Source organism: Hevea brasiliensis, chromosome 2, assembly GCF_030052815.1.
Source record: "Hevea brasiliensis isolate MT/VB/25A 57/8 chromosome 2, ASM3005281v1, whole genome shotgun sequence".
Classification (NCBI taxonomy): domain Eukaryota; kingdom Viridiplantae; phylum Streptophyta; class Magnoliopsida; order Malpighiales; family Euphorbiaceae; genus Hevea; species Hevea brasiliensis.
The window spans coordinates 96,188,630-96,260,718 of NC_079494.1; the positions used below are offsets into that span (position 1 = coordinate 96,188,630).

The 72,089-nt window shown below is 33.6% G+C and overlaps 4 protein-coding genes across 4 annotated transcripts; all 4 read right to left on the reverse strand.

The window, feature by feature from the left end:
• Positions 1 to 6,020: 6,020 nt before the first annotated feature.
• On the reverse strand, positions 6,021 to 7,382 carry LOC110631975 (uncharacterized). Its single transcript, XM_021780036.2, has one exon. It carries the CDS (start codon positions 7,380 to 7,382, stop codon positions 6,021 to 6,023), a length of 1,362 nt encoding a protein of 453 aa, XP_021635728.2.
• A 20,441-nt stretch (positions 7,383 to 27,823) lies between these two features.
• LOC110654202 (uncharacterized) lies at positions 27,824 to 29,849 on the reverse strand. Its single transcript, XM_058143111.1, has 5 exons — positions 29,845 to 29,849; positions 28,741 to 28,857; positions 28,568 to 28,635; positions 28,207 to 28,288; positions 27,824 to 27,917 (listed from the first exon to the last, which is right to left on the reverse strand). The coding sequence occupies exons 1-5, from the start codon at positions 29,847 to 29,849 to the stop codon at positions 27,824 to 27,826; spliced, it is 366 nt and encodes a 121-aa protein (XP_057999094.1).
• Positions 29,850 to 31,163: 1,314 nt separating this feature from the next.
• LOC131170568 (NAC transcription factor 32-like) lies at positions 31,164 to 32,547 on the reverse strand. The gene is made up of 3 exons (XM_058129841.1): positions 32,249 to 32,547; positions 31,788 to 32,071; positions 31,164 to 31,700 (listed from the first exon to the last, which is right to left on the reverse strand). The coding sequence occupies exons 1-3, from the start codon at positions 32,505 to 32,507 to the stop codon at positions 31,164 to 31,166; spliced, it is 1,080 nt and encodes a 359-aa protein (XP_057985824.1). The 5' UTR covers positions 32,508 to 32,547.
• Positions 32,548 to 44,471: 11,924 nt separating this feature from the next.
• On the reverse strand, positions 44,472 to 45,786 carry LOC110635553 (NAC transcription factor 29-like). Its single transcript, XM_021784934.2, has 3 exons — positions 45,528 to 45,786; positions 45,068 to 45,351; positions 44,472 to 44,981 (listed from the first exon to the last, which is right to left on the reverse strand). The coding sequence occupies exons 1-3, from the start codon at positions 45,784 to 45,786 to the stop codon at positions 44,472 to 44,474; spliced, it is 1,053 nt and encodes a 350-aa protein (XP_021640626.2).
• Positions 45,787 to 72,089: the final 26,303 nt, after the last annotated feature.

Sequence of the window (72,089 nt, forward strand, 5' to 3'; positions counted from 1 at the left end):
TCAGTTTCAGTATTTATTTTGTATCTGGAGTTTTAGATGTCCAAATGAAGCAAGGCCAAGCCCAATTGAACCTTAAGAGCCACCTCTACAACTTCTATGAAGGGCTGGACGAGAGATGAGGCCATTTTAATTGTCAAAAATGGCAATGAAATCGTCACAATGGGCTGGACCATCTGACTGAACTAGTCCTGATTTTTGGGCCATAACTTAGGCTGTTAACCTCGGATTTGGGTCCATGAGTACCCATTAGAAAGCTAAGAAATAGGGCTACAACTTTCCTGAAGAGGGCAGAGGCAGATTCGAAAAGAAAGTCACTGAAAATCTGCCTTAATTCCAGAAATGTGAATACAAGCTGAAAATTTGCATCTTGAATTTCAAAACCTTTCCTAGTTTGGTTTGGTTCCTATCTTTGGGATTAGGTTTTTTTTAGTATAAATACGTCTTTGGGCAGCAGCTAAGAGCATCTCAATTCAGACTTTCGTTCTCCATTTACATTCTAGATTTCTTCTTTATTTCTTTTTTAATTTTCTGTAAGCCATGAACATGAGTGGCTAAGTTTTTAATTCAGTTCAAGGGATTCAAGTTCTTATGTGTGATTTGTGAGATTAGATTCTTAATTTAATTTATGTCTTTTTGAATATCTATTATTTTCTAATTTAATTATTTTTGATCTGTTGAATGATTTGCTAAAAATGCTTATTAGTTAGTTATTTGATTTGATCAATTGCTAGTTCATCTTCATAATCCGTAATTATTGTGTAAGATTGAACATGAGTAGCAATTAGGTTTTATTGATTATGATCTCAGTTTTCGATAATAACCTAAGGAAATAATAGGGTGGATTAAATGATTTATGCTTCATAAATTATTGTTCAGCTTAACTACTTCCTTTTCTTAAAGCAGTTATTAATTTGATGAGGATTGCTTAATACCAACTCAGTTAATAATTAGAGTCAATGAGAGTGCTGGGCTCGAGTTGATGAGTATAGGGAAGTCAGGGGTTTACCTCGCTGTTTGGTAAATCTACGTTAAGTATTCAATAAGAGATAATTGTATTTCTTTTGTCTATGATCAAATCAATGCATTGGAATGCGATTTATCTTGGACTGAAGTTTGTTTAAATTGAGATTTTCATATTTAGTTCTTGAATTTCTGATTTCTTCTGATTTTGTGTTACAAACCCCCCCCCCCTCCCCCCAATCTTTGTTTCTTTCGTTTTTCATTACACACAAGTGCACGAAATTTAATAATTCAGTCTCTAGGGTTCGACCTGGATTTACCACTTGCTGCAGAAAATATTTCATTACTAGTAATTTCAGTTAATTTTATTTCTGGTGGATTCGACAGCCATCAAAAATATTAAATTATAAAAATTTGTTATCAATTAAAAAATTATAATAAAATCTCTATAATAAATATAAATATTATAAAATTATAGTTTTGATCATTATATAACTTAATAATATTAAATCCTTACATAAAATTTAAATATTCAAAGTCAAAAAATAAATATAAGCACCAAATAGTTAAATTATATGAAAATTAAGAAAAATAATAATCAATAAAATTAAATTGATATGAAAAAAATTAAAATAATACAAAATAATAAAGTAAATATATCATAAATGTATATTTAAGTCCATCAAATTAAAAATTATAGGAGAATTAGATTAATAATTTTACCTACTTGTATATATATATATATATATATATATATATATATATATATATATATATATATATATATATAATTACAATTATTAATCATTAATCATTAATGGTTAATTACAATTTTCAATTTAATTCAAAATAATTATATAATCAAATTAAATTATGATTTTTTTTATATAAATATGTAATCTCCCACTTCAAAATTTTAAAAAAATATCATCTATTGCATTCATATAGAAATTCATAGATAACAAATTACAAGTTTTCATTTCAATCTCAAAGTTTAATTACAAGTCCCAAAATGAAATACATCATGACTAGACATAATGAACCAAAATACTAGTCTATACATGGGCCCTACCAAAATACAAAAGACTGGTGAGGTGACTCTGGACAATGGCTGTAACGATTGGACTCCAACCACTAGAGGAATTGTCCGCTTTGGCCATAAGCCTCACGGTTTTATCCCATAGGTGGAATGGAGAACTTCCCAGGAGGTCAACCATCCTAGGATTTCTCTCAAGCGAGCACGCTTAACCCTGGAGTTCTTCCAACTCTCCAGGCCATTCCACCAAAAGGCACCTCTAGTGATTAGTTCCCCCATCTTATATATCATTACTTTTTGAATCCAAGACCATCTCCGTGCTTTGCCGATGTGGGATTTGCCTAAGGGACCTTTCTCCCCCCCCCCCTTTCGGGACTCAGCGTCCTCACTGAGGTTTGCCCCACCATCGCTCAAGAGGACATGCGAGCGGCTCTGATACCAATTGTAACGATTGGACTCCAACCACTAGAGGAATTGCCCGCTTTGGCCATAAGCCTCACGGTTTTGTCCCATAGGTGGAATGGAGAACTTCCCAAGAGGTCACCCATCCTAGGATTTCTCTCAAGCGAGCACGCTTAACCCTAGAGTTCTTCCAACTCTCCAAGCCATTTCACCAAAAGGCGCCTCTAGTGATTAGTTCTCCTATCTTATATATCATTACTTTTTGAACCCAAGACCATCTCCGTGTTTTGCCGATTTGGGATTTACCTAAGGGACCTTACCACAAATGTAATGGCCCGACCCACTAGTGATATTGTCTGCTCTGGGCCGAAGCCCTCATGGTTTTAAAATGCGTCACTAGGAGTTACGAACCGCCAACTTATAAACCCAGCATCTCTCCTGTGTTTTGTCGATGTGGGATTTGCCTAGGGTGTTACAATGGCAGATCTGGTCAGAGCTCTGTCAGTGCACTACTGGTGCTGTTGCTGCGGCTGCTGGGGCTGATCTCCAGTACCTACGTGATGGAAAATCAATGCGCTAAGCATAACGCTTAGTGGTGCATAATTTATAATAACAATAATTTAACAATTGAAATAATATCTGCAAATCATAATTTTTGGGTCTTTTACATTTGTATTGCTCTTTGGAAGCAATTAACATTATCGGGATCTTTTATGATTACTTATTGTATTTTAAGTCTTAATTAATTTTTTTATCAGTGCCCAAGAAACCTATAACAAATTATAAAAGCTGGATGCACGGGTGTATACTGGTTAGACAGCCATATGTCTATTCAGTATACGTCTGTTAGGCACGAGGCCAGCTGTCGGGCATGAGACCCGCTGTCAGGCTTATAAAGCTAGAAATAAAGTAGGCACAATGGCTAGTAAGTAGGCATATAGCCTGTAGAACAATCATACCAGACATATATTGTCAGTTCATGATTTTCTTAGTAGGCAGTACTGCTATCTATAGTCCCTAATTGGTATACCAATTTATCCAAACTAAATAAATAAGTCTAGGTATACTATGGACACACTACAAGAAATTTAGTTTGTTATGACAAAATAAATTTTGATAAATTATATTTTATCACAATATATAGATGTATTGTGACAAAATTATAATTAGTCATATTAAACATAAAAAGATAATAATTTAGTGATAAAATACAAATTTGTCATAACATTTTGTCATAATAAAAAAATGTGTAAGACATGTAGTGTCAAATAAATATTTTGTTATAATGTTTTGTCACAAAATCATTGGCGCCAAAAATTTGACGCCAATAAATTAGATGTCGTGACAAACATATTTGGTGAAGGAAAAAACTAATCACTATATTTTATTATATAAGATTTTGATACAAAAGATTTTGTTACTATATGTAATATTTACTGTTATAAAAATATTTGTCACAATAAATAATTAATTGAAAATAATAGTTACAAAAAAATGTTTATCAATTTATGTATTATATATTGTGACAATATTTTTAAAATAAAACAGGAAAATATGGTGATAACATAATTTTGTCAAATATATTTAAATATTTACCGCTAAAAACTTTTGTCGCAACAAATAAATTATCAGTAATAATAGTAAAATAGGTTTTTCAATAATGGTTATTTTCCATTCAATTTATCAATAATATTTGAAGTTAAAATATTATTATGAAAAATTAAATATAATAGAATAAAATGTAGTTCACAATAAAATAAGTGGTTTACAATATGTTTTGAGTATAAAAAAAATAAAAAAGAAATATGCAGTAACAAATATTAAAAATCATCATCATCTTCCTCATCATAATTGTCTTCATTGTTGTCATCTTCTTCCTTGTCATCAGCATCACTAACACAATAATCAATAATTGTATCATCTTCTTCATCAATAGAATCATCACTAATTGTATCTTCACTTGATTTTCGGCTATTCCTTGAGAGTATAGTGGTAGCATCAATTTCTTCTAAAATTTCATCATCATGATGCAACGATTCTATATCTTGATTATCAATTTGTTCAATCACATTTCCATCATTTATCTCATATTGCTGATAGGGCTCGTCATTAAAGTCAAATCTTTCATTATCTATTCCTTCATTTTCTGGAACATCATATACATTTCTAGGATAAGATTTCTGCACAATTTTCCAACCACTGCCATTTTTTATATCATTTATATAAAATGCTTGCGATGCTTGATTTGCCAACACAAAAGGGTCATCTACATACCATTTTCGATTCACATTAACACTCATTAATTGGCCATATGTTCTTGATCCATTATTTTTATCGCCGATATTCCACCAGTTACATTTAAACACATAAACACAATTCCCATGACAATACTCAAGCTCAATGATATCAGTTAACTCACCATAAAAATCAATTTCTTCTGAATTATGTTCTCCTTTCACCACAATACCACTATTTTGAGTATGACGATACTTGTCACGTTCAATATTGTGAAATCTAATTCCATTCACAATTATACCACTATACTTTGTAACACGCATATCAGGCCCTAAACCCAACACATATAAATGATTTGTTGATTCAAGTGAGCCTCTTAGATTCTTTTGTACCACCTAAAAAATAATATTCATAAAAAATCTAGTAAGTATCTTGTTTGATAATATATATTTAATCAATAATAAAAAAAAAACTTACATATTGCTTAAACCAAGATGGAAATTCATCCTGATGTCTATGTTGCACATTAGCAATACTTTGTCTTTGAAGTTCTTCCTTGTGCAAACTATACATGTGAAACAACATATTAGTTTTATATATATATATATATATATATATATATATATATATATATATATATATATATAATGACTTGTAATTACAACTGAATTAAATGCAAAACTTTTAAATGATATCATAACTTACTTTAAATAAGATTCTATCATCTCGCAATTATTAAGTATGTACCATTGAATTTTCTTGAAATCAGACAAGGATAGCATATCATATACAGCTGCTCCTAAAGTTCTTGCCTTTTGTGCAAAAATTAAAAACCCATTGGGTATCGACATTTGAGGCCTATCAAAATTCCTTTCCACTTGATTGTGCCTAGTTTCAACACCACGAAAGTACATGGAACAAAAGTTAAGGCACTCTTTATTGATATATGCCTCAGCAATGGAACCTTCCGGGCGAGCTTTGTTGCGCACCGTTTGTTTCAAAGAACATAAGAACCTAAAATCATTTATTTAATAGAGAGAATTGATATAAGTAATTATATAACAATGCTCATAATTGAATAAAATAATAAAATAAAGCATAAAATTTGAAGTTACCTTTCAACAAAATACATCCATCGATATTGAACTGGCCCACCAAGTTCTATTTCACGTGGTAAGTGAATTGATAAATGTGTCATAATCACAAAAAATGATGGTGGATATATGGTTTCAAGTTTACACAATATTAGAGCTATATCATTTTGTAACTTATGTAAAGTAGCTCTTTCCATTGTCTTCGAGCATAAGTCTTTGAAGAAAGAACTCAACTCAGACAACACAATATAAAGATCCTTTCTCAAAAAACCATGAGCTACAGCTGGAAGTAATCATTGTAAAAATACATGATAGTCATGGCTTTTCATTCCTGATAATCTACAATCATCAACATTTACGCATCGAGACAAGTTAGAGGCATAACCATCAGGTAACTTAATTAATTTTAACCATTCACAAAACTTCTTCCTTTCTGATAATGGTAAAGTGTAACATGCTAATGGCATTAAAATCCTGTCACCATCTCTTTGCAAGTGCAATTCTTTTCTTATACCCATTTCTTCCAAATCCAAACGAGTCTTGACATTGTCTTTTGTCTTCCCATCTATTGCCAACAACGTCCCTATAATGGTTTCACTTATATTTTTCTCAATGTGCATCACATCCAAATTGTGGCGTAACTTCAATGTTTTCCAATAAGGAAGTTCAAAAAATATACTCCTTTTAGTCCAATTCAGCTCTTGTTCTGTACGCTTACGCTTCCTTTTATTACATGGCTTTCCAAATTTCACATCTTGTGGAATATAAGATGTTTGGATAAGTATGTCGTCTCCTGATAATTCTTTGGGTTTTTCTTGATACTCTATCTTACCATTAAACTTTTTACTTTTCCTCAATGGATGTTGTTTATCCAAATATCTACGATGACCCATATAACATTGCTTCTGCCCATTCTTTAAAGTAAGTGAATATGTCCATTTGTTGCAAACTGGACATGCTAATTTTCCCTTTGTACTCCACCCGATAACATTCCATAAGGGAAAATCATTTATAGTCCATAACAATGCAGCATGTAATTGAAAATTTTCATTACTATATGAATCAAATGTCTCCACACCATTTTCCCATAATTCTTTTAGTTCATCTATTAATGGTCGTAAATAAACATCAATATCATTACCAGGAGAATCCTTACCTGGTATAAGCATGGATAAAAATAAAAATGGCTCCTTCATACATTTCCAAGGTGGCAAATTGTAAGGAAGTAGAATGACCGGCCACATACTATAACTGGTGCTCATATTGCCAAATGGGTTGAATCCATCACTTGCAAGCCCAAGTCGCACATTGCGAGGATCTCGAGCAAACCAATCATTTTCCTTATCAAACTCTTTCCATGCCTCAGCATCAGCTGGATGCCTAATAACATCATCATTTACCCGCTTTTCTTTATGCCACCTCATATCCTTAGCAATTTCCTTCGACATAAATAATCTTTGAAGTCTAGGTTTCAAAGGAAAATATCTAACTACCTTTTGAGCAATCTTCTTACATTTACCCAAACCATGCTTCCATCGAGGGGCTCTGCACATCGGATTAAGGCATGTATCTAAATGCTCATACTCCTTCCAATATAGTATGCAATCATTCACACATGCATCTATGGTGATATAACCAAGGCCAAGATCATGCATCAATTTTTTCACCTCATAATAAGATTTGGGAAGTGTTTAACCTTCTGGGAGAGCATCCTTGAATAACTCTAAGTTCATACTGAAGGACTTATTACTAGAATTAGTAATTGTTTTGTTATAAATCATCTTGATAAGAAATGACAATTTGGAATACTTCTTACAACTTGGGTATAGTTCGCATTGAGCATCATTCAACAATCTAGCAAATTTCTCTACTTCCTTTTCAGATGAGGTTGTTTCATGATTGCTCGAGGGTCGTTCACCACTAAATTCTGTGAAATTAGAATTGCACATGTCTTTTAACATTTCAAAAGTATTGTCATGTTGATCTTCAACTTGATCACTAAGATTATCATCATCATGTGAATCACCCAAATGAATACCAACATCTGATTCAAAAGACTCACCATGATGTGTCCACTGAGTATAATCCTCAGCAAACCCATGAAGAAACAAGTCTTGTTTCACCTCTGCCACTTTTTTCAAGTAACAATTGTTACAATTTTTGCATGGACATCGAATCCTACCACTGGAGTCAACATTTTGTTTTGCAACATCTAAGAAACTACGCACCCCTTGAATATATTCTGAACTAAATTTATTCTTATTTAGCATCCAACTTCTATCCATTATGTTAACCTGTAATAAATAAATAAAGTAAAAAGCATAAGTTTGGGATTTAAACCTACATTTGGCAAGGGAAAGGAGAGAAGTTTCAAACTTAAAAGGCTAAGTTTCTAATATCATATTGGGCAATTTAATATAATTTTTTCTTGAAAATCATATTCAAAGAATTATTATAATTATTTATATATTTATTAAAAATATTACTATAAATAGAATTTTTTTTTTTACAAAATTTACCCATAAAAAAGAATTAAAATCACCAATTTAGCTCATTGGTGTGATATCATTCAAATTAAAAAAATTAATGAGGAATATATATATATAGAAAATTCAAATTTCAAAATATTCAAGGCAACTTAATCAACTTATAAGAAAATTTTTTAAGTATTTATAATATAACATAATTAAGAAAATTTGACTCAACGAACTAAGGAAAAATATATTTCTGTTTTATTGAATTGGCTCCAATTATGAAATAATCTTTATGATATAATTAATTTTAGACTATAATTAAAGAAAACTTACATAATTATCACGTTGAAGATTTTGATTAAATCTCCACAAAAGAGTTAACTTATTCAAATAAAATCAACAACAATTGCACTAATAGATTTTACAGTATCAATTCTCTTGCCAAATAGTAGTAATTAGCCTATGATCTCTTTATTTTATTTGACAAATGACCATATTTACAAGGACTCCATTTGCACTAGTTACACTGTGTCTTCTATTTATTATGTATATTTGTGATGCAAAAATTAAAAAAAAAAATACAAAAGACGAAAGGATAAATTTTATGGACGAAGGGCTAAAGAATGTATCTAATTAATTTAAAAAATTACTAAAAAGAAGTTGGCGAAGGGCTAAAGAATGTACCTTAATTGGCAATTATAACTTGTGAAAATTTGAGATGGGCAAGAACCAACCAAACTAAATCCAATGATCAAACCTAATTATAACATAAATTTGAATCTTTAATTACAATCCAATCAATACAATTAAAAAGTTACCAAGATTAATCTTATAGTGAAATTAAGAGTATATATACACACAAATATATAGCTCAAATATAATTCAATAAAGTTACTCATAAAAAAAAATTGATATCAATAACAAAATCTGATTAAAAATTCAATTGTACAGTGTACTTCAATTTAGTTCATGCACCATAAAGACTAGAATACAGGAATTAGAGTGTTAGATTACAAAGATAATGAAAATAGGTAAAGAAATTATGATAGCCATAAATAAAATGTTAAAATAAATATAAATATAATTGAACCTGTTATTCGAAATAATGTTGATGTGCTTGAGAAAATTAGATTACTCTATAAATTTTGGCGATGGAGAATGACTTGGGCAAGGTTGAGTAAAATTTCAATTTTTTTTCTCTTATATATATATATATATATATATATATATATATATATATATATATATATATACATCTTATTAAAGTTCATATAAGATTCAATTTTTTACTTTTGCATTCCAATATTGTTTAGGATTTCTAATTCTTATATTTTATTCGGACTCATATTATATTATTTAAATTGATCATTTAGTTAAAGTCTTTTTTATTTTTAATTAAAGCTTGGATATTTTAAGTCCTACTTGGACTTGAAGTCCATCAATCCTTATCAAATAAGGATCTGACGAGGTTAATTCTACAATACAATTATAGGTATGAAAATAATTTAGAATATTAGAACAATTTGACATTAAAAATAAAGTTTTGCCTAAAATTTTCTTTATTAAAATCTAATCATATTATATTAATTTATTCCAAATTTTAAAAGATAACTGCAATTGATAATGAAAATATGTAAAAATAAAAAATATGATGACATAATAAAAGGTTAAAATAATTATAAATACTCTAAAAATAATGAACCTGTTATTCGAAATAATATAGATGTGCCTTCAGAAGTTTAAAAGATCGATATGTAATTTTAGGCAAATGGTGGATAGTGAGCTCGTATAAATAGAAATTTCAATAGTTTTTTTGTTTATACTCCTTTAATATATAAATGAATCCAACTATATCTTTATATTAAAGTCCATATAGGATTCAGTTTTAAACTTTTTGCATTCCAATATTATTTAGGATTTCTAATTCTTATTTGATTAGGACTTATATTAAATTATTTAAATTCATAATTAGTTTAAGACTTTCATTAATGTTGGACTTTTAATTAAATTCCTAATTATTTTAGTTTATTCAAATTAAAATATTTCTTCATAATTCAAGATATTGGTTAGACGACTTGTAATCATTATTTTGATTGTTGTTGCATAAGGAACATATAATTAATTCTAATTTTTTCATAATGAATTCTTAAATGTCGATGATAAAAAAAATTTTATTTGTACCTAAACTTACAATATATCATATTTACATTATTTTATTAAATAATTAATATCATTTTTTTATTTTTTTCCTCTTAACGTACTTAAACCATTAAAAATAAATTAGCTTTCGACAAGTCATTAATTAATTAATTAAAAATATTATCTCATTAAATTCTGTAAAACAAAAAATTTGATACTATTTTTTTCACTTAATAAAAAAATCAGAATTTGCTTTCAAATCATATAATAGAATATAATATCTTTTAATTAAAAAAAAATAAAATATAGGATAAAAATATGTTTTAATTAGTTTAATGTAAAAGAATATCAATTTGTTTAAAGTGATCAAACTTTCACGGATAATGACAAGTTTAGCCAATTTAATTAGAAAGAAACAATCCTAACAAATTGCTACGTTCTACAGCCATATTTTTATTTATTTAGAAAGAAAATCGGCAGTCTTTTTTCTTATTCCCTCCAAAAAAAAAATTAATAATACCCTAATATATAAGAAGTGTACTTCAACCTTCCATCTCTTCCTTATATTTTTATGCATCCCAATACTCCTTTGTCTTCTTAGCTATTTTCTTTTCACTATTTTTGCTCTAATCGGTGGTTGCGCTCATCACTTGTAAGTGCCTTGCCTTTTATTTATATATTCCTTTTTTTTTAATGATTCCCTATAGATATTTCATGGATATAAATTTTAGGGTTTTATTATTTGTGAAATTTTAAAACCTTTGTTTCAATGGCTCTCTACATATGGTTACGAATATTAATTTTAGGTTTTTATTATTTATGAAATTTGTGATAATAAATCAATATAATTATTTGACCATTGGATTTGATATATAATAATTTTAGGTTTTTATATTAAAAAAAGGTTGTATGATTTATATTTGCTTTCAAATTTTATGAAATTCAACATTTTAATGATCATGCAAATATATTACATTATAGTTACAATGCTTTATATTAATCATTGTTTGATTGTGTATTTGTATTTGGGTTTTTTACAATTTCTTTTATACAATTTCGTTCCATCCTAATATCAGTGATAATATATTTTTTTACTGAATTATTATTGCCTTGTATTTGCATAATTGTTGATCACTAGATTTTTATTGATATTAGAATGAAAACAGTTGAATCTCCCACTAAAGTGACACATTACAGTGCCAAACGATAAAAAAAAAATTAAAGAAAAAAATTGGGCATTGAAACTGTGTAAATGATTGAATTTTAGACTTTTAGTATATATATATAATATTTTTAAGAAGTAATTAATCTCAAAAAAATTGAAAAAGGTAAAAGACAAAAAAAAAACATGGTTCACAGAGCAATGAAAATAATTTTAGTATATTTATATTGTAGAAAACTAAGTAATCTAAAAAAATCAAAAATAAAAAAATCGTAACAATGAAGGTGAAAAGTTAAAAAAAATATATGGCACTATTCATAGGTTTAAAGGATTGAGTGCTAATATATATAAAATAGTGAAAAATAAATAATCTAAAAAAATAATTTTTAAGAAATAAAAACATAAAAATAAAGAATATTGTTCATATGAAGAACAAAAACATTTTTTCTAAATGACAAAAAAAAGATTTTAGTATATTTATATTGCGAAAAGTAAATAACCTAAATAAAAAAAAATAAAAAAAAAAACAGAAACACTACTCTCTCTCTCTCTCTCTATAGATATATATATATATATATAATGTAGATTGACTTTATTTCAACCTATTAAATTAAGTAAATTAATTTATTATATTATAAAAAATCTGAACCATAATAGTAAACTTTTAAAATATTTATTGAAACCACTACTATTATTGCTAAAATCTGCAGCACATAAGTTTTTTTCTTAGTTGAAATGATTGTGAATTTAAAATTATAAATTGTACAAAAATAAATATATAAAATAAAAAAAAGATAAAAATAATTATTAACTAAAAATAGTAAAAGTATTCTTAAACTTTTATCCACAGGTTGGATTTTTTTAGATAAATTATTTTGTATATGATATCAAAATATTTTTAACTAAAAGGTTTGGACACTTCAATTTAAATTTATTTTATTAATCAATATATTAAAATAAAATAAATTAAACACGTATTTATTTACACTTCAAGCTTTATAAAATTTTTTATAGTTAAATAATGAACTTTTAAGATTAGGGAGTTAGATATATTATTGATACTATAATGTCTTCATGTTATTGCCATTATTATTTATTTCTTTTACTTAAAACTTCAATGTGTTCAATTTTATTTTTAGATCTTAATGTGTTATTTTTCTTATAATTTATTTTTTCTATTATTGATATTGATGACTTTTGGATAAATATTAAATAATCAGTCTTGAATTGAACAACCATGGCACCAAGTCGCAAGAAAAGAGTAACTGCTGGTGGACAACACCCATCACAAGGTCAACATGGCTGTACACCAACAAATTCTTCATTATGTAGAACAATAAGCAATCCACCAAATAGGTCAAATGTGATTGGTAATGAGTCTACACCATCAAATTCATTATTACCCAACACAATTAGCAATCCATCAATTACCTCAAATGTGATTGATAATGTGTCAACCACACCAAATGAATCAACGACTGTTGAACCAGTAAATAGTGAAGGTAATTTTTTTCCTTTTAGCTTTCATAAGGTTTTAATACTCACATTTTTTTATCATAATGCAGCTTGTCTAATAAAAAAGAGAGGTCGCGGTATAGCTAGAGGTTTCGAGGTGAAAAAGCGTATGAAAGAGGGACAAAAAATAAAGGGTGTCATGATAAAAAAAGGAATGCATCTACCAGCTACCAGTTGGTCCAGCTGAAAAATTATTTAAAATGGAAATAGGCGTGATAATTCGATTGTTTGCACCACTCGGAGTTTTTTATTGGAAAAAAATGACTGATGATCTGAAAAAACCATTGTTCACAAAACTTGAGGTTAGATTATTATTATTATTATTATTATTATTATTATTATTATTATTATTATTTACTATTTTTCTTTTCTTTTTAGAAGTTATATTTTTTACTTGTGTATTTGCAGGGTGAATTTGATATATGCTTAAGTGATCCTCACACAAAGAAGATGGTTGATAAAATTATGGCAAAACGTTTTCTGACTTACAAACATCGATGTCATAAACATTATTTAAAATTTCAAACTCCAGAGGAAGCACATAAAAATCCTCCTGAGCATATGAAAGCAGAAGATTGGGCTAAATTGTGTGAACATTTTGAAAGTGAGGAGTTCAAGGTACGTAAAGAACTATTATATTATCATCAATTAATATTGTTAATTGTGTGACACACTGAAAAGTTAAAGTTGAATATTCTATATAGGTTTGAAGTGTAGCAAACAAAAATAATAGAGACAAGTTAGAAGTTTCACATACATCTGGTTCAAAGTCTTATTGTCAGCGCATTTTTGAAATGGTATGAATATTTGACCTTGTAGGTTACATTTAAATCATTTCAATGAGCTTATTTACTATTAAATGTATTAACTTTAAATTGAAATTTTCATATCTTTCAAATATAGGAACTTTTGGAGGAAGATTTAGAGAAAGATTTGAATGAAAATATAGAAGCAAATTTAGATGAAAATTCTGAGCAAATGCATGAAGACCCTATTGAGCTGAAACTTTATTTTGACACTCACCATAAGAAAGATGGCACATGGACCCATCCACAAGCTCAAGAGAATTATGTAAGTGATTTTAATATTTTTTTTATCATAATTTATGTAGTTCTTGGAATATTTGAATTAAATTATAATGTTTGTAGGAGCAAATGAAAGCTCTTTGTAAGCAAGCAATAGATGAAGGCACTGAAATCAGTGGACGTCAAATTCTAGAGAAAGTACTAAAGTCAAAATCTGGTTATGCTCGTGGACTTGGTTATGAGATGAAGCCAATTAGTTCTAAAGATTTGGAATTTGAAGCTATTCTACAAGCTGAAAAGATGACAGCTGAAAAAAGAACCAATGAATTAACAGAGCAAATTAAAAATCAAGAAGAACAAATAAAAACTAAGTATTCTACTAACAATGATTTGCGAGAATCACAAAATAAAATTAAGGCTTTGTTTGAAGAATCGTGCTACAATTGAAGGAGTGAAGGGAATGCAAGTACTATTGTTTGACTTAATTTAAGCATTAATAGTTGAAATTTCTTTAGGATTATTTATACAATTTATTCTATTTATTTTTGACATTTTTTTAACTTAATTTAAGCATTAGTAGTAGAATTTTTTATGGAATAATTTTATGCACTATTTCTATGTCATTTTTGTGATACTTTTCAATGTAATAAAGATATTATTTTAAAAAATAATTTAGTAATTTTCAATTAGTTTTTTTGTCATTATTATTTGTTATTATAGTAACTATGATAAGAAGGTTTTTGTCACATTTTTAATTAATGTCAAAAACGACTTTATCACTATAAAGATTTTGAAAAAATAAAATGTCACCATTAAAAATTTTGACATATTTATTTTGCCAATAGTTAAAAAACTTTTTGTCACATTAAATAAAATATGATGAAAATAATTTTCACAATAATTATTTTGACAAATAAAAATTAGTTACTTTTTAATTTGTGAAAAACAAGTTCGTTACTATTACAAAATAGTATTTGTTCTAATTGAATGCATAAAACTTATATTTTGTCACCCTTATAAATTTTTGATGTAATATATTTTGTCACAAAATATTAATTGTGATTAAATATTTTGTCATTCTCCCAGCTTTATGACAATTATATTTTTGTCAGAATTTCAATTGTGATGCACTAAGTTCATCACATTAATTATTTTTTGATAAATTTTTTGTTGTCACTATAAATATTACAACAAATATTTTTGCCACATTAAATCACAAGTGATAAAATTTATTTTGTCAAAATAACTATCATGACAATTAATATTTTGTCATAATTACATTTATGAGAAATTTATTTGTCATTATTAAAATTTTGGCAAAATATTATTTGTCACAATATAAAATTTTGTTACTATAAAGGTCAATAATTTTACCTTAAACATAAAAATATTGTGACAAAAGTTGGCTTGTTGTGACAAACTTATCTTCTTTTGAGACAAAGTATTTTGTCAAAATATTATAGTTTTAGTGACATGTTACCTTTGTCACTATAATTGCTAATTTATTTTCACAAAATTAAATTTGTCACCATTTACTTATTAAGACGAGCTTATTTTGACAAACAAGATGACAAAATAAATTTGTCACAATAGAATTATTGTGATAAAAGTGGTATTTATAATGACAAAATATATTGTTAGTATAAACTAAAATTCTTGTAGTGACAATTAAACATTTTTAATTATTTTAGCACTATTCACTGTTACTATTTTCTGGTACTATTCATTAGTACCATTAATTTCATATTAATAGGACATTAGTCCCACTTTACATATTTATATCATTTTTAATATTTAATTATCCTTATGAGTATTTTAATTATCATATATAGCATTTTTCCCATGAACCTTTCTTTAGGTTCATTTTGATGTGTTATTTTTATCTAGGAATTTGACTAGGTTAGGATGTCTATTTGGTCACACTTCCTTCATAACAAATGCTCCTCTATGTTTAGACTTGAATTTCAGGTTTTGAATCACTGAATTTGGGGTTATAGAACTCAAGTTATGGTCAAAATACCATAACTGGTCCCTTTACCTCTAAGCTGTCCAGAATTTATAATTTATGGTCAATAAACTTTGACCAGTCATTTGATCATTTTATTGTCATTTTTAGACTTAGGTTCCTTCACAAGATATGTTCCTCTATGTCTTAGGGACTCCCAGGTACAATTTCATAATTTTTCAAGCTTGGAATAGTGAGTTATAGTCAGTGTATTAACCTAGACTCTCAGTCTTATAGGGGCAATAACCAACTTCAGGGCAGTATGTTTGACCCTTTTTTTAGGGTCTTTACACTTAGAATTTGGCAAAGGTGTCTAAATCAATGTTGTAGCCCTAAGTATCATGTTTCCATTGATGTAATTCTACGTCATTTGGACCAGTATAGAGAGAGTTATGACCAAATGAACACGTACTGTTCATTTGGTCATTTTCTAGGTTGGCAGGTTTAGTGACTCAATTTGTGCTAACAATTTGATTTAGTTAAAAGCAAACCTGGGTCAAGTGGTCTTCATAAAAAGTGTAGCCCTATGTCTAAACTTTCCATTGATGTAATTTTAGGTCATTTGGACAAGTATAGAGAGAGTTATGACCAAATGAACACGTACTGTTCATTTGGTCATTTTTTGGGTTGGCAGTTCTAGTGACTCAATTTGTGCTAACAATTTGATTTGGTTAAAAGCAAAACTGGCTCAAGTAGTCCTCATGAAAAATGTATCCCTATGTCTAAGCTTTCCATTGATGTAATTTTAGGTCATTTGGACCAGTATAGAGAGAGTTATGACCAAATGAACATGTACTGTTCATTTGGTCATTTTCTGGGTTGGCAGTTTTAGTGACTCAAATTGTGCTAACAATTTGATTTGGTTAAAAGCAAAACTGGATCAAGTGGTCCTCATGAAAAGTGTAGCCCTATGTCTAAGCTTTCCATTGATATAATTTTAGGTCATTTGGACCAGTATAGAGAGAGTTATGACCAAATGAACACATATTATTCATTTGGTCATTTTCTGGATTGGTAGTTTTAGTGACTCAACTTGTGCTAACAATTTGATTTGGTTAAAAGCAAAACTGGGTCAAGTGGTCTTCATGAAAAGTGTATCCCTATGTCTAAGCTTTCCATTGATGTAATTTTAGATTATTTGGACCAGTATAGAGAGAGTTATGACCAAATAAACATGTACTATTTATTTGGTCATTTTCTGGGTTTCAATGTTTGGTCATCCAGGTTTGGGCAGAGAATTGGTCATGATTTTGGCAAAATTTGCGCATGGTGTCTACATGAAAAATGGGCTATTTTGAGTCTATTTTAACCTTCAATTGGCCTCATACCAATTGGAGTCACACATTTTCAGTTATGGATCAATAAACCCACTGGACATGTAATGGCCCGGCCTACTAGTGATATTGTCCGCTCTGGGCAGAAGCCCTCACTGTTTTAAAATGCGTCAATAGGGGTTACGAACCGCCAAATTATAAATCCAGCATCTCTCTCGTGTTTTGCCAATGTGGGATTTGCCTAGGGTGTTACAATCCAACCCCCTTATGGGACTCAGTGTCCTCACTGAGGTTTTCCCCACCATCGCTCAAGGTTGCATGCGAAGCAGCTCTGATACCACAAATGTAACGACTCAGCCCACTAGTGATATTGTCTGCTCTGGGCTGAAGCCCTCACAATTTTAAAATGCGTCACTAGGGGTTACGAACCGCCAACTTATAAACCCAGCATCTCTCCCGTGTTTTGCCGATGTGGGATTTGCCTAGGGTGTTACAATCCACCCCCCTTATGGGACTCAGCGTCCTCACTGAGGTTTGCCCCACCATCGCTCAAGGTTGCATGCGAAGCGGCTCTGATACCACAAATGTAATGGCCCGGCCCACTAGTGATATTGTCCGCTCTGGGCCGAAGCCCTCACGATTTTAAAATGCGTCAATAGGGGTTATGAACAGCCAACTTATAAATCCAGCATCTCTCATGTGTTTTGCCGATGTGGGATTTGCTTATGGTGTTAGAATCCACCCCCCTTATGGGACTCAGCGTCCTCGTTGAGGTTTGCCCCACCATCACTCAAGGTTGCACGCGAAGCGGCTCTGATACCACAAATGTAACGGCCAGGCCCACTAATGATATTGTCCGCTCTGGGCTGAAGCCCTCACGGTTTTAAAACTCGTCACTAGGGGTTACGAACCACCAACTTATAAACCCAGCATCTCTCTCGTGTTTTGCCGATGTGGGATTTGCCTAGGGTGTTACAATCCACCTCCCTTATGGGACTTAGCGTCCTCGCTGAGGTTTGCCCCACCATCGCTCAAGGTTACACGCGAAGCGGCTCTGATACCACAAATGTAATGGCTCGACCCACTGGTGATATTGTCCGCTCTGGGTCGAAGCCCTCACGGTTTTAAAACGCGTCAATAGGGGTTACGAACTGCCAACTTATAAATCCATAATCTCTCTCGTGTTTTGCCGATGTGGGATTTGCCTAGGGTGTTACAGGACTCATTGAATCCAAACCTGTAGAAAATTGAACACTCCCAATATTCAATCTCCTCCAACTTCCTTACTTCAATTTGACATTCAAGGTACTTCTAAATATCATCAACACATCTCAACAATCCCAATTGCATAGTATAATACAAAAGTACCAAAGTTAGGTTAAACCCTAACTCACAATTTCAACCTCATGAAATTTCAATGTAAATAAACTTCTAATACTTATAAATGCATCAATCAAGATCACTAAATCACTTTATATACACTAAAGTCATCAAAGACCATCACTCACCATGGGTACCAAAAATTTACTCCCCTCATAACTCATCAATTTCTTTTAGTTTCTTACAATTTTCACTTCATTTTAACCTTAACTCAAGGATTAATAAAGGAAGAAAGGAAGATTAGTCACTAACCTCTTGTGACCCAACTTCAAACTTCAACTTTTCTTCTTCTTATGGGTATCTAAAGCTTCCTTATGGATTGGGGAGGATTTTTAATGAAGGGGACTAGGGGTTTTGATGGATAAATGAAGAGAAACTCAAGCTCAAAGCTTGAGCAAAAATGGTGGAGGGGAGAGAACAATGGAGACGGTAAGGAGAGAGAGAAGAGGAAGATGAAGAAGACTTGTGGTTAGTGAATTTTTATCTCTTGTGTCTTATATATATTCTATAATTATTGTACTTTAATTTTTTTTAAATGCCATAAGTCTATTTCCTTTCTTTTCTTTTCTTTTCTTTTCTTCTTCTTTCTCTTCTCATTTTCCAAATTCAAATTTAAACATAGAGGAGCATTTGCTATGAAGGAAGTGTGATCAAATAGACATCCTAACCTAGTCAAATTCCTAGATAAAGGTAACACATCAAAATAAACCTAAAGAAAGGTTCATGGGAAAAAATGCTATATATGATAATTAAAATACTCATAAGGATAATTAAATATTAAAAATGATATAAATATGTAAATTGGGACTAATGTCCTATTAATATGAAATTAATGGTACCAATGAACAGTACCAGAAAATAATAACAGTGAATAGTGCTAAAATAATTAAAAATGTTTAATTGCCCATAGTATACCTAGACTTATTTTCCTTAGGCAAATCCCACATCGGCAAAGCACGGAGATAGTCTTGAGTTCAAAAAGTAATGATATATAAGATGGGGAAACTAATCACTAGAGGCGCCTTTTGGTGGAATAGCTTGGAGAGTTGGAAGAACTCCAGGGTTAAGCGTGCTCTCTTGAGAGAAATCCTAGGATGGGTGACCTCCTGGGAAGTTCTCCATTCCACCTATGGGACAAAACCGTGAGGCTTATGGCCAAAGCGGACAATTCCTCTAGTGGTTGGAGCCCGATCGTTACAATTTGTATCAGAGCCACTCGCGTGTCCTCTTGAGTGATGGTGGGACAAACCTCAGCGAGGATGCTGAGTCCCGAAAGGGGTGGAGAAAGGTCCCTTAGGCAAATCCCACATCGGCAAAGCACGGAGATGGTCTTGAGTTCAAAAAGTAATGATATATAAGATGGGGGAACTAATCACTAGAGGCGCCTTTTGGTGGAATGGCTTGGAGAGTTGGAAGAACTCCAGGGTTAAGCGTGCTCTCTTGAGAGAAATCCTAGGATGGGTAACCTCCTGGGAAGTTCTCCATTCCACCTATAGAACAAAACCGTGAGGCTTATGGCCAAAGCGGACAATTCCTTTAGTGGTTAGAGCCCGATCGTTACAAGAACATTAGAGAAAGGCTAGAAGATATTAAAGGGGATAGAGGGTTTCATTTGGATGAATACCGAGTGGAGAATTCTCTAAGGATTAGAGAAAGGGAGCAACTCATTTTTCTTTGCCAGAAATTATTGTTGGTAGAGAAGATGACAAAACTGCAATTTTAGATATTTTATTGTGTTCTAATCAGGAAAAGAATTTATCAGTAATTTCAATAGTTGGAATTGGAGGATTGGGGAAGACCACTCTAGCTCAAATTGTTTACAACGATGAATGAGTTAAAACATATTTTAAGTTAAAGGGATGGGTTTGTGTGTCTGAAAATTTTGATGTTAAACTCATAATTGAAAAAATTTTAAACTCTATGATTGGTCAGAGACCTGACAATCTTAGGGTGGATGCACTGAAAACAAACTTCATGCGGAGATTAATGGAAAAAAGTATATCATTGTATTGGATGAAGTGTGGAATGAGGATGCACAAAACTGGCTTAGCTTAAGGGATGTATACTTTAGCAAGTGCAAAAGAAAGTAAAATAATAATAAGCACACATTCCAAAATAGTTGCCGAAAGGGCAAGTTCGTCTTCAATTTATGAATTGAAGGGCCTATCTCCAGCTGAGTCTTGGTCATTGTTTAAAAAATAGCATTTGATCAAAGGCAGAAACCAAGCTTGAGCCAAGAGGTACTTGGACAGGAGATTGTTGCAAAGTGTGTAGGGCTTCCTTTAGCTATAAAATCAATAGGAGCTTCGCTATATTGTAAAAATACTGAGTTAGAGTGGCGATCCTTCAAAGAATATGAACTCTCAAATGTGCAAGAAGATAATATCTTGTCAACTCTTAAGTTGAGTTATGATCATCTTCCATCTCACTTGAAACATTGCTTTGCTTATTGTGCCATTTTTCTTAAAGATTGTGAAATTGATGTGGAAAAATTTATATAACTTTGGGTGGCACAAGGGTATATTGCTTCGTCCAATTCTAGCCAAAGTTTTGAAGAAATTGATTTTTCATATTTTAAGAATCTTCTTTCTATGTTTTTTTTCGAAGATGTTGGGAGGGATAGACATGGTAACATAGAAACCTGTAAAATGCATGATCTAGCTATATTTGTTGCTGGAGAAGAGATCATCTCTTCATCAGTATCAAATGAATGTGTTGGGAAAACAACTCGACATATGTCATTTTATCTTGATTATCTTCCAAGCAACGTTTTCAATGCAAAGAACGCACAAACACTCCTTTGGGATAAACAACGCACATGGAATTTGGAAAGCCAAATCTTTCCTGAATTTGAATATTTACGAGCGGTGGCTCTAGGCCATTACGGAAGGGAAGTGCCAAGTTCCATTTACAAATTGAAGCATTTGAGGTATCTTGATTTTTCCTTCAGCAGAATTAGCGAGCTTCCAAATTCAATTGCCAGATTACTGAACTTACAAGTTTTGATTCTTGTAAATAACCGGGTGCGTACAAGATTGCCAGATTCAATAGTTAGACTACAGAACCTGCAAGTGTTGATATTGGACTATTGTTTTATGCTTGAAGCACTACCAAAGGACATTAAACAGTTGGTCAATCTCAGGCATCTTAGCTTTTATCATTGTAATTTTAGTCATATGCCACTTGGGATTGGAGAAATGACTCGCCTTGAGAAATTATATTCATTTGTTGCAGCCGAAAATGGTCCCTCCTTGGAGCCTGTTGCTGGATTGGGAGAATTAAATGGGTTAAACAATATGAGAGGAGAACTAATAATTAGAAATTTCAGATACGTCATCAAAGATGGTGTATCTAAATTTCGTGCTGCCAATTTGGAAGAGAAGCAATATCTCCAGTCCTTGTGCAATGGCCCGGCCCACTAGTGATATTGTCCGCTCTGGACTGAAGCCCTCACGGTTTTAAAATGTGTCACTAGGGGTTACGAACCACCAACTTATAAACCCAGCATCTCTCCCGTGTTTTGCCGATGTGGGATTTGCCTAGGATGTTACAATCCACCCCCCTTATGGGACTCAGTGTGACGCCCCTTACCCGTCTACCGTATAGCCGAGCAAGAAGTGCCACATTCGGTGCCGGAGCGCCCTATCTTGTTTTATCATATCTATTGTAAACTTTTGATGTCATTTAAAACATGTATTCTATGTGTAGAAATTTTTTTTTTTTTTTATATCTTATTTCTATGGAGACCCGGACATAGCCTCCCTTATTTTATTAGCATCTGGCAGGTTCCACTAATCACCTGTTAACATGTCCATATTCATTTCACACATTTCCATATCATATTCTCATGTATCATATCATTTACAATTATTTATGAGATCTCAAAATGAAGTATTATCTATTGCATTCATATAGAAATTCATAGATAATAAATTACAAGTTTTCATTTCAATCTCAAAGTTTAATTACAAGTCCAAAATGAAATACATCATAAACTAGTAATTACATCATGACTAAACATAATGAACCAAAATACTAGTCTATACATGGGCCCTAACAAAATACAACAGATCGGTGAGGTGACTCTGGACAATGGCAGATCTGATCAAAGCTCTGTCAGTGCACTACTGGTGCTGCTGCTGCGGCTGCTGGGACTGATCTCCAGTACCTACGCGATGGAAAACCAATGCGCTAAGCATAACGCTTAGTGGTGCATAATTTATAATAACAATAATTTAATAATTTGAAACAATATATGCAACTCATAATTTCTGGGTCTTTTATATTTTTATTGCTCTTTGAAAATAATTAACATTATTGGGATCTTTTATGATTACTTATTACATTTTAAGTCTTAATTATTTTTTTTTTATCAGTGCCCAAGAAAACCTATAACAAATTATAAAAGTTGGATGTACGGGTGTATACTGGTTAGACAGCCATATGTCTATCCAAAGATATCGTCACATCGCACGAGGCGGCCGTCGGGCACGAGACCCGCTGTCAGGCTTGTAAAGCCAGAAATAAAGTAGGCATATAGCCTGTAGAACAATCATACCAGACATATATTGTCAGTTCATGATTTTCTCGGTAGGCAGTACTGCTATCTGTAGTCCCTAATTGGTATACCAATTTATCCAACTAAATAAATAAGTCTAGGTATACTATGGGTAATTAAATATTTTTAATTAATTTAGCACTATTCACTATTACTATTTTCTAGTACTATTCATTGGTACCATAAATTTCATATTAATAGGACATTAGTCCTAATTTACATATTCATATCATTTTTAATATTAAATTTTCCTTATGAGTATTTGAATTATCCTATATAGCATTTTTCCCATGAACCTTTCTTTAGGTTCATGTTGATGTGTTATATTTATCTAGGAATTTGACTAGGTTGGGATGTTCATTTAGTCACAATTCCTTCATAACAATTGCTCCTCTATGTTTAAACTTGAATTTCAGTTTTTGAATCACTGAGTTTGGGGTTATAGAACTCAAGTTATGGTCAAAATACCAAAGGAATAGTATTTTGGGACATTTTCTGGGTTGGCAGTTTCAATGACCCAACTTGTACTAACAATTTGAATTGGTTAAAAGCAAAACTGGGTTAAGTGGTCTTCATGAAAAGTGTACCCCTATGTCTAAACTTTCCATGGGTAAAATTTTAGGTCATTTGGACCAGTATAGAGAGAGTTATGACCAAATGAACATGTACTGTTCATTTGGTCATTTTCTGGGTTGGCAGTTTCAGTGACCCAACTTGTGCTAACAATTTGAATTTGTTAAAGGCAAAACTGGGTTGAGTGGTCTTCATGAAAAGTGTAGCCCTATGTCTAAACTTTCCATGGGTAAAATTTTAGGTCATTTGGACCAGTATAGAGAGAGTTATGACCAAATGAACACGTACTGTTCATTTGGTCATTTTCTGGGTTGGCAGTTTCAGTGACCCAACTTGTGCTAACAATTTGAATTTGTTAAAGGCAAAACTGGGTTGAGTGGTCTCCATGAAAAGTGTAGCCCTATGTCTAAACTTTCCATGGGTAAAATTTTAGGTCATTTGGACCAGTATAGAGAGAGTTATGACCAAATGAACACGTACTGTTCATTTGGTCATTTTCTGGGTTGGGTGCAGGGAAATCCGAATTTGGACAGTATTTGGCTCAAGTTTTGGATAGAATTTGGGCATGGTTTCTTGATGGAAAATGGGCTATTTTGGGTCTAGTTTCACCTCCAATTGGCTTCATACCAATTGGGGTCACACAATTTTATTTATGGCCTAAAATGTACACTGCCCTCAACAAACACAACCTGCAGAAAATTAACACTTCCAAAACTCAATCTCCTCCAACTTCCTTACTTCAATTTGCATGCAATACACTTCTATAAGCAACAATTTCATCCCAATAGGTCAATTTCAACATTTTACACAAAGTCCTCAACATTTACACAAACCCTAGTTTTCAAAGTTTCAAATTTACACAAACACTACACAATCAAACACCCAAACATTTCAACTAATTACACATTCTCATGGAACCATTTTTCATCACTTAAAAGCAATAAACTTCAAGTTCCATGGCTGCCAAAAATTCAAGGGTTCTTTCCTCTAGATTTTCTTTTTGTTTTAATGGTTTTTATGCTTAGCTAAACATGCTTTTCATGTTTAATAAAGAGAAGAAGAGGGATTAGTGCACTAACCTCTTGTGACCTACTTCAAACTTTAATCTTTCTTCTTCTTATGGGTATCTAAAGCTTCCTTATGGTGTGGGCTAAATTTTTTGTGAAGGGGTCTATGGGTTTTGGTGAGTGAAAGCTTGGCAAATCAAGCTTTAAGCTTGATAACAATGGTGGGGAGGGAGAGACCAAGGGAACGGCAAGGAGAAAGAGAGAAGAGGAAGAAGAATGATTGGTGGGGTTTTGTCTTCTTGTGTCTATTTATATACATTTATGTGTACTTTATTATTTTTTTTAATTTCATAAATCTATTTCCTTTCTTTTCTTTTCTTTCCTTTTCTTTTCTTTTCTTTTCTTTTCTTCTTCTTTCTCTTCTCATTTTTCAAATTTAAATTCATAAAATGAATTTATGTTAATTATTCTATTTCCAAATTTTAATTTGACATTTAAGTCAAAATTCACCTCTAGGGGTGGAATGACCAAAATGCCTTTCATGGTGCTCATCGGATTATTTTTATTTTTTATACCAATTAATAAATTCTCTAAATTTTATTTTATTTCTCAAAATTTTTCCTATATATTTTTTTAATATTTATTTCATTAATTTATGCCTCCTCACTATAGTTTAGGTGTAGTTCCAGATATTTTGACTGTCCGAACAAATATGAGTCGTCGGAACAGTAAATTGTACGGACTACCTATGGTGAGGGCGTTACACTCAGTGTCCTTGCTGAGGTTTGTCCCACCATCGTTCAAGGTTGCACGCGGAGCGGCTCTGATACCACAAATGTAATGGCCAGGCCCACTAGTGATATTGTCCGCTCTGGACTGAAGCCCTCACGGTTTTAAAACGCGTTACTAGGGGTTACGAACCACCAACTTATAAACCCAGCATCTCTCCCATGTTTTGTCGATGTGGGATTTGCCTAGGGTGTTACAGATGAGACCATTTTAATTGTCAAAAACGGCAATGAAGTCGTCACAATGGGCTGGACCGTCTGACTGAACTAGTCCTAGTTTTTGGGCCATAACTTGGGCTGTAGACCTCGGATTTGGGTCCATGAGTACCCGTTGGAAAGCTAAGAAATAGGGCTACAACTTTCCTGAAGAGGGCAGAGGCAGATTCGGAAAGAAAGTCACTGAAAACCTGCCTTGATTCTAGAAACGTGAATGCAGGCTGAAATCTGCATCTTGAATTTCAAAACCTTTCCTAGTTTGGTTTGGTTCCTATCTTTGGGATTAGGTTTTTTTTAGTATAAATACGTCTTTGGGCAGCAGCTAAGAGCATCTCAATTTAGACTTTCGTTCTCCATTTACATTCTAGATTTCTTCTTTATTTCTTCTTTAATTTTCTGTAAGCCATGAATATGAGTGACTAAGTTTTTAATTCAGTTCAAGGGATTCAAGTTCTTATGTGTGATTTGTGAGACCAGGTTCTTAATTTAATTTATGTCTTTTTGAATATCTATTATTTTCTAATTTAATTGTTTTTGATTTGTTGAATGATTTGCTAAAAAGGCCTATTAGTTAATTGTTTGATTTGATCAATTGTTAGTTCATCTTCATAATCCGTAATTGTTGTGTAAGATTTAACATGAGTAGCAATTAGGTTTTATTGATTATGATCCAAATTTTCGATAATAACCTAAGGAAACAATAGAGTGGATTAAATGATTTATGCTTCATAAATTATTGTTTAGCTTAACTACTTCCTTTTCTTAAAGCAGTTATTAATTTGATAAGGATTGCTTAATACCAACTCAATTAATAATTAGAGTCAATAAGAGTGCTAGGCTCGAATTAATGAATATATGGAAGTCAGGGGTTTACCTCGCTGTTTGGTAAATCTACGTTAAGTATTAATAAGAGATAATTCTATTTCTTTTATCTATGATCAAATCAATGCATTGGAATGCGAATTACCTTGGACTGAAGTTTGTTTAAATTGAAATTTTCATATTTAGTTTTTGAATTTCTGATTTATTCTGATTTTGTGTTACAAACACCCCCCCCCCCACAATCTTTGTTTCTTTCATTTTTCATTACACACAAGTGCACGAAATTTAATAATTCAGTCTCTAGGGTTTGACCTAGATTTACCACTTGTTGCAGAAAATATTTCATTACTAGTAATTTTAGTTAATTTTATTTATGGTGGATTTGACACCCATCAAAAACAAAGAAGCAAATACTGGGGGATTGCTCATTCTTTGTGTTTGCTCCGTTTGTTAATTATAAGAAAAAATTTGGTATCATGATTAAACAAAAATGGTGGGAATCTTAATTTTTTAATATTTACAGTTAGAGGGATCTTGAGTCAATTTGTATGCACTGAGATTAAGTTTATTCCTGAGTAATTTTATGATCACATTTTCACATCAGCAGGTGTATTTAAGATAAACAATTCTAGAGCTGAGTTGAATTTTGATAAATAAAATATGAGAGCTCTCATTTTTATTAATTGGACTAAATCTATTGGGTAGTAACCCAATTTATTATAACTTTTGTATTATTTATCCCTAATATGCATTTCTATGTGAAAATTTATTTTTCTTATTTGAATCAATGACAGTAAAAAAGAAATTTCCTTTTTTTTAAGCCTTATAACTTGAACTCAAGACCTTACAATTTTAAAATTATTATTTAAACATTATCTATATACTATCTTCCATTTTATCTTATATTTCAAATTTTAATAATTATATATTTTAAGATAAAATTATTTAGTTAAGCATTACTTAATAGTATTAATTATAACCAGAAAAAAATAATTAAAGTGAAATTTAAAATTATTATATTTATGAATTATATATGTCAAAAATTTTGAATATATATAATTATATATTATGATAATTTAGCATTACGAAAAATATGGTTTAAAACCAGAAAAAAAAAAAGAACTAGAAAGTTCAGATAAATAAAATAAGACTTTCTAACTAAGGATACTCGTTAAAAAGCTTATCATAGTAGCGCTTCACCAGCCTTTGCTCCCAAGATGTATCCATATCATCTTCCTCAGTACGTATGAACCTTAAAAGGTTGAAGAAATAATTAATATACAAGGGAAATTTTCATATCAGGAAGGAGGAGAAATAGACTATGTAATGCATTACAAATTCCTAGAATTGATCCATAAAGTCCATGGTTCAATAGAAATATATTCCCAATTCCAGCTGCCTCAAACTATAACTCCCTTAACCATTTCTCAGTCTAACACTAAATCAAAGAGCTAAAATTAGAAGAAAAAAAAAAGTTGCAAGACAATATATAATTATGAATGCACAGTAATTCACATGAATTTTGTTAGAGACCAGCATACCTATATCCTTCTCTTAGGGTGTCCCGATCCGTTTTAACTGGCAATTTCACATTTGAAGACTTTTCTTTCCCATAGGAGCTAACTGCATCAAATTGAACCCTCCAAAAATGGAACAAAAAATTCAAAACACAAGGATGATTGTAGCCTTCTTCCTTCCTCAGTGGAAGAGACTGTTCATCATCCATTTGCTGTAGGACATAAAGGATTTCACAAATACAAAACTCTCCATTTGCATAATTCCATTTATGTCCACCTTTCAGCTTAATAAAAACAAATAAAGAATCTTTTAGGCCTAATACTAACAACTTCATTTTTCAAATTCTAAAGCTTTAAATCATCAACTAGCTAAACAGTATCGTACCAAAATCATTCAAGAATTTCTTGTGCCGATCGTAGGCGTTGAGGCCTCGAATGTGAGCTTGGTATTTCCTGTCTTTAGTACCCAAATCCATTGAAGAACAAATATCTATAGCAATACAGGGATCAAAATGTTAATTAGCATTGAGAAAGAGGAAAAAGGCGTCCAGACGGTACTGTTTTCTCTCTTCTCTGTCGTAGACTGCCGATTTCAGATACCCAAAAGAAGCCACTTTAACCCCAGCTACTCTGTTGGTTTTGGACTTGAAGGAATTGCTGCTTTCTCCCTCAAGTCTTCGAGTTTTACATCAATTTGCAAATTAGGGCTGTAGAGAGGACAGCTGGAAGGAAAACTGAACGGAATTACCAGGGAAATTTACAGAGGAAGGAATAGAGTGATTTATTTATGCTTTGAAGAAAAAAAAATATATATATCTATATAAAGATAAAGTTATTATATTATTATATTAAAATAACTATTTATAAAAAAGGCATAATGAAAAAAAAAATTAATAGTATATTTCCTTTCCGCCTAATTTGAATAGAAAACAAAATGATTCAAATGATTTTTCACAAAAAATTTTATAATTTTATTTTCTTTCTTATAAAATATGGAAATTAGACTTTTTATTTTTCATTTTCTTTTATTTTTATCCATAAAATAAGAGAGTTGCCTATTTTCTCTTTTCATACTATTTCTTCTCTTTTTTTCTGCCTTATAAAATATGTCTTTATAATTTGTATTAAATTAAGGTTTCGAGTTTTTGTATTTTAAAAAATAAATAATTTTTTTTTATTTTTTTTATATAATTATCTTCAATCGAGATTTAAATTTGAAAATTTTATGATTTTAGAGATGACTCTAATTCTAATGAACAATAACTTATAAATATTTAAATTTCATGTTTTTTCATTATTTTTGTCGATATAATCAATAATTAATAAATTAAAAGGTGATCGGTAAATAAAAATATTCATAATGATAAAATTTAAGCGTAAAATGGTAATTATCGTAAGATATTAATGTATTTTTAAGTTAAGGAAATCAATAGAAAGTTGAAAGTATATAATAAAATTAAAACTAAAAAAAAATCTATTGAATAATTGAACCGTTAGGTGGATCGAGTCATATCGAATCGCTTTTTTATCTGGTTCAATCATAAACTTAGATTAATTTAAAAGTTGACTCATTGGTTCACCGGTTCAATCGGCAGGTTTGATCCGAATTTAACAACTATGCATTTATATCTAAATTAAGAGATTTGCAAATAAGAAAAATACTTCATTTGTGGTCTAATTTAAGAATTTTAACTCTTAAATAATAAGGTGAGAAGTCAATTCATTTTATTTTTATAAGTTATGTTATCCCTTGTTATTTTTGTTATTAATTTGGCTTCGATTGTGATTTGAATTTGAGATTTTATATTTTTAAAGACAATTGTAATACTATTGAATTAAAGTTGGTTAATTGCTAACCCTTGGTTTAGTGCTTTATAATTTTTATCTTAGAAATGGTGCTTTCAGAGAAATAAGGAGAATGGTAAGGAGTTGATTGCTCACTCTTTCAACTCCCTGGACACATATACAAAAGGAAAGAGTCAAATGTATAGAAATGAAAAAACAAAGCATATAGTCTCTAACAATGTTGCCGCAAACAAAGGTTCTCCAAGAAGTCTCAGATGTGAAGATAATGCTCCCAAGCCACACACAAGTCCTAAGCACAGAAAATGGGTGATGAGATAGGAGGAAAAAGGAAGGGATGTTAATCTTGTTATAATCTCTCTCTCTTTTCTCTCTCTTTACTTTCTTGATGCTTCTAAGTCCCTTTCTCTAGCTTAATTTGCATTCTTGTTCGGGTATGAACTTGCAATTGTAAATTAAGCAGAAGGCTATTCTTGGGAAATGGATGCTGCACAATTTGCCAAACGTGCAATTTGCCAGAAAGATCTCTTTAACTTTAACCCAATAATAACAACAGGAATGCAGGCAGCTCGTATGCTTGTAATCTCCCGCATTTTTCATCTTATCTTGACACCTTCAGGACAACCAGGACCTGTTGCAAATATTATTGTATGCATTTCCAGTCTTTCTTTGATACAAGAGCAGATTTTTAAGGTTTTTGCAGTACTTCATATGTTGTTATTTTTTTGCTGTTTTGTTTTTCAGGCTGGACTAGTGCTAGGTCCTTCGTTGTTGTGCAAAATCAAAAAACTTCGGGAATTCTTTATCCAGTCTTCTTCTATAGAATACTATCAACTTCTGACATTCAATTTTCGAGTCATTTTTATGTTCTTGATTGGTTTGGACACAGATGTTCCTTATATGAGGCGAAATCTGCCTTTGGCAAGCATTCTTGCATTTGAAGGTATAATTGCATGCACCCTTTTTGGAGCAGCTTCTGCAATCGCTATCCTCCATTTATTGAAGTAAATGGACATTGGTTATTGTTTTTCCATTGATTCTAGCAAATTCAATTGACAAAACTGGATGTTCCCTGCTAACTAACCAGTTATCATCATCCTATACATAAGGTGATCACCAAATGACTAAATAATTTCAAATCACATGATGGTCAATCACTGTATATAACTAATTACTAACTATAATAGACAATTGGAAATAATATCCCAATCATCCGGTGATAATGATAGCTCGAACTCACAAGAATTCTCATTCAGATATTTAGATACGATGTCCTCTGTGGGTTGTATCTGGATGTCCTCTGTGGGATGTATCTGGATGTCCTCTGGGGGATATATCTGAACAGGTTCAGGCATTGGTGGTGTCATACCAGTAGCATAAGTTCGATAAGATCCATAGATGGCAGCTGCAAACATTGCTCGTTGATAATTGGCAGCTTCTAACATTGCTTGGTGATGATCATAATTGTTGATTGGAGCATAAGGAGGATTTTCATAAAATGCACTTGGATTCTCTTGGATTGGGATTGAAACAATTTGCTTATTGTCATTAAGGGCGTTTGTGTAGGCTGGAGGATCGCTATTTTTGTCAACATCCCTAACAACATCAGCAGTTTGATCATCTAACTCTGCAGATTGTTCCTCATTTGAAAGTCGACTTCTCAAATTGTCTTTCGCATCCCTCTTATATATCCTGCATAAAACCCAATTATCCAACTGCCACAGAAAAAGAAAAGAGAATTAATCAAACAAAAGAAAAATTAATGAACAACAAACAAGAAATTTAAATATTTATTTAATTACCCTCATATCATCGGCACTTGTTTTGATTCTTGGAGGGGCATCACTGACCCTATATTCATGCATAATCCAGTTAGTCTTTGTACCATTTGGAGGCTTTCCCATGTAGAAAACAAGTGCCTTCCTGTATCCAACCACAGCACCCTTATATTTAACAGCTTTATCCGCTCCAGTTGCCTTCCAGTATCCACCACCAGCATCTCGTTTTGGTCTACTTCCATTTGGATATTTCTTGTCCCTTGGTGTAAAAAAGTACCATTCTTTCTCCCCACATTGCCAATACTCCTCTGTTCATCAAAACAAGGAAAAGGTAAATCCATCGACAAAACATTGATTTAATCATAACATTGCAAAACAAAATCATAGTGGAAAAGAAGAAAAAAAATTATAACATTGCAAAAACAAAATCATCGCGTAAATATATGTATAAGCATGGAAATACGTTGTGTTAAAGATCAAAGAACCTGCAAGCTTCTCGGGATTGTACTCATAAAGTTTAACCTCCATGATCTTGTTTGGAGGCAAGGGTTGATTGGCTATCTTGTTTTTCAAGTAATGAACGACAAGCTCTCCGTCCAAAGGGCGAAACCTATACCCGGGTGGAAAAGAATTAAAATAATCAATATCAATGAAGTTCTTTCTGTTGTTGTCATTGATGGGGTCTGTTCGAGGTTGACGAGTAGCGGTAACAGAAGCATTGGACTGCGGCTGTGTCACCTCCATAATTGGACTCTTGCGAGGAATTTTTTCCCGAGAAGACTGATGCAAGCTAACGTAAAGTATTGAAATTCCCTCTCCCTCAACTTTCTCTCTTTTATATGAATAGACTTCTAATAAAAATTAAAATAACCCTAAAAGATAGATTTTCAAGACTTAGTATTTATCTATTTTTATTAGAAATCCAGTTTGAAACTAGATAAGTATGGGACATACACAAGTTTTATTAATATCTGATAAACAAATCAAACTTCTAAGATTATTTAAATATGAGACACAAGTTTTATATTTCAAATTTTAATAATTATATATTTTAAGATAAAATTATTTAATTAAGTATTATTTAATAGTATTAATTATAACCAGAAAAAAATAATTAAAGTGAAATTTAATATTATTATATTTATAAATTATATCATCACACCTCATGGTATGGAGATGGATATTTATGAATTATATATGTCAAAAATTTTGAATATATATATATACATATAATTTATTAAAAATTAAATTTCAAATGTTATATCTTTTAAATTCTAAATATCTTTTTTTAAATAAAATTATCATTTAAACATTATCTATTACTATCTTTCATTTTATTTTATATTTCAAATTTCAAATGTTATATCTTTTAAATTCTAAATATTTTATTTATTAAATAAAATTATCATTTAAACATTATCTATTACTATCTTTCATTTTATTTTATATTTCAAATTTCAAATAATTATATATTATGATAATTTAGCATTACGGAAAATAAAAACTACATTTAACCGTTGATAAAAATCAATTTATTTTAAATTTTTATTTTTAAATTAATTTTAAATTATTTTAAAAAATTAATTTTAGAATTTATATAAATTTACATTTTTAGTCTAACTTTGACTAAACTTCTACCCAATTAAGTTTTTTTTATTGTAATTTGAAATAAAATTTTATATAATAATAATAATAATACAGGTATGAATTTTTTTTATTTATCTAATAAACTAATCTTAGAAATTAATTAATTTAGTCGGTATATATAAATGTTACATAAATAGCAAAATATTTAGAAGAAACAAGAAACCATTGAATACAAAGCAAAATCATCCAATAGACTTGGATAGGAGTGAAACCCTATAATACGAGTGATTTGTGATAAGATTATCAAGATAGCATCTCATTTTGTTGTTGCAATCCTCATCTCATGTAACTAATGGGCTAATGTTTATCAGAGCCTTGCAACTCTTTACAATGGCCACTTCTCAAAGTTTAATCCACGCCAACTAAAACTCACTAGAGAGCTACAAAATACAAAATGGAGCATCCTTGTTTGTGCTAACAACATAGCAATAACTCTCAAGACAGCAAAAGAAAGCAACAGGAAGCAAGCAGAGATCAAAACTCTGATTCATGTGGGCAATTTCTAGGAATTGATTGAATCCCCAAGATTACAAAGCCAGCCATAAGACCCCACTTTAACGTCGAAGTTTAATTCTCAGCAGAATAAAAGAGCAAAGTGTGGAAATCAACAGTGTTCACCCAACCTTGTATATATGTCTCTGAGTTTTACTCTTCACTTGCAGTTTAATGCATTCAGCTTCCATTAAACAGACATTATTTCTTTGGAGCCACAAGGAACATGACATTGCAAAAAAGAACAGCTAAAAATCTTCTTGCATTTTCCACTAACTAGAGCCATCCATTAAAGAAATATTGATGCAAAATCCTTCGGGAAGCGAAAAACAATATCACACCATTGAAGGAAAAGTTTCAGATGATCCTCCTAAATTGAAAGAGAAACTGTTGGGTGGATTGAAACGGATCACTACAAGGTGATTGAAACCATAAGCAGAAAAGGAGAAGGTTATGATAAAGGAAAGGAATCAACGGCTGGAGTGTTGCAAAAGATCATTAATCCATAAAATCTGAATGAGAAAAAGACATACGCAACTGCTTTCCCTTGTTGACAGCTTGCCAAGCTTCATCTGCAATGGCTAAGGAATATTCATTGGAATTTTTTCCCTTGGGGCGAGAAATCATGCGATGGATGTCACTATTTGCTGGCTTCACAATTCTTCCTGTTTTTGATCCTTTTTTCTTTTTTCCGCCACCATTAAGCTTTGGGGAGATCTCAAATAAGTGATTCGCAGGGAGTGGGAGCTGGGCTGGGTTAGTAGCTATATAAGGAAACAGAGCTAAATGGTTTGGGCTGGCTGGTGTTGTTGATTTGGCCAGGAGTAATTGATAACAGTTGGAGTGGAAATAATGGGTGCAGGGAGGCTTACCAATTTCTAGAAGCTCTAAGTTAATAAAGGAAGATTGGCAACTGTCATTTACCGTTTGCTGTGTTAATTAAAGGTGCTAAGGGGTCCTCAAAGACAGGAGCAGCGTGCAGATAATCAGAATTCAAATTATGCTTATGCATTGGAGAACAAGATTCTGTTATCTGTATTTCAAATTCTGACGATGCTTCGATTTGAGATTTGTGGAGCTCGATGTTCTTTGGGGTTCCCAACTCGTCCCCATCTGTTTGGATGGCAAGAGTTGCCGAAGAATCGTTAAGGGAGAGGCGGCTATGGTGTTGGTTCAATAATTGATGTTGCCTATCATGCGTTGCAGATGAATTTTCATGATCGATGTAGTTGTCTTCAGAAAGGTATAAGCCACTTGTACTCACATTCTCATTGCGCTTGCCAGATGCACCAATAGGGTTGTTTTCGGAGTCCACGTCAGCATCCGAACTTTCTGACAGGGACAATCGTCGTTCGTTGTTGGAGATTGGAGGTGAGAACAACTCATGGCATGGTTCTTCGGTGGCTCTGATCTTGAATTTGACATGATCAATATCCACCTGAATGATTTTGTTAATAAACTCAGTAGAATCTGTCAAAATCAGCACTCTTGCGTAATCAAATCTTGATTTTGCTGGGGTTACGCCATCAAGAGAGATGAATTCTCCACAAAGACTTCCAAGCCATTGAAAGAAATGTGAGGTCCGCGCATTCAAGCGAGTGCCCTGCAACCGTAACCAGATGAGACGCTTGGACGGGTTGAATATATTCTGCCATAGTTTTATATCTGTAAACCATCGATTCAGCCAAGAAATTTGATGCTCCAGGAAACAATCCAGAAGCTCCTTGGATTCGAAGTGAGTAGAGCTGAATTCCCTCCCGTAGGTGAAACTTTAATGGACATGAACCCTTCTGACATAAATATGGTGCTGAATATTTGTGATTGAATGAGTGTTCAGCAAAGTAGCGACAGCAGATCTTGAGAGCCATTCTTGATTTTCCCCCAATACTTCTTCTGGTGCATGATACTGTCCACCTACAATGGTATTAGTATTGCGAGCTGCATCAGGACAGATATCAAGACCATCATCAACTTGCATATTCTCTTCAGCTCTTACAGGTGACTTGTTGCGCCTTGGCCGCTAGTATATCGTCTGTATTCTATTTTGTGGCAAGTGCCTCACTTTCTCTTGAGTTCTATTAGCATTTTCCTGTCCAATATTAGCACCTTGTGTTCTTGCAGATATGGAGACAGAAGCTCGGAGCTTGTAAGTACCAATCCAAATGCCATTTATAGAGTTAATGAACTCTTCAACATTTGCTGAGTCAGGGAGTCGAATAAACCCAAATCGCCTTCTTCTACGATTGAGCTTCCTTGGAATGAAGATTTCTACAATGCTGCCAATTTAGAGAGAACATTTGACACCGATTTTGCGTCCCATCTAAACGGGAAGTTTTCAAAATGAATGTTGTTTAACTGGGGTCTGCCGCGAGGAGTAATGGTTCAGGATGAGGGCTGAGTGTCTCTTGCTGTTAGGATTAAATCTAGAGGATGAGGGCTGAGTGTGACTCTTGCTGTTTGGATTAAATCTAGAGGATGAGGGTTGAGTGTGAATCTGGGAAGGATTTGGGAAAGGGTAAATCCAACTCCCTCGGCATCTACAACTCATCGCTCTCTTTTCCTTTGAACTCTACAGAAGAAGACTTACATGTACCGGATTACATTGGTGATACAGCTCTTATTGTAGCTCCTGGTTTTGGACTCACAAGAATTGCAGATCACATGATAACAAAAAATAGTGAGTTGGTTAGGATTCAATCAGAAAAATTTCTCCCCGTCTCGGCGGCATGTGGCAAGGAAAGCCACAATTGATAACTGGTAAGTTCTATTAAACCTCGAGGAATCAAATTGCAGATACACTAAGTTCCTATATGATAGCCTCTTAGTCAAAGAGCCAAGCTGCCACTTTCTGAGTATCTCTCATACTTTGTGACAGTATGTTAATTATTTTTAATTTAATAATAGTGGGAAACCATTTGTAAACAAACTGGATGCCAAGAAGAAGCATTTTGCGAACTAAATCCCAAATATTTTTCATCAAGGTAAGAATGAAAGGTTACAGACCTGCATCCTTTTTTAGACAATTCATCCTCATATCGTAGCATTTGAGCCTTCACCTATGCTTGTTGTTGCAATTGGTTTTGTTGTTCTTCGGCCAATTTGTGATCTGTCTTGACATTATACATATGTTGACAGAATAACTTAAAAAACAGATAGAAGACTAACAAAAGTATTCCACATGTTTGTTTCTCAAAAAAAAAAAAAAGAAATCTATTTTTATTAAAAAAAAAAAAAAAAAACAAATGATGACAATGTTGGGAATAGTACTCTGCATGCGTGTATCTTGCAAATTTTATTGATTCATAGCTCTTGTGCTGGTTATTTTATATGGTCGTAGTACTGGACGTGTCTCGTATGCCGTGGAGCATTTTCCATACAAGATCTTTAAAGCTATTTTTATATGTTCTACAATGGTGTTTCATGACCAAAGGCCTCGTTTATACGTGAACCCGATAATAAATACAGGAGGTTAGTAACATTTTCTGCTCAGCAGCTCGGTCAATTTATGTAATCTCCAAGAGAGTCTTATCGGGTTGCTGCTGTTCATATTCTGAAATATCTCAGAAGTTGTCCTGCACAAGGTCTTTTCTTCCCTGCCAACTTGCAGAGACGCTAGAAAGTCTGTTACAGGGTTTTGCTTTTTCTTGGGGCAGTCATTAACCTCTTGGAAGTCCAAGAAAAAGTCTAGTGTTAGCAGATCTTCAGCTGAGGCCGAATATATATATATATAGAAGCGTGGTCTCCACTGTTTGTGAGCTCAAATGGATCTCTTATTTGTTGCAGCAATTTCAACTACCTGTTGCTCAGCCCATTCCTTTGTTCTGTATTAATAAAGCTGTTTTGCATATTGCTGCTAACCCAGTCAGCCATGAAAAGACAAAGCATTTACATATAGATTGCTAACCCTGTTTTCCATGAAAGGACGAAGCATTTGCATATTGATTGCCATGTTTGAAAACAATAGATCAAGGGATTTGTTAGGCTATGTATGCGTTTATTCTAAGTTCCAACTTGCTGATTTTTTTGCTAAGTGCTTAGCTGTCATCTGTTCCCATTTATTTTCCAATCAATATTCCTGAATAATATATACTCTGCCAGAGAGTAAAATTATTCTTCCGATTAAACAATGAAATACTATATCACCACCAAGCTTTGCCAACCATACATCACTTTCAACTAATTAATCATATGCCGTTATTATAGTGCAAGATGGTTTTTATATATGAATATTACAAAAGGAATATGATTCCTTAATTTACATTTCATAGAGACCACGCTCTGATTGGACCCATTTAGTCCGATATTTCTCTCTCTCTCTATACATATAAAAGAGTAGTTGATAGGAATTGACACATAAAATTATTATTTTTATACTAAATTTATTTTTTTATTTTTCTTTTAAATGTTATTTTTTTTATAATTAATTATCAAAACTCAAAATTTTTATTAAATTTATTATCTAAAAATTATTATATTATTTTTTTAATAAAAAATATAAAATAATAATATTTAAAATTTAATATTCATATGTATATATAGCACGTAAAATTTTCCTAATATTGTCAATAAAATTATGAAATTATAATAAATTTATTTATAAAACATAATATATTTAATTTCGTTAAATTTTCTCTATTCTTTAATAAGGATTAATAACATTATTTTTAAAAATAATATTAATATTAATAAATAAAGAAAATATTTAATTATATTATATTTCTTTATTATATTAAGAAAATATAATAAAAATTTGATATTTAAAATAAAATGATAAAAATAACCATATAACTGAATCAATTTCAAATGTTTCCCTATTTTTAATCAATATTTCTATTATGTTATTATATTGTTATTATTTATATTATGAAATCTTATTAAAATTTTTGAGAGATTAAAAGTTTAGCCTATATAAAAATAATAAAAATAAAATATAAAATAATTAATAATTGATAAGAAAATTTGAGATATTATTTTATTTTCAAAAATTAAAATTAAAAGAAAAATATATAAAATTAAAATTATTTATTTATTAAAATTATCAGTAACCACGTGTATTAGCATAGGTAATTTTATATATATATAAGTTAAACTCTTCTAATTGCTTGTTATATGATATTTTAAAAAAAGAACTTGCTATGTGATATCTCAAATGATAATTTATATATAAAATATAGTTAACTAATTTCATTAAATTTCTTTTTTCTATTAATTAAATATTAAATTATTTTAAATTATAATTAAGTTATTAATTATTCAGTTATTTATATATAAATTACAAATTATTAAATGATTATCCTCTTGATGCTAGCTATTATTATTAAATAAGTTATAATATGTTAACACATATTTATTTTATATACCTATAATTTTATATAGCATATACATATAATTTTGTTTTTAATTTCTTTTCCTTTTATACTGTGACGCCCCTTACCCGTCTACCGTATAGCCGAGCAAGAAGTGTCACATTCGATGCAGGAGCACCTTATCTTGTTTTATCATATCTATTGTAAACTTTTGATGTCATTTAAAACATGTATTCTATGTGTAGAAATTTTTTTTTTTTTTTTTATATCTTATTTCTGTGGAGACTCGGACAGAGCCTCCCTTATTTTATTAGCATCTGACGGGTTCCACTAATCACCTGTTAACATGTCCATATTCATTTCACACATTTCCATATCATATTCTCATGTATCATATCATTTACAATTATTTATGAGATCTAAAAATGAAGTATTATCTATTGCATTCATATAGAAATTCATAGATAATAAATTACAAGTTTTCATTTCAATCTCAAAGTTTAATTACAAGTCCAAAATGAAATACATCATAAACTAGTAATTATATCATGACTAAACATAATGAACCAAAATACTAGTCTATACATGGGCCCTACCAAAATACAAAAGACTGGTGAGGTGACTCTGGACAATGGTAGATCTAATCAGAGCTCTGTCAGTGCACTACTGATGCGGCTGCTACGGCTGCTAGGACTGATGCGGCTGATCTCCAGTACCTACGCGATGGAAAACCAACGCGCTAAGTATAACGCTTAGTGGTGCATAATTTATAATAACAATAATTTAATAATTTGAAAAATATGCAACTCATAATTTTTGGGTCTTTTACATTTTTATTGCTCTTTGGAAATAATTAACATTATCGGGATCTTTTATGATTACTTATTGTATTTTAAGTCTTAATTAATTTTTTTTATCAATGCCCAAGAAAACCTATAACAAATTATAAAAGCTGGATGTACGGGTGTATACTGGTTAGACAGCCATATGTCTATCCAGTATACGTCTGTCAGGCACGAGGCCAGCTGTCGGGCACGAGACCCGCTGTCAGGCTTGTAAAGCCAGAAATAAAGTAAGCATATAGCCTGTAGAACAATCATACCAGACATATATTGTCAGTTCATGATTTTCTCGATAGGCAGTATTGCTATCTGTAGTCCCTAATTGGTATACCAATTTATCCAACTAAATAAATAAGTCTAGGTATACTATGGGCAATTAAATATTTTTAATTAATTTAGCACTATTCACTATTACTTTTTCTAGTACTGTTCATTGGTACCATAAATTTCATATTAATAGGACATTAGTCCTAATTTACATATTCATATCATTTTTAATATTAAATTTTTCCTTATGAGTATTTTAATTATCCTATATAGCATTTTTCCCATGAACCTTTCTTTAGGTTCATGTTGATGTGTTATCTTTATCTAGGAATTTGACTAGGTTGGGATGTATATTTAGTCACAATTCCTTCATAACAATTGCTCCTCTATGTTTAAACTTGAATTTCAGTTTTTGAATCACTGAGTTTGGAGTTATAGAACTCAAGTTATGGTCAAAATACCAAAGGAATAGTATTTTGGGACATTTTCTGGGTTGTTAGTTTCAGTGACCCAACTTGTGCTAACAATTTGAATTGGTTAAAGGCAAAACTGGGTTAAGCGGTCTTCATGAAAAGTGTAGCCCTATGTCTAAACTTTCCATGGGTAAAATTTTAGGTCATTTGGACCAGTATAGAGAGAGTTATGACCAAATGAACACGTACTATTCATTTGGTCATTTTCTAGGTTAGCAGTTTCACTGACCCAACTTGTGCTAACAATTTGCATTTGTTAAAGGCAAAACTGGGTTAAGTGGTCTCCATGAAAAGTGTAGCCCTATGTCTAAACTTTCCATGGGTAAAATTTTAGGTCATTTGGACCTGTATAGAGAGAGTTATGACCAAATGAACACGTACTGTTCATTTGGTCATTTTCTGGGTTGGCAGTTTCACTGACCCAAATTGTGCTAATAATTTGAATTTGTTAAAGGCAAAACTGGGTTAAGTGGTTTTCATGAAAAGTGTAGCCCTATGTCTAAACTTTCCATGGGTAAAATTTTAGGTCATTTGGACCAGTATAGAGAGTTATGACCAAATGAACACGTACTGTTCATTTGGTCATTTTCTGGGTTGGGTGCAGGGAAATCCGAATTTGGGTAGTATTTAGCTCAAGTTTTGGACAGAATTTGGGCATGGTTTCTTCATGGAAAATGGGCTATTTTGGGTCTAGTTTCACCTCCAATTGGCCTCATACCAATTGGGGTAACACAATTTTATTTATGGCCTAAAATGTACATTGCCCTCAATAAACACAACCTCCAGAAAATTAACACTTCCAAAACTCAATCTCCTCCAACTTCCTTACTTCAATTTGCATGCAATACACTTCTATAAGCAACAATCTCATCCCAATAGGTCAATTTCAACATTTTACACAAAGTCCTCAATATTTACACAAACCCTAGTTTTCAAAGTTTCAAATTTACACAAACACTACACAATCAAACACCCAAACATTTCAACTAATTACACATTCTCATGGAACCATTTTTCATCACTTAAAAGCAATAAACTTCAAGTTCCATGGCTGCCAAAAATTCAAGGGTTCTTTCGTCTAGATTTTCTTTTTATTTTAATGGTATTTATGCTTAGCTAAACATGCTTTTCATGTTTAATAAAGAGAAGAAGAGGGATTAGTGCACTCACCTCTTGTGACCCACTTCAAACTTTAATTTTTCTTCTTCTTATGGGTATCTAAAGCTTCCTTATAGTGTGGGCTAAATTTTTTATGAAGGGGTCTATGGGTTTTGGGGAGGAGAAAGCTTGGAAAATCAAGCTTTAAGAAGAACAAAAATGGAGGGAGAGAGCTCCCATGGTGGACGGTTTCCAAGAGAGGGAGAGAGAGAGAAGAGGGAAGAAGAAGATGGAAGCTTGGGGTTGGTGGGGTTTGTGTTCGTGTCTATTTATATACTTTTTTTTTTTTTGAATTTTCCTAAGCCTTTTCTTTTCTTTTCTTTTCTTTTCCTTTCTTTTCTTTTCTTTTCTTTTCTCTTCTCATTTTCCTAATCTATTTCATAAATTTTTAATTAATGTTAATTATTTTATTCTCAATTTTTTTTTAATTTTGACATTTAGGTCAAAATTCACCTTTGGGGGTGAAATGACCAAAATGCCCTTAGTAGTGCATATTGGGTTATTTTTATTATTTTTGCATCAATTTATAAATTCTCTAAACTTTAATTTATTTTTTCTCTAAATTTTTCCTATATTTTCTTAATATTTATTTCTTCAATTTATGCCTCCTCACTATAGTCTAGATGTAGTTTCAGACATTTTGACTGTTCGAACAGACATTAGTCGTCGGAACATTAAAATGTATAGACTACCTACGGTGAGGGCGTTACATATACCACCTTTGATTCTTTTAATTATTAATATTATTTTTTTAGAATAATATTAATATTTCTAAATAAAAATAATGTGACCACCGATCATGTGAAAGTGAACCGTTAATATTATATACCCTTTCACACAAAAAGCTTTGCTAATAATTCAATATAAAGTTGGACTTTGGCTTCCTCATTTATTTTTTTTTATGTAAAATTATACATATTATATAACTCCAACGCTACCTAACTCATGTATTCATATAGTAATGCAATAGAGTTATTTTATAGGAGAAATTACAAAAAAGTACCCTGTGGTTATGCGTATTTTCACTTCAGAGTCTGAATTTTAGTTTGTAACAAAGTGATACCCTGTAATTACGTGCCATTATCAAATGAAGGCATTTTAACTAACATCGTTAAAATATGATGACCGTTCAATCGGCAGGTTTGATCCGAATTTAACAACTATGCATTTATATCTAAATTAAGAGATTTGCAAATAAGAAAAATGCTTAATTTGTGGTCTAATTTAAGAATTTTAACTCTTAAATAATAAGGTGAGAAGTCAATTCATTTTATTTTTATAAGTTATGTTATCCCTTGTTATTTTTGTTATTAATTTGGCTTCGATTGTGATTTGAATTTGAGATTTTATATTTTTAAAGACAATTGTAATACTATTGAATTAAAGTTGGTTAATTGCTAACCCTTGGTTTAGTGCTTTATAATTTTTATCTTACAAATGGTGCTTTCAGATAAATAAGGAGAATGGTAAGGAGTTGGTTGCTCACTCTTTCAACTCGCTGGACACATATACAAAAGGAAAGAGTCAAATGTATAGAAATGAAAAAAAAAGCATATAGTCTCTAACCATGTTGCCGCAAACAAAGGTTCTCCAAGAAATCTCAGATGTGAAGATAATGCTCCCAAGCCACACACAAGTCCAAAGCACAGAAAAAGGGTGATGAGATAGGAGGAAAAAGGAAGGGATGTTAATCTTGCTATAATCTCTCTCTCTCTTCTCTCTCTTTACTTTCTTGATGCTTCTAAGTCCCTTTCTCTAGCTTAATTTGCATTCTTGTTCGGGTATCAACTTGCAATTGTAAATTAAGCAGAAGGCTATTCTTGGGAAATGTATGCTGCACAATTTGCCAAACGTGCAATTTGCCAGAAAGATCTCTTTAACTTTAACCCAATAATAACAACAGGAATGCAGGCAGCTCGTATGCTTGTAATCTCCCTCATTTTTCATCTTTTCTTGACACCTTCAGGACAACCAGGACCTGTTGCAAATATATTGTATGCATTTCCAGTCTTTCTTTGATACAAGAGCAGATTTTTAAGGTTTTTGCAGTACTTCATATGTTGTTATTTTTTTGCTGTTTTGTTTTTCAGGCTGGACTAGTGCTAGGTCCTTCATTGTTGTGCAAAATCAAAAAACTTCAGGAATTCTTTATTCAGTCTTCTTCTATAGAATACTATCAACTTCTGACATTCAATTTTCGAGTCATTTTTATGTTCTTGATTGGTTTGGACACAGATGTTCCTTATATGAGGCGAAATCTGCGTTTGGCAAGCACTCTTGCATTTGAAGGTATAATTGCATGCACCCTTTTTGGAGCAGCTTCTACAATCGCTATCCTCCATTTATTGAAGTAAATGGACATTGGTTATTGTTTTTCCATTGATTCTAGCAAATTCATTGACAAAACTGGATGTTCCCTGCTAACTAACCAGTTATCATCATCCTATACATTAGGTGATCACCAAATGACTAAATAATTTCAAATCACATGATGGTCAATCACTGTATATAACTAATTACTAACTATAGTAGACAATTGGAAATAATATCCCAATCATCCGGTGATAGCTCGAACTCACAAGAATTCTCATTCAGATATTTAGATACGATGTCCTCTGTGGGTTGTATCTGGATGTCCTCTGGGGGATATATCTGAACAGGTTCAGGCATTGGTGATGTCATACCAGTAGCATAAGTTCGATAAGATCCATAGTTGGCAGCTGCAAACATTGCTCGTTGATACTTGGCAGCTTCTAACATTGCTTGGTGATGATCATAATTGTTGATTGGAACATAAGGAGGATTTTCATAAAATGCACTTGGATTCTCTTGGATTGGGATTGAAACAATTTGCTTATTGTCATTAAGGGAGTTTGTGTAGGCTGGAGGATCGCTATTTTTGTCAACATCCCCAACAACATCAGCAGTTTGATCATCTAACTCTGCAGATTGTTCCTCATTTGAAAGTCGACTTCTCAAATTGTTGTCTTTCGCATCTTTCTTATATATCTTGCATAAAATCCAATTATCCAACTGCCACAGAAAAAGAAAAAGGAATTAATCAAAGAAAATAAAGATCGATGAACAACTAAAAAGAAAATTAAATATTAATTAATTACCCTCATGTCATCTGCACTTGTTTTGATTCTCGGAGGAGCATCACTGACTCTATATTCATGCATAATCCAGTTAGTCTTTGTAGCATTTGGAGGCTTGCCCAAGTAGAAAACAAGTGCCTTCCTATATCCAACCACAGCACCCTTATATTTGACAGCTTTATCCGCTCCAGTTGCCCTCCAGTATCCACCACCGGCATCTCGCTTTGGTCTACTTCCGTTTGGATATTTCTTGTCCCTTGGTGTAAAAAAGTACCATTCTTTCTCCCCACATTGCCAATACTCCTCTGTCCATCAAAACAAGGAAAAGGTAAATCCATCGACAAAACATAGATTTAATCAAAACATTGCAAAACAAAATCATAGTGGAAAAGAAGAAAAAAAATTATAACATTGCAAAAAAAAATCATCGCGTAAATATATGTATAAGCATGGAAATAGGTTGTGTTAAAGATCAAAGAACCTGCAAGCTTCTCGGGATTGTACTCATAAAGTTTAACCTCCATGATCTTGTTTGGAGGCAAGGGTTGATTGGCTATCTTGTTTTTCAAGTAATGAACGACAAGCTCTCCGTCCAAAGGGCGAAACCTATACCCGGGTGGAAAAGAATTAAAATAATCAACATCAATGAAGTTCTTTCTGTTGTTGTCATTGATGGGGTCTGTTCGAGGTTGACGAGTAGCGGTAACAGAAGCATTGGACTTCGGCTGTGTCACCTCCATAATTGGACTCTTGCGAGGAATTTTTTCCCGAGAAGACTGATGCAAGCTTACGTAAAAGTATTGAAATTCTCTCTCCCTCAACTTTCTCTCTTTCTCTCTCTCTCTCTCTTTTATTTGAATAGACTTCTGATAAAAATTAAAATAACCCTAAAAGATAGATTTTCAAGACTTAGTATTTATCTATTCTTCTTAGAAATCCAGTTTGATTCAAACTAGATAAGTGTGAGGCAGATACAAGTTTTATTAATATCCGATAAACCAATCAAACTTCTAAGATTATCCGGAAGGCTCCTCTTTCTCCTGCGCCCGTGTCAGCCATGATTGCAGCGAGAGTTAAGGAAAAGAGAGGGGAGAGTAGAGCACTCGAGAGAGAGTCAGAGATGAAACGGGAGTGGAAGTAAAGGCAGACTGCGAGTAGAATTTTATATAGTGCTATGGTTTTTGTATATCGTACGTAGTATTTGATTTGGGCTCTTGGGCCATTATTCTGGAAATGGGAAGCTAATCATCATTTAACCGCGCGCACCCTGTTCTTTTTTTAATTAATTCACTAATCAGCCTCCCTAATTACACCTTAAGAAAGCAATAAGACCCTTTAAATGCGAAGTCTAATTGGACACTGATATAAATGTGTCACTGTCTCCAAACATCCTTCATATTTATTTGTGGCATTAAGATTTTTTTTATTTAAAATTATTTACTTTATTTAAATTATTAAAAAATATTAACTATTTTTTAAAAAATATCTTACCTTTTATCTATACTAAATATAACATTATCAAAAGGATAAATTTAGTTAACATGAAAGATAAAAGAGAGAAATTCAATCATTGAGATGGATAAAAAAAAATAGTTGGATACTATTTAAAACAATAATTAGTTGTTTAACATTACTCTAAGACCTTGTTTGGTAATAACTTTTAAAATAGCGTTTAACGTTTTAATCAGAGTTAAAATACTATTTCTTTTATTTATATTGTTCGGTGACAGAGTGTTTATACTAGTTATTTATACTTCTTTTATTTATTTATATCATAGCTAAAGAGTCTTGTTTAATTATAACCTAATTAAATGCTCTTGTTTTGTCTAAGAAAATTACCTCATTGCAAGTTAAGGCTAATCCATGTCTTTTGAAGCAGCAATTCTAAGTTGGCAATTCTTTTATATCCTTGACCTTTTAGCCAAATAAATATATAAATTTAAGCTTCATTTAGCTCATAAAAAATTCACTTAGTAATGGGAATGAATGAAAATGATTTCCTTTGTGGCATTTGGAAATTCACTTTTTTTTATTCTAATTTCTACAACTAAGAGAATCACTATTTTCCTTTTCAACCCGAGAATCAAAAAATAGAATGGAAATAATTATTTTATTAAAATCTAAATGCTCAATTTTACCTACATATTTATTGGGACATTTTAATTTTTATACTTTCATATTATTAATTCAAATAAAAATATAAAAATAATATTTTATATTTTAAATAATTAATTGAAAATAAAATAGAAATCATAATTACAATTATAATAATTAAAATACTTATAGTATTTAAAATATTTTCATATTTCAAATATTTAATTAAAAATTATAATTACAATTATAAAAATAATAATAATTAAAATTTATAACCATTATTTTTATATTTTTCAAATAAATAATAAAATTAAATATTATAATTATAATTATAATTAATTATACCTAAATAGATTAAAACACAGTAAAAATTTTAATTTTTATATTTTCATATACTCGATTTAAATAAAATTTTGAATATATTTAACTTTAATTATTTAAAGTAAAAGGATAAAATATATTATTTTTATATTTACTTATAATTAAAGAGAATTGAAAATTTATAATTATAATTATAATTAATTAAAATTAAAAAATATATTATTTTATATTATCTTACAATAATTAAAATAAAAACATAAAAACATAAAAAAATAATTTTAAGTTAATTTTCATTAAGTACAAAATAAGTTTAATTTTGATTCTGTAGTTTATATACACAAATCAAACTTCTTGAGAAAAAGTTTGATTTCTACTCGTTAACGAACTAAATATAAATGAAAATTTATTGTTCCATTTTCGATTCTACTCAATTCTAATTCTAATGCTGATTCTAATTCAAATATGCGAACCAAATAAGCCCTTATTTAAATCTCAATAAATCATTATTTAATAAAATAAAATTTCAAATATTTTATCTTTTTACCATCAAAACCTCTATACATATATATAATTTATTAAAAATTAAATTTCAAATGTTTTATCCTTTTTAAATTCAAAATATTTTATATTTTTAAATAAAATTATTATTTAAACATTATCTATATACTATCTTCCATTTTATTTTATATTTCAAATTTTAATAATTATATATTTTAAGATAAAATTATTTAGTTAAGAATTATTTAATAGTATTAATTATAACAAAAAAAAATAATTAAAGTGAAATTTAAAATTATTATATTTATGAATTACATATGTCAAAAATTTTGAATATATATATATAATTTATTAAAAATTAAATTTCAAATGTTATATCTTTTAAATTCTAATTATTTTATTTTTTAATTAAAATTATCATTTAAACATTATCTATTACTATCTTTCATTTTATTTTATATTTCAAATTTCAAATGTTATATCTTTTAAATTCTAAATATTTTATTTTTTAAATAAAATTATCATTTAAACATTATCTATTACTATCTTTCATTTTATTTTATATTTCAAATTTCAAATAATTATATATTATGATAATTTAGCATTACGAAAAATAAAAGACTAAATTTAACCGTTGATAAAAATCAATTTATTTTAATTTTTTATTTTTAAATTAATTTTAAATTATTTTAAAAAATTAATTTTAGAATTTATATAAATTCACATTTTTAGTCTAACTTTAACTAAACTTCCACCCAATTAAGTTTTTTTATTGTAATTTAAAATAAAATTTTATATAAAGTGATAATAATTAAAATAATAATAGTAATAATAATATAGGTATGATTTTTTTTTATTTATCTAAAAACTAAAAAACAAGAAACTATTGAATACAAAGCAAAATCATCCAATAGACTTGGATAGGAGTGAAACCCTATAATACGAGTGATTTGTGATATGATTATCAAGATAGCATCTCATTTTGTTGTTGCAATCCTCATCTCATGTAACTAATGGGCTAATGTAACGCCCTCACTGTAGGTAGTCCACACATTTTACTGTTCCGATGACTAATGTCTGTTCAGACAGTCAGGATGTCTGGAACTACACTTAAACTATAGTGAGAGGCATAAATTAATGAAATAAATATTAAAAAAAATATAGGAAAATTTTTGAGAAATAAAATAAAATTTAGAAAATTTATTAATTGGTATAAAATAATAAAAATAACCCAATATGCACCACTAAGCGTTATACTTAGCGCGTTGGTTTTTCATCGCGTAGGTATTGGAGATCAGCAGCCGCCACAGTAGTGTTCTGACCGCAGTTGACCAGATCTGCATACAATCCAGAGTCACCTCACCAGTCTTTTGTATTTTGGTAGGGCCCATGTATAGACTAGTATTTTAGTTTATTGTGTATAATCATGATGTAATTACTAGTTTGTGATGTAAATAAAAATTGTAATTACATATTTTAGATTATAAATAAAGTTATGAATTTCTGCATATGAATTTCTAGATAAATGAATGATCTTGAAATTGTATGACCAGAAATGACATGATATGACATGTAGAGATATGAAATTGTTGTTAACATTAACTAGTGGAACCCACCATATACCAATTAAATAGAGGAGGCTCTGCCTGGGTATCTACAGAAATAAATTGTTACAAAAAAAAATTTCACATATGAAATACCTATTTTTAAATGATATTAAAAATTTACAATGAACATGATAAGACAAGATATGGTGCTCCGACACCGAATGTGACACTCCTCGCTTGGCTACACTGTAGATTGGTGAGGGGTGTCACATTTAGTGGTATCAGAGCAGAGGTTTAGGCAGTCCTAGACTGAGATAGTTAGAAATAGATAGAGTGCATCACATGCATGGGCCTTTAAATAGAGTCGAGGTGACACTAATGCAGATCTGTTCCTTGTCTATTTTATAGGATCGATAGCATCCGATCTATCTGAGCACGGGTCTCCGAAACTGATAGAGGAAGAGGTAAAGAGTCACGCACCTGCACCTGCGTCTAGTCGGGGGTGCAGTAGCAGTAGAGCAGAACCATCATTGGGTACTTTAGTAAGGACACAGCAGGCCTTCCTAGAGCAAATGACTCAATTGCTCCGTCAGGTCATCGGAGCTATGCCACCAACTCCCCAGCTAGTATATAGGGCACCAGTAGAGAGAGTTAGAAATGATGAACAGTTCAGGAGTGACAGGCAGCGCAAGAGAGGGTCCGGACCTGGCCAGTCCAGCGCAGCTGCTATAGAGAGCAAGAGACCCAGGGGGTCTCAGGGTCAGATTCAGAGCAGAGAACAGAGGCAGAGGTTCCGATTTGCCCTGAGGAGAGGAGGTCAGACAGGTGTATCAGTTGGTAATTCTGTGGGTCCTATAGCACGGAGATCAACCCCAATGCCAGTTTGTACACATTGTGGGAAGAACCACAGAGGAAAGTGTAGATTGCTAGCGGGTGGATGTTTCAGATGTGGGTCCATAGAGCATTTTTTGAGAGATTGCCCATGGAGGAGTGCTCCCATAGCTCCACCACAGACTCAAAGGTCTGCCCCGACAGTACAGAGGGGTAAAAGACTGATGAGACCAGAGATAGCTGGTACATCACAGAGAGCTTCTGAGACCATAGAACAGCCCAAGGCTGAAGTAGCACCCCGCATGTACGCTATGGCTCGAGAGGAGCCAGACCTAGTAGACGTTGTCAGAGGTACATTTTCTAATTATAACACCTTTAAATATGTATTGATAGACCCTAATTATGTTCACCCCTATATATGCATTGTACCTCCTGTTGAAAGAGGATACCGATAGATGGGTTAGAAGATGACATGCTTGTCACCAACCCTTTGAACCATAAGGTTATGGTAGATTATCAACAAAAAAGGATCGTATCAAAGATAATATATGGAAATGAGAAGGAGGCTGTATATGAGATGAAAGAAGATGAGTACAGAACTGGTTGAAAAAAAAAAAGGGAGTTAGTCTATTGGGATATACCGTGATAACTATGCAATGCTCTTGATATTTGTGTTGTAAGCTGCAGATTACAGTACTGACTTGGGACTATTATGTAGAGCTACGTATTTTCAATGGTAAATCGAGATAAGATGTAATGGCCCAACCCATTAGTGATATTGTCCGCTCTAGGCCGAAGCCCTCACGGTTTTAAAACGCGTCAATAGGGGTTACGAACTGTCAACTTATGAACCCAGCATCTCTCCCGTGTTTTGCCGATGTGGGATTTGCCTAGGGTGTTACAATCCACCCCCCTTATGGGACTCAGCGTCCTCGCTGAGGTTTGCCCCACCATCGTTCAAGGTTGCACGCGGAGTGGCTCTGATACCACAAATGTAATGGCCCAGCCCACTAGTGATATTGTCCGCTCTGGGCCGAAGCCCTCACGGATTTAAAACGCGTCACTAGGGGTTATGAACCATCAACTTATAAACCCAGCATCTCTCCCGTGTTTTGTCGATGTGGGATTTGCTTAGGGTGTTACAATCCACCCCCCCCCCCCCCTTATGGGACAAATCCGTGAGGCCCATGGGCCAAAGCGGACAATACTAACTGGAGAAGGATCGGGCTGTTACAATTTGGTATCAGAGCTGGACTCCCTCTAGTACGGTGTGTGGTGCGAGGACGCACCAGGCGGAAGCTGGTGGGCTTGTCATGACCCAGGGATGGGGTTGGGACATGCTTGTTCAACCAGCTACGTACTGGGGTGGAAACTTCGTGTCCCACATCGAAAACGGGAAGAAAAGATTTGGGCCATATATGTGGGAGTCTTCCTCACCTGGTCAGCGCGCTTTTGGGAATGAAACCTCCCAAGGGACAAATCCGTGAGACCCATGGGCCAAAGCGGACAATACTAACTGGAGAAGGATCGGGCTGTTACATAAGAATAAGATTGTAGAACTAGGATTTATAAGACAGACTAAAGAAAAAGTAAATTATTATAACACAAAAAGGCGATAAGACAAGGAGATAGTGGTCCCTTGATTATTTACACTGTGTAAATTTCGAGGACAAAATTTTATTTAGGGGGGAAGAATTGTAACGCTCTCACCGTAGGTAGTCTGTACATTTTACTGTTCCGACGACTAATGTCTGTTCGAATAGTCAGGATGTCTGGAACTACACTTAAACTATAGTGAGGAGGCATAAATTAATGAAATAAATATTAAAAAAAATGTAGGAAAAAATTTGAAAAATAAAATAAAATTTAGAAAATTTATTAATTGGTATAAAATAATAAAAATAACCCAATATGTACCACTAAGCGTTATGCTTAGTGCGTTGATTTTCCGCAGCCGTCACAGCAGCCGCCATTATAGTAGTGTTCAAACAGACATTATGCGTAGGTATTGGAGATCAACAGCCGCCACAGCGTGGTTTTCCACACCACTAAGCGTTATGCGTAGGTATTGGAGATCAGCAGCCGCTATAGTAGTGTTCTGACCGCAGTTGACCAGATCTGCATACAGTCTAGAGTCACCTCACTAGTCTTTTGTATTTTGGTAGGGCCCATGTATAGACTAGTATTTTGGTTTATTTTGTATAATCATGAGGTAATTACTAGTTTGTAATGTAAATAAAAATTGTAATTACTTATTTTGGATTGTAAATAAAGTTATGAATTTCTGCATATGAATTTCTAGATGAATGAATGATCTTGAAATTGTATGAGCAGAAATGACATGATATGACATGTGGAGATGTGAAATTGTTGTTAACAGGTAACTAGTGGAACCCGCCAGATGCCAATTAAACAGAGGAGGCTCTGCCCGGGTATCCACAGAAATAAATTATTATAAAAAAAATTTCACATATAAAATACCTATTTTTAAATGATATTAAAAATTTACAATGAACATGATAAGACCAGATAGGGTGCTCCGGCACCAAATGTGACACTCTTTGCTCGGCTACACTGTAGACGGGTGAGGGGCGTCACAGCTAATGTTTATCCGAGCCTTGCAACTCCTTACAATGGCCACTTCTCAAAGACAGCATCCTTGTTTGTGCTAACAACATAGCAATAACAGGACTAAAATTCCAGAATACCAATCAACTCTCGAGACAGCAAAAGAAAGCAACAGGAAGCAAGTAGAGATCAAAACTCTTATTTATATGGGCAATTTCTAAGAATTGATTGAAGCCCCAAGATTACAAAACCAGCCATAAGACCCCACTTTAACATCAAAGTTTAAATCTCAGCAGAATAAAAGAGCAAAGTGTGGAAATCAACAGTGTTCACCCAAACTTGTATATATGTCTCTGAATTCTACTCTTCACTTGCAATCTAATGCATTCAGCTTCCATTAAAAAGACATTATTTCTTTGGAGCCACAAGGACCATGACATTGCAAAAAAGGACAACTAAAAATCTTCTTGCATTTTCCACTAACTAGAGCCATACATTAAAGAAATATTGATGCAAAATCCTTCAGGAAGCGAAAAACAATACCCCACATGTGGAAACCCATATATATTTATTATTTATTATTATTTTCTTTTAATTAGCTAATAATAATTTAATATATTTATAAAAAAAATATATTTTATTGGATGGCCTGCTTATTTATATATATATATATATTCTTTTTGAAATTAAATATATATCTACAATCTGAACAACCCAGTTTAATAATAACTTTTATCCCATTCTACACCTAATAGAACTCTTGAAATATATATACCCTAATCATCTCTTCTGCTAAACTTTGCTCTCAAAACCTTTTTGTCACCTCCTTTTTCTATCAAATACTCTCAACAGGTATTTTTATCATCGTTTATTTATTGTTATATATGTATATATATAAATATATAAAATTTTACGATTTATAATCTGATGTGCACAGAGAATTCCTAAATTTTTATTTCTCAATTCATCACCTTCGATTCTATTTTCAAGGTAAAAATTCTCATTCTTTGTTCAATAATGGGTGAATCTGATTTTATTTTCTTTCTTTGATCTGTTACAACTACTCTAGAAATTCATTTTTTTTTCTTTGATTATTGGTATTGAATTGGGTTGATCATGATTACTGTTGGACAATAATTAATTATTATATATATATATATATATATTAAAGTTATTTTATTTTATTATTATTTGAAATTTTCTTTTATATTTTGGGTGTGTAGGATATTCGAATATTCAATCTGTCAGTTGAAATTGTCTCTTTTCCATTGAAAATAACTATTATCTTAGAGGTTCCAGGTGAGTGGTAATTATAGTACATGACACCGTTTTAGTCCCTTTCAAAATTTATTAGCATTAAATTTATTATTAAATGAAATTTTAAATCAGTATTTTAACAATTATTTTACATGTGATTTTCTAAAGTTTTATTTTATTGTTGAATTTTATTCTGATTTTGATTAAATAATTGATTTTGTCAATTATCTCTGTATTAGAGCCATTAGGATTTCGGGAATAGGACTTTAGTGTCTTTATATTGATTGATATCTGACTATAAAATTTACTGATGTGTTACACTGAATTTATTTGAGATTGATTTGATCTTATTGACTCTTTGAAATTATTGAAATAAACTATTGAAATTTCACTATTAATTATTATTTGCTATCTGAAATTTTTTATTGATTTTGATTGATTTGTACAAATTGATTTTCTGTTTTGAATTGGTACCTGTTCCCAGTATCTGTTTCTGTTATCTGGCCCTACTGTGTGGACTATCACGGTATTAGGTTACATTATCGAGTCATGCATTATTGCAGTTTATGGTTTGCATTAGTATCATATGCATTGATATCTGTGAAGGAGGAGGAAGGCATCTAATATCTGATAGAGTGCTTACCATCTGGCCTTTAGTGATGTGGGGTATCATCACCCTGGTGCACCGTACCATAAAATTTTTATTGAATGAATTTCTTTTATTTTTTATGTTTTATGAAATTATTTTATTAATGATTTTTATAGCATGAGCATGATTTTATTAGATAGAAAATTTATTGCGAAATTAATTAAGTGTCTGCCTATTCCTGTTCTGTTGCGTGCTATAATTATCATTCACTGAGCATAAGCTCAAACCACATTTTCTCTGTCTGTTATCTGTTTCAGATCAGTAGAATTCTGCAGCTGATTCAAATATTCAGTCCATTTTCTGGAGAAGGACAATCTTTGATTTGTTCTCATGGTATGCTCGAATTCATGTTTCCTCAGGCTAATAATTAGTTTAGTTTATTGAACAGGTTGAGTTTTTATTTGAATCTGTAGAGACTTCGTAGTTTACTTATGGGATATTTATGATGTTAATTCAGTATTTTGTTTATTTGGATTTTGTCTTTTTTTTTTTTTTGGATTTGTAAGTGATAATATATTTATTCAAGATACTCTGATAAGGCTTGCATGATTTAAGAATACTTAAATTATACGCCGGTCATGGCTCAGAATTTTGGGTTGTGACAAAGTTGGTATCAGAGCCTGGTTGAGGTCTAGTAAACTTGCGGAGCATAGGATCCTTAACATCTTTTCAGTTTATCATTGCTTTAGATGTGACGCCCCTTACTCGTCTACTGTATAGCTGAGCAAGAAGTGCCACATTCGGTGCCGGAGCACCCTATCTTGTTTTATCATTTCTATTGTAAACTTTTAATGTCATTTAAAACATGTAATCTATGTGTAGAATATATATATATATTTTTTATATCTTATATATGTGGAGACCCGGACAGAGCCTCCCCTGTTTTATTAGCATCTGGCGGGTTTCCACCAATCACCTGTTAACATGTCATATTCATTTCACACATTTCCATATCATATTCTCTTGTATCATATCATTTACAATTATTTATGAGATCTAAAAATGAAGTATCATCTATTGCATTCATATAGAAATTCATAGATAATAAATTACAAGTTTTCATTTCAATCTCAAAATTTAATTACAAGTCCAAAATAAAATACATCATGACTAGACATAATGAACCAAAATACTAGTTTATACATGGGCCCTACCAAAATACAAAAGACCGGTAAGGTGACTCTGGACAGTGGCAGATCTGGTCAGAGCTCTGTCGGTGCACTACTGGTGCTGCTGCTGTGGTTGCTGCGGCTGATCTCCCGTACCTACACGATGGAAAACTAACGCGCTAAGCATAATGCTTAGTGGTGCATAATTTATAATAAAAATAATTTAACAATTTAAATAATAATGGTAAATTCATAATTTCAGTGTCTTTTATATTTTTATTTCACTTTGGGAACAATTTAATTTATTAGTATCTTTTCTATTTACTTATTGTATATTCAATCTTAATTAATCATTTTCAATGCCCAAGAAACCTATAACAAATTATAAAAGCTGGATGCACGGGTGTATACTGGTTAGACAGCTATATGTCTATCCAGTATACGTCTGTCAGGCACGAGGCCAGCTGTCGGGCACGAGACCCGCTGTCAGGCTTGTAAAGCCAGAAATAAGGTAGGCACAATGGCCAGTAAGTAGGCATATAGCCTATAGAACAATCATACCAGACATATATTGTCAGTTCATGATTTTCTCGGTAGGCAGTACTGCTATCTGTAGTCCCTAATTGGTATACCAATTTATCCAACTAAATAAATAAGTCTAGGTATACTATAGGCAATTAAATATTTTTAATTAATTTAGCACTATTCACTGTTACTATTTTCTAATACTGTTCATTGGTACCATTAATTTTATATTAATAGGATATTAGTCCCAATTTACATATTCATATCATTCTTAATTTTTAATTTTCCTTATGAGTATTTTAATTATTATATATAGCATTTTTCCCATGAACCTTTTTTCAGATTCATGTTGATGTGTTATCTTTATCTAGGAATTTGACTAGGTTAGGATGTCTATTTAGTCACACTTCCTTCATAACAATTGCTCCTCCACATTTAAACTTGAATTTCAGTTTTTGAATCACTGAATTTGGTGTTATAAAACTCAAGTTATGGTCAAAATACCAAAGGAACAGTATTTTAGATAATTTATGGGTTGGCAGTTTTAGTGACTAAATTTTTGCTAACAATTTGATTTGGTTAAAATCAAAACTGGGTCAAGTGGTCCTCATGAAAAGTGTAGCCCTATGTCTAATCTTTCCATTGATGAAATTTTAGGTCATTTGGATCAGTATAGAGAGAGTTATGACCAAATGAACACGTACTGTTCATTTGGTCATTTTCTGGGTTGACAATTTTAGTGACCAAAATTGTGCTAACAATTTGATTTGGTTAAAGGCAAAACTGGGTCAAGTGGTCTTCATGAAAAGTGTACCCCTATATCTAAGCTTTCCATTGATGAAATTTTAGGTCATTTGGATTAGTATAGAGAGAGTTATGACTAAATGAACACATACTGTTCATTTGGTCATTTTCTGGGTTGGTAGTTTTTGTGACCCAACTTGTGCTAACAATTTGATTTGGTTAAAGGCAAAATTGGGTCAAGTGGTCTTCATGAAAAGTGTAACCCTATATCTAAGCTTTCCATTGATGAAATTTTAAGTCATTTGGATCAGTATAGAGAGAGTTATGACCAAATGAACACGTATTGTTCATTTGGTCATTTTCTGGGTTGGCAGTTTCAGTGACCCAACTTGTGCTAACAATTTGAATTGGTTAAAGGCAAAACTGGGTTAAGTGATCTTCATGAAAAGTGTAGCCCTATGTCTAAACTTTCTATTGGTGAAATTTAAGGTCATTTGGACTAGTATAGAGAGAGTTATGAACAAATGAACACGTACTATTCATTTGGTCATTTTCTAGGTTGGCAGTTTTAGTGACCAAAATTGTGCTAACAATTTGAATTGGTTAAAGACAAAACTGTGTCACACCTTACCCCTCTGTAAGGCATAATATAATCCCGTAGAATACCTAATGAACTATCGAACTTCACCTACCGATAACTCATTAAGTACCCTACAAGGGATTTTAAAACAATTTTCTTATTTTTGATAAGTGGTGAGTATTTTCTAATAGGTATTTAAAACATTTAATTGAAGTTAAAAAACTAGTTAAAACTTTTGGCCCATTTTATTTTTTCGCAAATTTTATAAAAATTTTGACAGAGTTCTGTCTGTATTTTGAGAAACCAGTTCCTCAAATACCTGTAAAAAGCACTTCTAAAAATTTTTCTAAACAACTACTTCAATTTCACAATCAACTCAATCAATTTCTCAAGTTCAAAATTCACTTGTAACAGCCCGATCCTTCTCCAGTTAGTATTGTCCGCTTTGGCCCATGGGCCTCACGGATTTGTCCCTTGGGAGGTTTCATTCCCAAAAGCGTGCTGACCAGGTGAGGAAAGCTCCCACATATATGGCCCAAATCTTTTCTTCCCGTTTCCGATGTGGGACACGAAGTTTTCACCCCAGTGCGTAGCTGGTTGAACAAGCATGTCCCAACCCCATCCCTGGGTCATGACAAGCCCACCAGCTTCCGCCTGGTGCGTCCTCGCACCACACACCGTACTAGAGGGAGTCCAGCTCTGATACCAAATTGTAACAGCCCGATCCTTCTCCAGTTAGTATTGTCCGCTTTGGCCAATGTAATGGCCCGGCCCACTAGTGATATTGTCCGCTCTGGGCCGAAGCCCTCACGGTTTTAAAACGCGTCACTATGGGTTACGAACCACTAACTTATAAACCCGGCATCTCTCCCGTGTTTTGTCGATGTGGGATTTGCCTAGGGTGTTACAATCCACCCCCCTTATGGGACTCAGCGTCCTCGCTGAGGTTTGCCCCACCATCGCTCAAGGTTGCATGCGGAGCGGCTCTGATACCACAAATGTAATGGCCCGGCCCACTAGTGATATTGTCCGCTCTGGGCCAAAGCCCTCACGGTTTTAAAACGCGTCACTAAGGGTTACAAACCATCAACTTATATACCCAGCATCTCTCCCGTGTTTTGTCGATGTGGGATTTGCCTAGGGTATTACAATTGTAACACCCTAGGCAAATCCCACATCGACAAAACACGGGAGAGATGCTGGGTTTATAAGTTAGTGGTTCGTAACCCATAGTGACGCGTTTTAAAACCGTGAGGGCTTCGGCCCAGAGTGGACAATATCACTAGTGGGCCGGGCCATTACATTTGTGGTATCAGAGCTGGACTCCCTCTAGTACGGTGTGTGGTGCGAGGACGCACCAGGCGGAAGCTGGTGGGCTTGTCATGACCCAAGGATGGGGTTGGGACATGCTTGTTCAACCAGCTACGCACTGGGGTGAAAACTTCGTGTCCCACATCGGAAACGGGAAGAAAAGATTTGGGCCATATATGTGGGAGCTTTCCTCACCTGGTCAGCGCGCTTTTGGGAATGAAACCTCCCAAGGGACAAATCCGTGAGGCCCATGGGCCAAAGCGGACAATACTAACTGGAGAAGGATCGGGCTGTTACAATTTGGTATCAGAGCTGGACTCCCTCTAGTATGGTGTGTGGTGCGAGGATGCACCAGGCGGAAGCTGGTGGGCTTGTCATGACCCAGGGATGGGGTTGGGACATGCTTGTTCAACCAGCTACGCACTGGGGTGAAAACTTCGTGTCCCACATCGGAAACGGGAAGAAAAGTTTTGGGCCATATATGTGGGAGCTTTCCTCACCTGGTCAGCGCGCTTTTGGGAATGAAACCTCCCAAGGGACAAATCCGTGAGGCCCATGGGCCAAAGCGGACAATACTAACTGGAGAAGGATCGGGCTGTTACAATTGTGGTATCAGAGTCGCTCCGCATGCAACCTTGAACGATGGTGGGGCAAACCTCAGCGAGGACGCTGAGTCCCATAAGGGGGGTGGATTGTAATACCCTAGGCAAATCCCACATCGACAAAACACGAGAGAGATGCTGGGTATATAAGTTGATGGTTTGTAACCCTTAGTGACGCGTTTTAAAACCGTGAGGGCTTCAGCCCAGAGCGGACAATATCACTAGTGGCCCGGGCCATTACATTTGTGGTATCAGAGCCGCTCCGCGTGCAACCTTGAGCGATGGTGGGGCAAACCTCAGCGAGGACGCTGAGTCCCATAAGGGGGGTGGATTGTAACACCCTAGGCAAATCCCACATCGACAAAACACGGGAGAGATGCTGGGTTTATAAGTTAGTGGTTCGTAACCCATAGTGACGCGTTTTAAAACCGTGAGGGCTTCGGCCCAGAGCAGACAATATCACTAGTGGGCCGGGCCATTACATCACTAATCCTCAAAATACTAGCAATACATTTCATTCAAATTAAATAAAGTAGTTCCACTTATATTTCATCAGAGACAAAACAATTTATATACATCCTTACAAAATTTACATCAATAGAAATACAAACTAAACTTTATTACAAACTTCATACAATTTTTGTACAAGCTGCTCAAGACCCATTTACATGTCCATACATTTATATGCAATACATACATCAAAATAAATATTTACATTTAGGGTATAAATTATACCCGATAACTTTAAGCTGAATGATCTTTAATCCTTAGCAGCTCAGTCTGCTGCTCTTCTAGTTTCTGTATCTGCGACAGCAATAGAAGCTATCACTGAGTACTAGGACTCAGTGGTGCACAACATACTAAAATAATCTTTATGCAGAAATAAAATCAAATTTATTCAAAATTTGAACTGAGCATGCGAGTTAAACACAAAACATAATTTATGAGATTTTAATCCCAAACAATTTCATTTTGAAATATCAAATCACATTTCATAAAACCCACAGTTAGTTCATGCCATTCGAAACAAATAGAATCTCAATAGCCAGAGGCTAAAGAGAAATCACATCACAAGGCTAGCTAGCTCAAATATATGGATATCCATTCACATCCTCTTCTACTGGCACACCTCAACACTTCTCCAGAGAAGGAATCAAAATTCAAAACTAATTACCCCCATTAGTCGTGTTAGTGAGGTGTTCAAATATATGGCCATGACACAGTGGTTTCAAAACTTATCTTAACAATTTGCTAAACATTGTCATTTCAAATATATACAGTAACTTTCACAATTTAAATCAAAACATCATAAATAAGGTCACAATACTTTCAACAATTCAAAGCAAAAGTAAAATGCATATTTCATTCACGTAATCAATGAATTTTTAAAGCATAGTGATGTTGTGCACAAACCTCAAGCGAGTCGCCTCTTGGCCTTGACTCGGTTCCTCGGGTTCCTTCCCGGTATTCTTTTCAACTGAAGCACACAATTTTACAATGTTTCAGTACTAGAACTTAACATAAATCCAAAATAAATTTAGCCTCATTTTTACCTAGCTCTAACGTACTAAACTCGACGTTCTTGAAATTTTGTGTTTTGGGTTACTATTCACTACACTATTCAAGTCAAATTATTGACTTTCTAAGGCTTAATAGGTATGGGAATTCCAACTTCACCCACATACCACATTTTGGTCACCAAACTTTTTGGTTTTGGTCCTTTTCTCAAAACTTAGGTCTTTTAGGCAAAATTGTCAAATTTTCAGTTTTGGTGTCCCTAATTGTACTGTTTTATTGGTCAGTTTACTGTTGGAATTTGGCAAAACTTTCTTCATAGAAAATGTTCTTTATTGTCTTAAGTTTATTCTCCTTTTTGAATCACTCCAATTGGAGTTTTGTAGCTCAAGTTATACTCAAATTACGGTTACTATTCATGCTGTAGAATTTGGTTTTGCAGATTTGTTGATCCAACTTCGTTCAGCAATTTGATCAAGTTAAGTCCATAATTTGGTCTAATTTTCTTCATATGAAATGTTCTACTATGTCTTAGGTTTCTATTGTCAAGAATCACCTAAATCGGAGTTTTCTAGAGAGAGTTATAGCCATTGAAACTTTATTGTTCATATGGCAATTCTGCAGTCCTACAGATTCAGTGACCCAACTTTGCTCAGTAATTTGATTTGGTTAATGGCATAATTTGGGTTAATGTTCTCCATGAAAGTTTTAGGTCTATATCTCATCTAACCACTGGTAAAATTTTAGGTCATTTTGACCTACCTAGCTCGAGTTATGACCAAATGAACAAACACTGTTCATTTGGTCAGTTTGTGTAGAGGCAGACTGTGATTTCTAAACTTTGGTCAATTTGTTCACTAGGTTTTAGTCACTTTTTGGGCATGCTTCCTAAATGAAAATTGTGTCATTTAGTGCCTATTTTCATCCCCAATTGGTCCCATATCCATTGGACTTGTAAAATTTCATTTTTGGTCCCTCAAAGGAGATTTTGGTCATCTCACAAGACATGACCTTATCCAATCCGAATTGGCTTTTAATTCCAACACTTCTAACACACCTCATTTGGTCACAAATGACCATTTTTCACTTCACATTAGGTCAAAGACACCATTTACAAGTTTTTCGCATTTTTGGTCTCTAACCCTAATGTCTAAAACCCTAATTCATGTCATTTGTTGCATTTAGCTACTTTCAAGGTCTTTAATCATAATCACTCACTAATTTAAGTTTCTAAACCCATTTAAACAATTCAAATCATGCAAATCACCCTCCCCCTTCATGCTGGCTGAATTTCAGTTTGGTCCCTCAATAAATTTTCTTTCTATTTTAAGTTTATTTACAAGTAAATCAAGCTAAAAATGTAACAATTAAACTAACTTTACATCTTAAATCACTAACCTTGTTAGGTGTGATGTGGCCCAACCACAAGTGCACGGGTCGTACAAGTAATATACAAGAGATATCGTTCCCACAAGGAGTTGTGTTAATGATTGAATTTTTGATATAAAAATGCTAACTAATTTGGACTATTTTTGAAATTAAAGTAATAAATTGATGAGTATTGGAGTATGAAATCTATGTGTGCAAAATTAATAATCTATTCAACTATGTGATGATTTAACTAAAATTGCATCAAATTAAAATAAAGCAAATTCAAATATGGCAATATTCAAAATGGCAAGTAATTAAATTCGATTAGAAATTAACAATAATAAAAAGGCGATTCCGGAGTTCGGGATTTCACATTCAAGCTATTTTGGGATTTTTAAATTGGTTATCCAATCTTGTGGAACTTACGGGTTTTAAGGAGATTAATTCTTAAATCCTTTGAATACCCTTTCGAGTGGGACAAAGAGTGCCTTAATCAATCTAATCCTACTTTCGTGGAGTTAGAGTTAATCAAGACCCATTAAGTTCTTTAATTAATCTGTGAATCCTCTTAATCCTTAGTCTATTTCTATATCTAAGTTAATTAAGTCCAATTTCTTGATTATCTATCACAAGGTTTTCTCCTTTCGGTGCCTCAACCATGGATTAAAAACATAACTTAATGGGATCCTACACTAAGCATGTCATTGAGCACACAAGAAATGAATAAAACTCATTAAGACCACAAAATATGGATTACCCAATCAAAAATCCACAAAATATCTCAAATATTACATCCCTTACTCCAGAATCAAAGGAAAACTACTCACTATCCATAATACTTACAAGATATTATGAGTTTAAATGGAAATAAAGTTTCAATCTAAGCTAAGAAACAAGAGACTAAACACTAGAAATGTAGGAAAAATATTAGAAAAGAAAGAAATCTCCAAATCTGATTGGAAATGGTGTGGAAGGTGAATGTGACCCTTCAGCTGCTGCCTCTCCTCTTCCTTTCCTTTTCTGCTCCCCCTTCTTTTTTTTTCTAAAATGGGAAATGGGACTATTTATAGCATTTTCTGACATGGAGCCCTAAAATGGTGTGTTATAGGAGGAATTTTCTGAGGGAATCTTCTGCCAGCTCATTAATGAAACCCTTGTGGGACTGCATAAGTGGACTGCATAAGTTATGCAGTCCCTTATGCAGTTTTCAGCTGTTTCTGGTTCACTTATGCGAAACTGCATGACTTGGTGCATAGGTTATGCATAATTTCGTGAAAGTGCATAAGGGAGGCGTGAATCTGCATAAGCCATGCACTCTCCTTATGCACCATTCGGCAGGTATTGGAAAAGTGATTTTTCTCCTTATGCAGATCTGCATAGCTTATGCGGCAAGTTATGCACAATTTGGTCAATGCATATTTCAGTTTGAAAACTTGTTTTTGACATCTTTGACTGTAGAAGTCACTCCTCAATGGCAAAATTTCTCTTCAGTCCTTCAAAAACACCATTTTTCCTACAAAACAAAGTAAAAATTACAAATTAATCAAAAATTGACAATTATGAAAAACTAACTAAATAACTAATGAAATTAGCTAAAAGTGACTAATAATCAAATAAAATGGCTATGAAATTAAACCTAAATGATTATGCAAAATGTATGCATCAAATACCCTCAAACTCAAGCTTTTGCTTGTCCTCAAGCAAACTTTAAAATGTGATGCAAAATTTTTAGGGGTGCCTTATCCAAAGAGTTATGAAAATTACCTATTAAAGTAACTTAACACCCCTTTAGCCATACCAACAATCCATATACCCATCCTTTAAAATGCAAAGAATATAGTGCTTATCCAAGCTTTCACTGCTTAGCCATCAAGTCAATTATCATTCAAAATTCCCAAACCAACCAATCAAAAGAGAGAGTCATGCTCAAAAGGAATTCTAGGACAATCAATAGTCAAAGTGTCTCTATATGGAATGATGGAATTGAATGAATGAATGAATAGTTTTCCAATCCCATAGGCAAATTCCCCACTCCTATCTCCACTAATGTAGCAAGTACTATCAAGAGATCAAAGGTCTTTTTAGGGGTGTAATGGGGCCATGGGGTTCAAAATGAGGTTAAGAAGAAAAATGGGTAAAAAGGATTCAAAGCTTGAGAATATTTCCAATCTTGACAACATAAGGCACACTTCTTATTCTATTATATATTTTTTTCTTTTTCTCTTTTTTTTTATTTATATATATATATTTTTATAGAGGAGAGAAATACACAATGAGGATTGTCAAGTGCTAGCATATTTTACAAAACACATAAAAATGGAGGGACATTTTTGATACTTTAAACTTGTATCTTGCATTTTCTTTTGATGATTGTCCCTAAAAATGCCACCCCCAAACTCATTCCTTTTAATACTTTGGGTGGATTTCTTTCAATTTGAATGACAATAATGAAAAGTATATATACTAGCACTTTTACAAAATGACAAGCACTTATTCTCCCTTTTATTGTATATATATATATATATATATATATATATATATATATATATATATTTTTTTTTTTTTTAAAGTGTACCTAATATTCAATTATCCTCATGAAAAGGGTTGGAGTGTTTGGTTCATTGGCTAGGTAGCAATAAGGATTTCAAGAAAAATTAGGGATAAAAAGGCTCAAAGGGGTTTGCAAGGGTCAATTTTAATTAGGAAAAGGGTCAAAGGTTTAAAATGAGAAGGTTTTAAATCAAAGAATGCCTAATCAACTCTCTCTTCAAGTACAAGCTGGTATTTCGCCTTGAAAGGTTTAGAAAATTTGTTCTAGGATTGGTGAGACATCATTTGACTACCTTATATCCAATAACTCCCTCTAAACACTCCAATCTCTAAAGGACTAGTTAGGTGGCTTTTTGGCTAAGAAGATATAGGCAAGGGATAGACACTTCAAAACCTTGCACCTCTTAGGAAACTTTCAATCCACAAACCCAACTAAAGGTAAGTCAAATCACTCTCATAGGCACATTTTCAATACTCAAGGGATTTGGCAAAAGATTTTAATGCATGATGCATGATTCCTAAAAATGAACAATGCATTAACTAAATGGAGGAAATCTATTTGTATGCAATGTGTACAATTTCTAAGTGATGTATAATGTGTATGTAAATGATGTATAATGTGTGTGTAAATGTGTTATGTATATGTATGTAAGGATGTATATGTAACATATTTACAATATATGTAAATGGAATGGGATGAGATGCTCCTATACTTAAAATGTGGAAAATGAAGCAAAAATCAAAATGTGCACCCCCAAACTCAAAATTAGACATTGTCCTCAATGTCTCAAGTAGTATATTACCAAAACTCAAGGCAAATAATAATTACCAGGAATTGTGAAAGTTAAGAGCAAAAAGAAAGAGGTACCTGGTATGGAGCAGATGAGAATTCAAGATATAAAGGGATGCATAAGAAGCTGCACAGGTTATGCAGAGTAAAGTGCTGTCCAGAACAAGTACATAAGTAGGGTGCATAAGCCGTGCGGTTCTGCATGAGTGGCAATAAGGGCTGCACAGGCTATGCAGGACATTTGCATAAGGGGAATACAGCCTGTGCAGTTCGGCATAAGTAGCATAAAGGGCTGCACAGGCTATGCAAAATATTTGCATAAGGGAATTCACAGCCTGTGCATTGTATATGAAAGCTGCTGCATGATGATTAGCAAGGAAAAATGTGCAACCACCAGTAGAAGCATGCAAAAATATACAATGTATGGACAATTATGCACAAAAGGGCAATAAAGGCAATGAAAATCAATGAAAAACTAATGTAATGGCCATCCAATAGAACTTTAAGAAAAACAGAATTCAAAACAAACTAATTCAAAACAAACAAACAGAATTCAAAACAAACTACAATTGTTTGAACATATTTACAAAGAAAAAAGTCCTACAAGTTTGAACAAAAGTAAAACAAAAACTAATCTAGTTCTATTGTTTTACCCTTGTCCATAGATGTTGCTAAGAAATGGTTGCATCCCATTCTTTGTCGAAATGATGGTGCTGGAGGAGGTGATGGAGGTGGAGGTGGCATTCCCAGAAAAATCATGAGTTGCTTCACCATCTCCTTCAATTCTTTCTGCTTGTCCCTGGTTTCCATGACAAGGTCAAATAGTTGATCATGACGATCCTTGAGGGTATCAAGACCAGTGTCAAGCTTCCTATCCACAAAGTATATATCATCACTAAGCCTTTCAAGATAGGTGAATAAGGCTTTAGTGTTGAATGCAGGAGGGGCTGTGGATGAGGAGGGTTCAGCTGTAGGAGGTGTGGGCTGTGCAGAAGCTGCTGGGGTGTCCTGTGCAGATTGAGGGGGTGGGGTAGGTTCAGTAGAGTGCTGTGGGACTGATGGGAAAGGTTGGGCTTCTGGTTGTGCAATGGGTTCAGTTTCTGTTGCTGGTTGTGCAATGTCAGAATGTGGCAGGTTGAATCCTGTTTTGGATAGGTGTGTAGCATCAAAATATAAGGTGTCTACAAGTGCTGGTATAGGATGCTCTTGAGGATTAAAACCAAAATGTTTGGCTATGACAGTTATGAGCCCACCCAAGACAATGTCACCTATGGATTTAGTGGCAATATGCAACACATGCTCACAAAAGAAATAACCAGGAGAAACCTTGACCTTGTGAAAAGCACACCATAACATGAATAATTCAGATTTCCCCACAGCACCAGAACTAATTCCTCTGCCTAAAATAGTGCTAGCAATCAGCCTATGAATAAACCTAAGTGCAGGGTCAAGGATTTGAGAGGTTTTTAATCTGCCAGCAGAAAAAGTCTGAGGTTGGTTTGTGATAATTCTCCAAAATTGAGTAGCATTCCAAATACCCTTGTTTGCTACCTCTACCCCTGTATATGGCACCCTAAATAGTCCATCAATTGTAAATCCAAGAATGCTATGAAATTGGTCCAATGATAACTCTCTATTTTGCCCTAAACATCTAAATTTCATAGTTGGCTTAAAATCTACATCATGCAATTTCAGGGTGGCAGAGAATGAGGAAATAAATTCCAAAACTAAAGCTGGATAAACAATTTCTTGCTTGTGCACAAATTCCATCCAACCTAAGCCCTCAAGGTATGCAACCACATTATCAAATAAACCAAGTGATTGAAGGGAATCCGCAGAAATATACCTAGTGGGTTGCACCTTCCTTTCCTTAAGTCGTTTAAATGTTGCTTTGTGAGTTGCATCAGGAAGGGACCAAGGTAGTTTTGAGACCTGTGAGGTTGCTGACATTTGCTTTTTGCTGGAAGAGGGTAATTTGGTTTGTGTGGAGGCTGAGGTTTTGGGGTTTTTGGGTGGAGGTTCTGACATTGGGATGGTGGGTGGTTCTTTACGCTTTGAGAGAGGAGGTGCGGAAAACATGGGCCTGGTGGATTTCGACCTAATTTTCTGCTTGTAAGTGGCTGTGGGAGGTGGTGGAGGTGTTTCTTGTGGAGGGGAATCGAGGTTGGGAGGTCGCATTGATAATGGCGAAACTTGGAGAGGGGAAGTTGGAGGGGAATGGGGAGGCGACTCCATTGCCGATGGTGAGGATGAAGGAGGTGAGGGAGAAAAGAAAATATGCAGGGGGTAGTTAGGGCTAGGGCGGTGAAAATAGGTGTGGAGAAGAAGGGAAAGAGATGATGCCGGAATAAATGGAGGTGAATGGACGGTCGTGAACAGAAAAGACGGGAGGTGGGAAAAATGGGTACCAAAAAAAAATTTTGAACAGGGCATGTGTTAAGGCTGCATAAGTGAAAAGTGAGTGTGCATAACTTATGCACTCTCTTATGCATGATTCGGTGGGTGACAAAAAAGTGTGAAAAATTGATTATGCAAGAGTGCATAGCTTATGCACTAACTTATGCAAGTTTCGGCTTGTTTGGGATTTAAGAGAAATAGGTCATGCAAAAGTGCATAAGTCATGCACTCTGCTTATGCACTTTTCGGTGGGTTTTGATTTTCAGGGTTTGTGGTTATGCAGAAGTGCATAAGTCATGCACCCTCCTTATGCAGGTCTCGGCAGATTTTGGTGTTTGGAAAATGTGGTCATGCAGTTGTGCATAAGCTATGCACTCTGCTTATGCACTTCTTGGCAGGTGTCGACACCATATTTTGGCCGATCCCCATAATCAATAAACTTCGAAACCGATCCCTAGCACTAAATCTCTCCTTGCCATTTAACCACAGTTCCGATCTCTCCTCACGGAGAATTGAGTCAATGTTAAGCTCTCGTATCCGTTAAAGCCTTGCCGGTCTCTCAAATCATTCACCGATCTCTCAAGCCAATTGTCAAATATCCTAACCAGCTAACTACATTCCCGATCTCTTTTGTCAGACGAAATCGAACTAACACTAGATCCTTGCTGCCAGTATTCATGGTCGACCTCCCTTTTAAAAGTTTATGAATAATCAAGCTAAGGTTCCAATCCGGTTTAATGAAGATCCCGATCTTAGATGATTCAAGCCAAATTTTCAATTAAGTTTCGTTTAGCGTTGGTTCCTTACCAATCTCATGCATGTTGTGTTTTCCGATCTCTCACACTTAGGATAATAATCGCTTTCAGTTATTCAGACAATCAAGTGTTTAGAAATTTTCCGATCACAACCATTCATCAAACAAAAGAGGCATTTCATTTCATTTCATTTCGGAATTTGTACAAGTTATTCGGCTGGGGGATCATCCCCAGCCTGATCTACATTTCGCTCATCCTCTCCCTCCTCTTCACTACCCTCATCCTCACCCCCGGGAGCCAGGTCGGCCATCCAAGAGAAGTCCTCCTCTGGGTAACGCTTTTGGAGTTCGGCCAAGAGGTCCTTGTGAGCATTCACATAAGCACCGGCTATTCCTGTCACCATTTCTTTGTCTTTCGCCTTAAGCTCCTCGATAAGTTGAGCGACACAGAAGCCGTTGGCGGGCGCTGGACTTCCCGAGCACGATCCCTTTCGGCGAACATGAGAGGCGTTCGGCCAGCTTGTCTTCATAGAACTTCGCCCGCCCCTCAACTTGAGATATGTAATCCTGAGTGGATGCGAGTTGGGATCGGAGGGAAGCCACTTCCTGACTCTTCTTCTCGACCTCCTTACCCAGGCGATGAGCCTTTTCCCGAACTATGTGCTGGTTCACCAAGCACTCTACATTCAGACTCATGGATCAGGTTAGGATGTCGTCAAGATTGTTCGGAGACAGTTTGTCCCGATCCTCCCGTAAACAGATGGAAGACCCCAAGACTTTGGCAAAACCGGGGTTCTCCCGAACAGTCCGGTTATTCTCCAGGGAAGCGATCAGCGTTTGAGCGCCACGAGAAGGGGGCCTCGTAGAAGATTGAGAAGGACCCCTTTCTATGCTTGGAGCAACTGGAGGAGGTGGAGGCTGCTCTTCCCGTCGAGGAGGAGATCGGACAGCTTCTGTGATCGGCGGACCCGAAGGTTGAGGCGGACCTCTTTGTATCTCCCCAAGTTCATGGCCGGGTGTTTGAAGCAGTTCTGAACGCTTCATCTCTTTCACCTTCCGGGAAATCTCTCTTTCTTTCTTCCGCTTCCTGGAACCCTCACCACCCGCCATACCTGCACAAAGAAGAGGTCAGTGAGATCGCTAAGGTCCTAAGATCTGAGATGTAGAAAATACCAATGCCGAGGTCAGAGAGTGGAAGTTCGCGATCTTGGCCGGTGATCAATTGTATGGTCCAATGATGCAGCTCGGCATTCACCGCATCTAAACAGGAGAACTTTTGAGTGGTCGCCTGATTCTTCAGTTCCATCACTATTAGGCCTTCCTCCCTGTTCAGGGTAATACGCTTCGGAATCAAGGGCCCCTGGTGCCACCAGCTACGGGGGAAGTCCTCAAAACGGCTCGGATTTTTGCTCCTCAGAATGAAGAAGCGGTTCTTCCAGTTCTTAAGGGAGGAGGGCAGATCGGTAAAGAGCCCACAATGGGGCTTCGCCTGAAAGAACCAGTGTTAAATCGTCCTTTTGGCGAGTTAGCTGTCTGATTCAGCGAACACCTTAGCCGTAGGACTGATTCCCTTAGCTCGGCACAGGCCTCGGAAGGCTACTAAGATCCGCAACAAGTTGGGGTGAACTTGAGCGATGCTTACTCGGTGAAATTTTAAGACCTCCTTGAAGAAATCGTCTAGAGGGAACCGCAGACCGGCTTTTAATTGTTCTTCGTAGACCATGATCATATCATTCTCTTCAAAGAAGTGATCGACATGAAGATCGCCATGGCACTTAATTAGCTCATACGAATCAGGCCGAATGTTGTATTCTTGGCTAAACGATTGTAGGTCGGTCTCTTGAATGATCGATGGTAGCTCGTCTATAGGAAGACTTTCCCTCCCTGAAGAATGTACACACCTTGAAGATTCTGCTTGCCCCCGAACTGGAACAGAGGCCCTAGGGGGTTCAGGTTGCGCGCTTGGCCCGACCACCTCTACTTCATCAGACGACCACGAGAACTGAATGGAAGGAGGGCTCGTCGCTCTCTGACCTTCGGCGCCGCTCATTTTCAAAGGAAATAAAGAACTTAAACTAAAAAGAAGATCAAAGCCCTTACCGGAGTCTGATCGGCGTCGGAAGAACTTGAGAAAACGGGAGAACTTTGGAGTTGTGAGCAAGAGATTGAAATTGACATACAGGAGCAAATGACTAACCCCGCCCCCTATTTATACTCGTCCGAGCATTTAATGCTCACGAGGTTCCAGGCAGTGCATCGGTTAGCGGGACTCGCCAGCTGTTCTGACACATCTCACGCATATTCCCAAGAAGGGATCGGTTAATTATAGAGCGGCAGATCAAGGTGTTTGAATTACGGATCGGATAAGTGTCATTCAACTGAAGAATCGGATCGGATAATCACATTAGAGATCAGAAAATAATTAAAAAGATAAAGTCTTTATTTCCAAAAGATCGGATTACATCATTTGGGCCATCTCAAGAAATCGGATTACATTTCCAAAAGTCAGATTACATCATCTGGGCGATCTCAAGATCGGAATACATTAGAAATCTGATTACATTAAAAGGCCGATCTCTAAAGATCAGCGGAACATCCTATCTAAAAGAGGCTTATGTCAAAGCCTACATTGTGACTGATCCAAAAGGTGTAAGCGTGGCCAGCGCTGTCGGAACACCCAATGTGGAGGGAAACCGCTGTCGGAACACCCAATGTGGTGAGAAACCGAATGAACTCGGAAGAGCGACCGCCAAGGGTCGGAAGAACACTAGCAATTTGCTCAGCCGAAATCGGTTCGCCGACTATTCCAGTTGAGCGACTCGAGATCGGCACGATCGAGGTCCGCAATCCAGATCGGTCAATTGATTCAGTTCTCTCACCATCATCAGTTAAGGTTATCACGATTATTCGATCACCGGGATCGTAAACTTTCAGTCGGTGAGTAAAGAAGTCCATCAGAAAAGGGATCTGAAGCCACAGTCGTAGCCAGAATTACTGCCGGAACAGTTAAAACAAGAAAGAAAAAGAGCA

What these genes read in the sequence shown, in the direction of transcription:
- LOC110635553 (XM_021784934.2), bottom strand. Translation starts at nt 45,786, where the DNA reads ATGGAGGTGACACAGCCGAAGTCCAATGCTTCTGTTACCGCTACTCGT. An exon ending in CAATCCCGAGAAGCTTGCAG is followed by an intron (nt 45,352 to 45,527) that starts GTTCTTTGATCT and finishes TTTGATGGACAG; the next exon opens with AGGAGTATTGGCAATGTGGG. An exon ending in CAAGTGCAGATGACATGAGG is followed by an intron (nt 44,982 to 45,067) that starts GTAATTAATTAA and finishes TTTCTGTGGCAG; the next exon opens with TTGGATAATTGGATTTTATG.
- LOC110631975 (XM_021780036.2), bottom strand. Translation starts at nt 7,382, where the DNA reads ATGCATGATCTTGGCCTTGGTTATATCACCATAGATGCATGTGTGAAT.
- LOC131170568 (XM_058129841.1), bottom strand. Translation starts at nt 32,507, where the DNA reads ATGGAGGTGACACAGCCGCAGTCCAATGCTTCTGTTACCGCTACTCGT. An exon ending in CAATCCCGAGAAGCTTGCAG is followed by an intron (nt 32,072 to 32,248) that starts GTTCTTTGATCT and finishes TTTGATGAACAG; the next exon opens with AGGAGTATTGGCAATGTGGG. An exon ending in CAAGTGCCGATGATATGAGG is followed by an intron (nt 31,701 to 31,787) that starts GTAATTAAATAA and finishes TTTCTGTGGCAG; the next exon opens with TTGGATAATTGGGTTTTATG.
- LOC110654202 (XM_058143111.1), bottom strand. An exon ending in GACAGAGAAGAGAGAAAACA is followed by an intron (nt 28,636 to 28,740) that starts GTACCGTCTGGA and finishes TACTAAAGACAG; the next exon opens with GAAATACCAAGCTCACATTC. An exon ending in GAAATTCTTGAATGATTTTG is followed by an intron (nt 28,289 to 28,567) that starts GTACGATACTGT and finishes AATTTGATGCAG; the next exon opens with TTAGCTCCTATGGGAAAGAA.